Source organism: Hemiscyllium ocellatum, chromosome 19 (genome assembly GCF_020745735.1).
Source record: "Hemiscyllium ocellatum isolate sHemOce1 chromosome 19, sHemOce1.pat.X.cur, whole genome shotgun sequence".
NCBI lineage: Eukaryota > Metazoa > Chordata > Chondrichthyes > Orectolobiformes > Hemiscylliidae > Hemiscyllium > Hemiscyllium ocellatum.
Window position 1 is genome coordinate 50887972 of NC_083419.1, and position 72089 is coordinate 50960060.

The following is a 72089-nucleotide window of genomic DNA, read 5'->3' on the forward strand; positions in this document are numbered from 1 at the left end:
TCCATACATGCACCACCCTCTGCATGAAAAAGTTGCCCCTTAGGTCCTTTTAAATCTTTTCCCTCTCACCCTAAACCTATGTCCTCTAGTTCTAGACTCCCCCAACCTACGGAAAAGACTTTATCTATTTATCCTATCCATGCCCCTCATGATTTTATAAACCTCTATAAGGTAACCCCTCAGCCTCCGACACTCCAGGGAAAATAGCCCCAGCATATTCAGCCTCTCCCTATAGCTGAAATCCTCCAACCCTAGTAACATGCTTGTAAATCTTTTCTGAACCCTTTCAAGTTTCACAACATCTTTCCGGTAGGAAGGAGACCAGAATTGCATGCAATGTTCCAAAAGTGGCCTAAACAATGTTCTGTACAGCCGCAAAATGACCTCCCAATGCCTGTATTCAATGCTCTCACCAATAAAGGAAAGCATACCAAACACCCTTTTCACTACCCTATCTACCTGCAACTCTACTTTCAAGGAACGATGAACCTGCACTCCAAGATCTCTTTGTTCAGCAATACTCCCCAGGACCTTACCTTTAAGTGTGCATATCCTGCTCTGACTTGCTTTTCCAAAATGCAGTCCCTCACATTTATCTAAATTAAACTCCATCTGACACACATCAGCCCATTGGCCCATCTGATGAAGATCATGTTGTACTCTGTGATAACCTTCTTCACTGTCCACTACACCTCCAATGTTAGTGTCATCTGCAAAGTACTTCCTATGTTCACATCCAAATCATTTATATAAATGATGAAAAGTAGTGGACCCAGCACTGACCCTTGTAGCACTGCACTGGTCACAGGCCTCCAGTCTGAAAAACAACCCTCCACCACCACCCTCTGTCTTCTACCTTTGAGCCAATTCTGTATCCAAATGGCTAGTTCTCCCTGTATTCCATGAGATCTAGTCTTGCTAACCAGTATCCCATGAGGAACCTTGTTGAATGCTTTACTGAAGTCCATATAGATCACATCCACTTATATCTCATTTCTGTAGGCTTCCCATTTTCCAGCCATCCCTTTACCTGTAAACATCTGCCCCCAATCAGCTTTTGAAAGTTCTTGCCTAATACCGTCAAAATTAGCCTTCCTCCATTTTGGAACTTCACCTTTTGGATCCAGTCTATCCTTTTCCATCACTATTTTAAATCTAATAGAATTATGGTTGCTGGCACCAAAGCACTCCCCACTGCCACCCCAGTCACCTGCCTGCCTTATTTCCCAAGAGTAGGTCATGTTTTGCACCTTCTCCAGTAGGTACATCCACTTCACAATTGCTAGGGGCCATGCATGCTCTTGAAGAGATGCAGAGGCTGCAGTTTGAAGTAGGTTTCCAATTGGTGTCTGCTCAACACCTTACAGTCAGAAACCTCCTCAGAGGCAACATTGGGTATACTTCTTAATGGTGTAGAGCATTGTCTTGCCTTCAGACTAACTGCTTTACTGTGGTAACACTACACATTGTAATTTTAATATTTGAGGACTTAATAAAAACATATCATCTCACATTTACAGGGCTTTGTATTTATTTGCACCACTAACAATTCCAAAGGAAGGATTAGAGTGTGAAATCACTTAAAAGCAGTATTTTGCAGGCATTAGGACATCAGGCGCATTTATTATTCATGATTGGTTCGGCATGTGATGGATTAATCTGCCTCTATTGCATCATAACACTCTAGAATTCAAAAGCTCAAACCCTGATATGTTTCTTGCATCATTATTTTTCCATCTAGGTGTCCCTTTAAGATTCTCTTCACCAGCAGGTTCCATGACAGGTTCAGGTCAACATGGAGGCCATGCATGAGTGCTGGGTGCAAGATAGTCATTGGTCTTGCAGCGCTACATTACTTGTCTCAGTGCAGCAGAGCAGTTTTGGCTGACAATATGTCATCCAGCTCACATTCATTGTTACTATGCATAGCATGATTGCCTCATCATCTGTCCCAGGATATGTCAATGTGTTTTCTGTGTATAGCTGAGTTGTATTGTATTGTGAATGCTGCATATGTTGGCCTGAACCTAAATATGAGCACTGACCACAATCAATGTGTCAGTACATTGTTCGGGAAGGAGCAAAAAACTGCACTTGTGTAATGGGTCATCAATATCAACACTGGAATGTGTGCATGACCGATGCAAGTACTTGTGTACACATTATACCTGAATAGTGTCAGTCCAAGCAGCATGGTCATGGCTTCATGATTACAGTATTGGCAATGGTGCCGTATTCACACTCCATGACATTCCTGTGAGAAGCTTGGTGGTGGTGGTGAATTACCGTTGGAGGTTTCATTTCATTGTGAAGGGAGGATTGAACATAGAACATAGAACATAGAATAATACAGCACAGAACAGACCCTCCGGCCCACGATGTTGTGCTGAACATTTGTCCTAGCTTAAGCACCTATCCATGTACCTATCCAATTGCTGCTTAAAGGTCACCAATGATTCTGACTCTGCCACTCCCACAGGCAGCGCATTCCATGTCCCCACCACTCTCTGGCTCAAGAATCTACCCATGACATCCCCCCTATATCTTCCACCCTTCACCTTAAATTTATGTCCCCTTGTAACACTCTGTTGTACCCGGGGAAAAGGTCTCTGACTGTCTACTCTATCTATTCCCCTATCATCTTATAAACCTCTATCAAGTCACCCCTCATCCTTCGCCGTTACAATGAGAAAAGGCCTAGCACACTCAACCTATCCTCATACGACTTATTCTCCATTCCAGGCAACATCCTAGTAAATCTCCTCTGCACCCTCTTCAAAGCTTCCACATCTTTCCTAAAGTGAGGCGACCAGAACTGCACACAGTACTCCAAAAGTGGCCTTACCAAGGTCCTGTACAGCTGAATTCAATTCCTCTGCTAATGAATGCTAATACACCATAGGCCTTCTTACAAGCTCTATTCACCTGAGTGGCAACTTTCAAAGAGCTACGAACATAGACCCAAAGATCCTCTGCTCCTCCACCTTACCAAGAACTTGTGCTCATAATCAAACTCCTACTCCATCCGTCGTGACATTAGTGTAAATACATTGAGTAATCTAGGATGGCCTGCCCATGAGGGAATTCTGCAATTTGGTGAAATCTCTGTCTCTCTGGGTTAAAGATGCCAAATCCAAAGGGAAAGGAATGAGCTTCCCACAAGTGAACGTACTTTATGCAGTTGAATGAGAAATACCACTAACGTGTCCCAGAAAGAACCGGAGGCTCCTTCCACAGCCAATGGCAAGACCAGAAGGATTGTGGCTCCAGTTGCTGGAACATGCAACAGATCTCTTTCACACCTTCACTGTTCAACCACAGCTCCCTCCACATCTGATTTCCAGTTAAGGTGAGATTTTCTCAGTCTGTAAACCCTCCCACAGGTTAGAAGCTGGTTCTCCTTCCCCTTTCCGGGGGTTGTGATGCAGCCTGTCATTCACGACATTTGGGCCTTCTTCTTGGTTCAGGACACTCTTGGTAAATGGCTTCCATGAGCTCTACAGGAGAGGGAACCATCTCCATCATAGAAGGAGTTTTAATCAGCTGGTTCAGACGTGTTATGATAGGAGCAGGAAGGATGTGAACATGTGCCTTCTGGTTGAAAGGTAGAGACACTACCACTGAGCCACATCACCCTGTCCCCATCTTGTATGCTTCCTTGCACAAGGCACAATGTGCCCTTCAAAAGCACTAAGGTGTTCTGTGTGCTTCAGGCAACAATCCGGGGGGTGGGGGTTGGGGGGGGGGGGGGGGGGGGGGGTGGTTGGCAGGGGAGTGGACATAACAATTGCTCCAGTAGCATTTTACTTTTCAGTCAAAGAATGTGGGCTTTGCTGGCTGGACTGAACAGGCTCTCCTTCTCCACCTTTTGGCTGGAAAGGTGATAGTGGCTACTGAGGTCCTGATATTTCTGTGGCTGAAATAGAAATTTAATTCTAACTTTACAGGGAACCTCACCTGTCCGAATGTGAATGCTGGCCATGCAGCAGCAATCCACTGCAAACCACAGTATGTGAGACCTACTTTAAACTGGACACTGCCATTTCCACACACTGGGAAATTCAAAATCCAAATTCATTGGAGGCAGCCAGCTGCCTTTGAGGAACCTGTGTTTGCAAACTATGCACCACTCCTCCCCCTAGTCCTGCACCCTGGAAAATTAGCAATGTCAACTTCAGGGTCAGGACTTGCAATTTTCACCACCTTTGGACATTTCCATCAGGAGGAGATGCTCTCCATTTTGGGAAAAATCAGCAGCTCCATCTGACAGGCATGCTGGAAGTTAGGTATTGCCTCATTTTGTATGCAGCATGTTCCAGTGCAAATTTGATTATTTTTTCCTCCACAGTACTGTGCTTCAACTAAAAGATGCTGGATTCCCTTGTTGTTAATGCAGATATTTCTGGAGATTGTGGTGATGTCATTTCCTGACATCACCACAAACCCCAGGAACCCCATCCAGGACAAACATATAAATAGAAAGCAGGAGACAACAGCTTCGCTTCACTTGGAGGTCGCCACTGATGATGTTACCTAGCCAGGTAATGAAACGTCTGGATATCAAACCTACAGCTCAGCGAGCAAACCTACACTCTAAACTTCAACCTGAGCTACAAACCTTCACAAACCTTGCACTATGGACAATTTAGTATGGCCAATTCACCTGACCTGCACATTTTTGGACTGTGGGAGGAAACTGGAGCACCCAGAGGAAACCCACTCAGACACGGGGAGAATGTGAAAACTCACACAGACAGTGACCCAAGGCTGGAATCGGACCTGGGACCCTGGTGCTGTGAGGCTGCAATGATAACCACTGAGCCACTGTATGTTGGATGTTTTAAAGCATTGTGGAGTTTGGATTCTGAACTTCTTGCCCAACCACAATCCCAATGGCTTTAGTCACTTGGTGTTCAAAGAGCTATTGTATTTACTTTCTTTCCCATATCAGTTCAATGAGCATCATTAAGTTTTGCTGCTCGGTGAACAGAAAATGTTATACAAATGAAACATAATGCTTGGAATAAAGGAGGCTTATTTTCCACCTCCCTCTTTCCCAGTTATAGTTGCTACTTTTGCAATTTCCCTATTTTCTAACCAGCAAAAAGTCTTTGGTTTTGCAATGTTAACTGAACACATTCTGATGACAGACATGAAAGTGTCAATTTTTCGAGATGAACAAATAGAGAGGTGGCTTAAAACATATTAAAGGGCAATAGGAAGGGATACAAGAAGAGAGTGGAGCGTGTTTTGTGTGGAAAATGAACTTTGCTACGGACTGGTTATGATAAATGGCTAGATCATGCAGGTCAGGCAGCATCCAAGGAACAGGAGAATCGACGTTTCGGGTATGAGCCCTTCTTCAGGAATCATGCAGGGGCAAGTTAAAGCTGGACAAAATAGTTGGGTGGAACATCAGTGATATATCCTGCTAAATATCATTTGCTTTTTGACTTAATGTAGAGCACAACAGGAAATGTCAGGAAAACCATTTGAACCTATCAATTTCCTGATGGCAGATTAGGTTAAGATTGTCTTCTATGTAATTGAAGACAACTGGATTTGCATGGAGATGGCATTTGCTCCTGCATTCACCTCTCTCCATGTTTCACTCTGCAGATTCTGAGAGCTTCTGTATGAATAATGCAACAGGACTGGGATCATTGTTATTATTTATTAACAAGATGAAAGTGACAGACACGCTGCACAGACAGAGCCTGACATTCATCTTGGATCTGAAAGATTTGCTGAATTACTTAGCCTTAAAACATAGTCTGAAACCAGAAGAAAAGACCTTACTCAATTTTATAGGCTAAATTCAGGATCATGTCAATGTGATTGAGTGTCATGAATATCACCACTTATGCAGCAATGAATTTACTTGGGATTTACTTGGGATCTTTTAAATGATGTATTGAACAAATAACAATTTGCATGGCTGGATATGATATAAGCTCCATACTTGTGAATTTTCCCAAATCTTTCGAGTGTAGAAACAGCAAAGATGTTGAACTGCCTCAGATGAAGAAGGAATATTTTGTATTGATGTTTTACTTGCAAAATAAATTGTGGAACTGATGTGAAACATTGAGATTTCACTCACACACTGGAAGGTTTGACAGGATTTCAAACAGCCCAATTCACATTATACGGTACCACAGTTCACGCTGATGTAAACTTAACCTGGGTGTTTTATTCTGAATCTGTTACTTAATTTGCAGGTTGGGAACAGCAAGTGAGCAAGAAGTTCCAAGACTATTTGAAAATCAACTGGTTTATTAATATCTTTCAGGATAAAGAACACACCTCTATAACCTACACACTACTTGATGGACGCATGGTGCTCACAATAAATAGAGAATAGACAATAGACAATAGGTGCAGGAGTAGGCCATTCTGCCCTTTGAGCCAGCACCACTATTCATTATGATCATGGCTGATCATCCTCAATCAGTATCCTGTTCCTGCCTTATCCCCATAACCCTTGATTCCACTATCCCTAAGAGCTCTATCCAATTCTTTCTTGAAAGTATCCAGAGACTTGGCCTCCACAGCCTTCTGGGGCCGAGCGTTCTATACATCCACCACTCTCTGGGTGAAGAAGTTTCTCCTCAACTCTGTTCTAAGTGGCCTATCCCTTATTTTTAAACTGTGTCCTCTGGTTCGGGACTCATCCATCAGCGGAAACATGCTTTCTGCCTCCAGAGTGTCCAATCCTTTAATAATCTTATACATCTCATGTAGATCCCTCTCAGTCTTCTAAACTCAAGCATATACAAGCCCAGTCGTTCCAATCTTTCAGCGTAACATAGTCCCGCCATTCCGGGAATTGACCTCGTGAATCTACACTGCACTCCCTCAATAGCCAGAATGTCTTTCCTCAAATTTGGAGACCAAAACCGTGCACAATATTCCAGGTGCGGTCTCACCAAGGCCCTGTACAGCTGCAGAAGGACCGCTTTGCTTCTATACTCAATCCCTCTTGTTATGAAGGCCAGCATGCTATTAGCTTTCTTCAATGCCTGCTGTACCTGCATGCTTGCTTTCATTGACTAGTGTACAAGAACACCCAGATCTCTCTGTACTGCCCCTTTACCTAAATTGATTCCATTTAGGTAGTAATCTGCCTTCCTGTTCTTGCCACCAAAGTGGATAGCCAAACATTTATCCACCTTAAACTGCATCTGCCATGCATCCATCCACTCACCTAACCTGTCCAGATCACCCTGTATTCTCCTAACATCCTCCTCACATTTCACCCTGCCACCCATCTTTGTGTCATCAGCAAATTTGCTAATATTACTTTTAATACCTTCACCTATATCATTAATGTACATTGTAAAAAGCTGCGGTCCCAGCACTGATCCCTGCGGTACACCACTGGTCACTGCCTGCCATTCTGAAAGGGAGCCGTTTATCACTACCCTTTGTTTCCTGTCAGCCAACCAATTTTCAATTCATGTCAGTATTTTGTCCCTAATACCATGTGCCCTAATTTTGCTCACTGACCTCCTACGTGGGACTTTATCAAAGGCTTTCTAAAAGTCCAGGTATACTACATCCACTGGATCTCCCTTGTCCATCTTCAGAGTTAAATCCTCAAAAAAATTCCAGAAGATTAGTCAAGCATGATTTCCCCATCATAAATCCATGTTGACTCTGACCTATCTTGTTACTACTATCCAAATGTGTCGTAATTTCGTCCTTTATAATAGACTCCAGCATTTTTCCCATCACTGAGGTCAGACTAACTGGTCTATAATTCTCCGTTTTCTCTCTCCCTCCTTTCTTAAAAAATGGGACAACATTAGCCACCCTCCAATCCGCAGGAACTGATCCTGAATCTATAGAACATTGGAAAATGATCACCAATGCATCCACCAATACAACATACTGGATTTTTCTGCCCTTTAATTAATTACTTTATTGTTGGTATGGGGAGATATATTTAAATCTAATCCTCAATATCAATATTGGGGTTTCAAGGAGTTATTTGAGACTTAGTTTTTGCTGATGACATGGAGAACTGTGACCTTAACATTGAAATTGGCTCTGAGATACCATGGGATTTGGTTACCACAAAGTCTTTGTCATGGCAACACTGTTAAGTGCATTAAATAGGTTTTTAAAAGTGTTGCAATTGTTTCATCTTACTGTTTAGCTCTCATTTACCAGTAAGTTTGTTAAATCTATCACTGTGGGCAATTTGCTTTCCATTGTCATATTAATATGATTTGTCAGGAGGCTTTGTGAATGCATACATACCAGAAATAGAATCATCTTTCAATTAAAATAAGAGAGAAAGGAAGACTGTGGCTCAGTGGATAAGAATTTCTGTGCCATAATCCTTGCTATGTCTTGTAGTTCCCAGGATTGTGTAATAATCATACCATGTTACAGAACGAAGAACTTTTCATTGAGAATACCTTTTCCAGACTCCATGTGCTGTGGAAAGGTAATGTTGCTGAAAATGTGTTGCTGGTTAAAGCACAGCAGGTCAGGCAGCATCCAAGGAACAGGAAATTCGACCTTTCGGGCAAAAGCCCTTCATCAGGAATAAGGAAAGTGTGTCCAGCAGGCTAAGATAAAAGGTAGGGAGGAGGGACTTGGGGGAGGGGCGATGGAGATGTGATAGGTGGAAGGAGGTCAAGGTGAGGGTGATAGGCCGGAGTGGGGTGGGGCCAGAGAGGTCAGGAAGAAAATTGCAGGTTAAGGGGGCAGTGCTGAGTTCGAGGGAATCGACTGAGACAAGGTGAGGGGGGGGGAAATGAGGAAACTGGAGAAATCTGAGTTCATCTCTTGTGGTTGGAGGTTCCACTCCGGCTTATCACCCTCACCTTGACCTCCTTCCACCTATCACATCTCCATCGCCCCTCCCCACCTTTTATCTTAGCCTGCTGGACACACTTTCCTCATTCCTGATGAAGGGCTTTTGCCCGAAATGTTGAATTTCCTGTTCCTTGGATGCTGCCTGACCTGCTGTGCTTTAACCAGCAACATATTTTCAGCTCTGATCTCCAGCATCTGCAGACCTCACTTTTTACTCAAAGGTAATGATGCATTGTGCACAGACTGTAGTTAGACTGCAGAAAGACCGTATCAGCAAATTTATAATTCCACTTAAAACTCTTTCTAAAAAAAAATCATTCACTACTACTTAGGTAGTGTAATGCTATGTCATCATTTAGGATTTTGATATTCATCACTTAAAGTCCTTTTGTAGAAGCACTCATTCGCAAAGCTATTTGTTTCGTTGGTTATATGATAGACTTGTATTCTTCCACATTATTTCTGAATTTCACAAAACCCCTGATGTGATTCTGGCCACAGGTATGCAGCGTCTTCTGTGAACAGCTCTTGTGGTTTTGCAATGTATTCCGAAATGTGAAGTATGAAAGAACTTATATTCAAGTCAGAGAAACTTCTCAACTTTTTTCAGTCTTTTGCAGCTTCCATCTCAGAAATGGCTTTGACATTTTCAGGACTTGACTTGCCTCCAACAGATGTCAACATTTCTTTAAAGTATTGAAAATATGTCACCTTCAAAAAGCATTTTTGTGTTTAGCTTGATCCTAACTTTCTTGGCTCTCTCCATGACTTTATTAATAGGTAATAATCACCGTTTGTCATCTATTATGTAGATCTGGTTGGCATGGATAAGTTGGACCGAAGAGTCTATTTCCATGCTATACATCTCTATGATTTATTGGATATCATCAGCTATGCTATCAGATTCTTTGCCTTTAAGCATGTCTTGTCTACTGGCTCACTTTAATACTAATAGGTAGATGCAAAAATGTGGACCATCTAAATGATGTGTTGAATGTTGTCAAGGACTTATGGTTGTGGGTGCATTTCTCACCTATTTGTTGATCTGAATCTGAATTTCATTTCTCTGGGAACTGTCCCATCCAGACATTCTCCATTATGTGTATGGTTCTATGTCTATTGTCTCATACAATCATAAAACACAAAAGAGGCTCAAATGTTTCATAATCTTTTTGGAATTTGGATATTTTGGTCTCCTTTCCATTCCACTCATCCTGTTGTTATAATAACTCCTTTGTCAGCTTCTCTCCTTGTTGTGCACATCCTGTTCCAGTGATTTGGTTTTCTACAATCTCTGCAGTTTAATCCACAGAATCATAGAGATGTACCCCAGGGAAACAGACCCTTCGATCCAACTCATCCATGCCAACCAGCTATCCTAACCTAATCTAGTCCCATTTGCCAGCACTTGGCCCATATTCCTCTAAAGCCTCCCTATTCAGGACTTTTTCCTATGTCTGTGATCTCTGTTGTTATACACAGCTCCTGCATGTGTTATGGCACGGTGGTGAACCCCTCTGTAATTAAACCAAATGCCCAGAAAAGCTCATCTTGCCTCAATCTGTTAAAATATGAGTGACAGAGAGCTCCCAAATTGCACTATTTAAAGTAAATAATATCAATTTATTCTTTAACTGTAAAAGTGAACATTAAACAACAACTACAGTATTCACAACTCTAAGCCTCCCCCTTTCCCTTAACTGCTTATTATCTGTCTCAAACTCTATAACAATATGCTGTTCCAATAAGACACTTATTAAAATTACATCAACTTAATTTCAAAACCACTCAGCTGCTGTCATCTTCGATGTCTTTCTTTTTCTGGCTGAAGATTTCCCTAGGTTGTCATCTTTCTTTTACTGCGAATATGTTTCATATGGAAAGGTACCTTTGATAGCGAGTGTTTCACAATGTCTTGCATCTCTCTCTCTTGATGGCAGCTGCTCTGTCTCCAATTGTCAAAATGTCCACATTTTTATATCCTCAACATTGGATCATCTCTTTGAATTTATTGTTTTGTCAACATCGAACCAGACTCGAGTTGGTGTTAGTATCCTGGGGAATAATTTAAACTGTTTGGTTAAATTCAAATTGTTGTCAAAACAGCAACCAAAACACAGGTATCCATTTCACAGCCAAATATTACATATTTTCAATGTTCCAGTACACCTGGGACTGCCATCTAGTCATATTACACAGGTGCTTGTAAGCTCTCAGTTCATAACAGCATTCACACTCTCTTAAAGGTACAGTATACACCTTCAACTTCATAACATGTCTTTCCTTCTGACTGGTGTGAATTATTTTGCTGTTGTTTTATTGCATCAACTTTGCTGCCTATCCTTCAACTTAATTGAAATTCAGCCATTTTGGGGAATCAGCATCTTTACTTGCTGTGGCTTCCCGTGCTCTGGTAATATCAACTGTGCGTATTGTGAGCTTGTTTTCAGCTAGCAGAGCTTTTTGTACGCTGAGGCAGAGCCCCATATCTGCCAGCCTTACCTCGAATTTCCACTTGCTGGCTACATTTCTGGATTTTGGTTAAAAATAAATGCCAACAGGCTCAGCTGGCTCCTGCTCAGTCACTGCAAATTCATACAGGTGTGTCTGAAGATTTGATATGAGTTGAATATGTGGATTGAATTGAAAAAAAAGTAACTGTTACTACTAGCATTCACACTGAAGAGATACAAATCTTTCTCTCCTGTCCACAAAACAGTTTGGCTGACTCTTTTCTCTTCATTGTCCCACTCAGAAAGCTGCAAAACATCAACCTGTTTAAAATCCTCAAATGCTTCTATGCCATCATGACCCTGCCAATTTAGCCTGAGCTGTAGCTGCACATCACAGCTACAGCAGGAACCATTTTGTTCTGACATAATGCATTCAGTTTTATGGTCTATTTGGATCAATTTTCTCAATACAATTCAACGGTTCTTTAATTCATAATGTGCACGCTCTAAACATAGACACTTGTTGTCACCATGTTGTGATTTCATGGTTATCAGCAGTTTGTAGTAAATTATAGTTTTAAATACAATTCCTGAAATGTAACATCAAATGTAACTTTCCAGAACTGTCTGCTGCAGAACAATACAGAGGAGTCTCGATTATCCAAACTTCGGCTTATCTGAAGATCTCAAGGTCCTGATAGAAATATCACATTAAAGAGGTGTTTCCAACATTGATCGTGTCTTTTGTTTACACTGATTAAAAACAAACTCAGCTTACTGAAATGCTGCTAGAACAGTCCTGGACATCAATGGGAGTCCAGACTCTGTTTCTAAATGACTGACACCCTGCCCTCTCTCTCCCTCCCCCCACAAGGTGGCAGCATTCTTACTGTTGGTGTCCAGTCCAGCTGCCCGGGAAGAGGGAGGGTGGAGGTGAGTGGGGGGACCAAGCCCTGATGGGGGCCAAGGGCGCACAGGGGGCGTGGAGGTGGGGCAGCTAGGTCAGATGGGCGGAGCCAGTGTGCAGACGGGGGGAATGGGTTTGGATGGAGTTGAGGGTGGACGAGGTCGGGACAGATGGGGGCGGGGTTGAGGGGGTTGCGGTCGGGTGGGCGGGTGGTGGGGTTGCGGAGTGGGAGGGGGAGGTTGGGGCGGATGAGGGGCGGGGTTGGAAAGCAGTGGGGGGGGGAAGACGGGGTGGGTTGGATAGAGTAGGGGTGGCAGGCAGGGACTTGGGGGGCAGGCGGGGGTAGGGGCTTGTGCGCTGTACGCTGCTGCCCAGTCTCCTGAATGGGGAGTGGACTTAGCGAGTGCCTGCTGTGTCAATCCCATTGAACTGATTTTATGGGGGGGAGGGGGGGTTTGGAGGTGGTTGGGGTGGCTTCAGCTATGCTGCAGGTCCCTTACACACAAATGTGTCTGCTCACAAACAAACCATGAGACAGAGACAGAGACAGAGAGAGAGACAGAGAGAGAGACAGAGAGAGAGAGAGACCGAGCAAGGCAGGCACAGCAAGGAAAAAGGAAACTTCAGAAAACTCTGAGCTCCATAGGAGAAGCATTGAATCAATTAACCAAATAATCAATTATCTGAACAAAATCCTGCCCGCCCATCTCATTCAGATAATCGTGGTTCCTCTGTACAATGCTGCATTGGTGCAGATTGTAGTACAGTAGGGAGTGAGGTGGCATTCTGACTATGTATGTACAGGTCATTCTGCTACCGTTGTGTTCCTCTGAAACCTTGTGCAATAGAAAATCGCACCATGGAATATCGCTATAGAAAATCACACTGTTGAAGATCGCTAATATGAAATTGCCATACCCGTTCAGTAGAAAGTTTGCATTATCCAAACAATGCCCACAATTCGATCGTTTTTTTTTAGATTAGACTTACAGTGTGGAAACAGGCCCTTCGGCCCAACAAGTCCACTCTGACCCGCCGAAGCGCAACCCACCCATACCCTTACATTTACCCCTACCTAACACTATGGGCAATTTAGCATGGCCAATTCACCTGACCCACACATCTTTGGACTGTGGGAGGAAACCGGAGCACCCGGAGGAAACCCACGCAGACACGGGGAGAACGTGCAAACTCCACACAGTCAGTCGCCTGAGTCAGGAATTGAACCCGGGTCTCAGGCGCTGTGAGGCAGCAGTGCTAACCACTGTGCCACCGTGTTATAGCCAATTAGCATTGACGAAACGCACGTTATCACAGAACAACCTGTTATACATATGCATGAAAAAGTAGTTTCTCAATCATTTTGGAGCAATATAACAACCGTTACTATCGTTTAAAAAAAACATTTTAAACAGATTGTTAAAAAATAATGGAGAAGAGGCCTTTCCTCATTATTGGGCAGAGTCTAAACATACCTAAGTATGGGCAGTTTTTTTTAAACTAATGATGGGAAATTTCATCCAATTTATAGAGTGAGATTATCCTCTCTGATATTTGAAAGATAAAGCTGCAGCTATCAATTAAATCACCCATTGTCTATAACATGATTGAATTGTGGTGATTTAATCCCATTACATCCTCTCAATAATAAAACACTATCATAACTGTGGGAGTTAATGAAAAACAGTTCAATAGATGCTTCTGTCAAGTTGCACTTTTTCAAATGTCAGACAACATACCCGTTGGCAAGAGAAGTTTCCAGACCTTTGTAAAAGAAGGAATTGGTGCGGGAATGAAGCAGTTTGATCTGCTCTCAGATTAGGTGTGTTATCCATGTTATCATGTTCTCATCCTTGTAAGCTTAGTTACAGCTTAAGGTAATATACGTCTTTTCTTTCAACAGATACACCTATTGAGATCATCACCAGTACAAATCAAAAAGAAAAACAAATTTACATTTGCTCACCATCATGACTACCTTTTGGCTCAGGGAGCATTTTTAAAGTTTAAATCTGAGATAATTTGAAATTTTAAATCACATCTGAAAATGCTTACCATTCCCAAATAAGACAACACCTGTCTAGGATTTGAGGCTCTAGCTGCGCATTACAGGTCTAACTTTCTGGTTCACTGGCTTTTTCTGACATTCCCAGAGATATATGTCACCAATGCCAGTTCAAAACTCTTATTCCTGGCAAAAAGAACTGTGAATGCTGGAAATCTTCTTGCTGGTACATTGTCAACACCAATCTGATATTGCTGCTCAGTCAGAAATGCTACTCAACTACATGTGCAGGAAGTACTTTGTTCCAATGAAAGATCATTACCCTGAAATGCTAACCCTTGTTATTTTTCAACAGATGCTACCAGACCTGCTGAGTATTTCTAGCATTTTCTACTTTTATGCACTCTGGTTTTCACAGTCCACTACCAATTGTTGTAAAAATATTTTGTAAACATGGTGTTGAACCCAAATTTGTGGCACTCTACCAACACTGGAGCTCAACCCCCAGTGTTGAAACATCAACAGCAGTATTAGACTGCACCTGCTGCAACGCATTCTGTTGAATAATTGTTAATGTTTGAAACATCAGAGTCACCGATGCATATTATATTTTCATTAAATCTTAAATAACATAAGTTATTATAACTCTTCCTCTTTGGGCTTGGAATACTTAATAAATTAGAATTGTCACCTTTACCATGTTAATGTGACTCCATCTACAAAATGATTAACTTCTACTGAATTTTTATGGGGAATTTCAGACATATTTCCTTTTGTTTTATCCTATTTATCGATTTTGACTGATGCCTTAAACCAAAAGAGTGAACACAGCATCTGCATCATTGACTCATGTAGCTGATGACAACTGATTAGCATTGATATGCAAATACACACTTACAGCCTTAGAATAGATAAGTCCAGCTTTTTCTCAGCATGATGGTAGATGCAGCCTATTCCATGGGAGCCTAGCTAAGAATGCTTGTTATAAAACTTAATGACCTTCACAGCTTGAATCAACTGACTCAGGTTGACAAGGGAATATATAGGAGGTATCATTAGGCTCATGTGGTAACAAATTTCCCAAAGCTAATAAGAACATGCAGGGTCACCACAGATCGTACATAGTTCTGCTTATTGATAAAGATACATGATGTATGTACTAAGGTGGTCAATGACAAATGAATTGTAAAAACCTTATAATGAAAGGTGAGAATTAAAAGTTTATGTTGCCATGCTGACTTTTAATTAGTGTGAAAATTTGGTGGACTTCCACCACATATATTTCACAGCACATGTTTGTAAAATAAAGTCTGTAATTGCTGAACCCAAGACTTAAAGTGGCTGTTAAACCACCACAAGACTATCCAACATGCATCAGAGATTGACGAGTAGCGAGTCTTACTGTGGTTTCCCTTTCTCTCTGGGGCCAAGCAATGGCCTCTAATAGGTAAGCTTCACAGAATAGGAAGCTAATTCAGGAAACTACTGGAGCTGGACTTAAATTTGTGCCTATCCTTAATTGATGACAATAACAGTATCTTAAATGCAGAGCTATCAAACTTAAAATGGAAGTGCTCAGTTTTCTTGACATTCTGAAACAGATACCATTTCACAGTCTCCAAAGGCAATGGAATCGACTTAAGTACGAGTATGAGATGCTTTTGCTTTATTTGTTGAAAAGAGTCAAACTCTGATTTATTCCTTGATGTGCTACTATACAGAACTGAACTGCATTTGTGACCATATATATAGTTTTTATGAATAAAATATATTTTTGAAATGAAAAATAATGTGCACGACTAATGGAGAATTGCTAAGAATGAATTCTCTCCGTTTTCATGCTGGTGCTAAAACTAGTCAATGACACTGCAACAAAACAATTAAACAGCTATTTCATGCGTAATTTTGAATGCCAAAAGTTAGGTAGAAACTTCAATTATTTTGACTGTTGAGTGCGGCAGAATTTAATTGCCATTGCTCAAATGCAGGTTCCGTGCTAATATATAGCAAAGCAGGATTGGGCACGCATCAGCAAAGGCCATTACTTAGGTCACCCACTGAATTCAATTGTGAAACAGAATAGCAGTGACTGACACTGGGTCAGCCATTGAATTCTAATGGAGATTGGAAAGTAGCATGCTGTTACTGTCTGACCTTGAATGGTGTGAGCCAAGGAAATGCAAATAATATGCATTTAGCAATTGATACTGGATCAACATTTCAATACTCCTGAGAAAGTAGAAAATGAAATTAATTTCAGTGACTCATATTGTGCAATAAATCAAAGATGGGTCCAAAGTGAAATCATGAACTCCTTGCGGAGTGGCAAGTGTATACAATATTTTTTGCAGTTTAACTAAATTTGATACCCTGCTTTATAAAATATATTCTCACATATTGATTGAACAATTTACAAATACATGAGATGTTCTTACCACTGAATCAAAAATTTTGAATCTTTCTGCACTCTGTAGGTACAAGGCTTTGAACTTTCTCAGACTGACACGATAAAAGCCTAAATGTAGGGAACAGCTACACGTTTGAATATTTTTAACTCAATTATTACAATATGTGAGTACTCAACACAACACTATCTAATGGTCAATATAAATTGACACTATCCCTTATAATAAAATCAATGAAACCTTTTTTCGATAAAAGAGATTTGGCCATAATATTCACTTAGTCAGATAAAGGTAAATTTGGAATCTGTCACAAGACAATGCTCAGGGAGTTGTATAGTAGGAACATGTAAACATGTGATCTTCCACACAATAAATATGGCTCAGAACTAAGTGCTTGGGTTATCGTAGGATGACTCCTACTTTGCAGAGAAATTTAATGCTTATGATAAAATGTGTTGTGTTTCAAAACAATAACTTTCAAAGTTGGAAATCCATTAAAAAACACAGGGAATCACTATCCAAAGTCTTTATAGTTTAGTCTTCCTTCCCTGTCACTAATGAGCTTTATGATGAGCTGCACACCAGCCACCTAACAAAAGTACAATCCAGCTTGTGACAGTGCCTCGTTCAAAAGAGGAGGGAAGCTGAATAAAACAAAAATGACAACAAAGTGAATCACTTCTAGAGCCTTTCAACTCTAGCACTTAGAGTTAAACACGGGAAATGTATTATTTTAATTTCCTTATTTTGAATGCAGCTGCCTTATTAATTCTTCTCTTGCTAATGCGAATAACCTTTGAGAGAGCTGTGGGCTTGCCACTTGCCCTTTTATCAGTCTATTTTGCAATTCAGATTTGATTCACATGAGAGCAATGTAACCCACATACTGATTTGCCTAATGACAGATAAAGCTGTAATCAAGCAGAAACCAGCCCTCTCTGGCTGGAACTGATGCTCATCACCACCTCCACCTTCTTCCATAATTTGGCTGGCATTTACATTACGTTTTGGCTTCATAGAATCCCTGCAGAGGGGAATCAGGCCTTTCGGCCCAACAGGTCCACACTGACCTTCTGAACAGTAACCCACCCAGACCCATTCCCCTACCCTACTATCCTATATTTACCCTGGCTCAGGCATTTAACCTACACATCCCTGGACACCATGGGACAATTTAGCATGGTCAATTCACCCTAACCTGCACACCTTTGAATTGTGGGAGGAAACCAGAGCACCCAGAGGAAACCCACACAAACACTGGGAGAATGTGCAAACTCCACACGGTTGCCACACATTGGCATCAAACTTGGGTCCCTGGCACTGGGAGGCAGAAGTGCTCATCACTGAGGTGAGCAAAGGACACAAAGTTTTGTGGTAAGTTTAAAAATAATCGAATTCCTACCTACAACTTGACCATGAAGCATCTTTATAATCCTGGTTAAATAAGGAAGTGGGTACCATCTACATCCAGTTTTCCACATTGTAGTGGCAACAACAGCTTGGACTAGTTAACAGTTTAATTCGTGATATTTTGCAGAATAGGGATGGGGAGATTGAGAACGGTAGCCCAGGTGGAATCATCTGCAGCCAGATCAAGTAGCACAGTTCAAATAGTAAACTTCCAACTTGCTGCACCAAGGTGTGTGAGCACATTACAATCTGACAGCAACGGCAACCTATTTGACTTCAAGAAGCTGTGCCTAGATGGCTTTGTCAGGTATAAATTTGGGAAATCAGTACTTTGTGCCATTTTAATAGATACTAATATGGAAAAGCTCAGTGAGCGCTTTCATAGCACAAGCTCAAGTGAAATGGGAAGTGCTAGAATATTCAGGTCAGACTATATCTGAGGAGAGAAAGGGTTAAAATTTCACACCATGTCCTATCAGAATTGATGTGCTTAATTAATTAAGAGCTTGCAAGTTGATCACAAAAGCTGGGAAGTGTTTTTAAAACAAGTGACCCAAGAATGAGACTTAATATTTTAAAATTTAAAACAAATAAACTTCTGCAATGCAACAACTGAATTCCACAAGTCAAGGCAATAATTTGCCGACTCAATGAAAAGAACACTCACGGGTCCAAGACAACATCCCTTTCAACCAGTTATGAAAGGGGAATTATACAACTGGATGGGTGAAATGTACATGGCTTCACTTTCTCCAGATAAAGTCAACACTGAACTAGCAACAGTCCAAAACCATGCCACATGTCAATCTGAGCTCTGTAAAGAAAAGATCTAAAAGAATGGGGGCTGGGGTGGGGGCAGAGAGAAGAGAAGAGAAGAGAACACATTCAGTGTAAAAATAGACTTTACACATCAGCTACCCCAAGAGTGACTATTTGTATAAGTTATACAAATCATAATGCACTTTTACAAAAAAGTCTTAAATATAATTATAGTTATATGTAAAGTATAAGCAAATCCTCAGTCTAAACTAGGTACTGAAAGGAAATAAAATGAGAAGTAAGAGACAAGACTTCTCATCCAGCTTAATAAAGAGCAATATTACACAAGTTAAAACAAAAAACTTAATACAATTAGATTGTGTAGGTGCAAAGAGTAGAATGTGTTGCTCACCTGTGGGGGGTGGAATCCATGGTTTCCAAATGTATTTTCTTTTTGTCATATGTTTGGTTTGGTTTTCCTCTCATTTCCAGTTGAGAATCCCTACAGTGTGGAAGCAGGCCATTCGCCTCATTGAGTTCACACCAACCCTCCGAAGAATCCCCTGCCCAGACCCAGCAACCCCAAACCTACCCTGTAAACCTGCTTTCTTAATGGCTAATCCACCAAGCCTAGGCATCCCTGGACACTACAAGCAATTTAGCATGGCCAATCCACCTAACCCGTACATCTTTCGGCTGTGGGAGGAAACCAGAGTACCCGGAGGAAACCCAAGCAGACACAGGGAGAATGTACAAATTCCACACAGTTGCCCGAGGCTGTCTTTGGTCCCTGATGCTGTGAGGCAGCAGTGCTAACCACTGAGCCACCGTGCCACCCAGTCAGGACAGGATTGCCAAATACAGTTTGTGCAAAGGTCTGGGGCAAAGTGAAACCTCACTTATCCTATCCCAAAATTATACATTCCCATTTCAAACCCAATCTCAAAGGCATCAGCAAAGCAATATTTGGGGGTGGCTTAGGACTTTGCTTCTGGGACGACAATGGTTTGCTCAGTCAGGACAGAAATTTCTCCCCAACCTCCAGAGTATGCAAGAAAGTCAGCTTCCATTGACCATCTTCCCATTTGGCAAGATATCCACCCATGGTAGTAGAAAGAGACTGTTATGTGGCAATTAATCAACTGGTCAAATGCTGATAAATCTCAGAGAGGACAGGTCCAACAACCATGACCCCAAACCCAACCACTTCCAGGACAATTTAAAATCCCAGTCATTAACTCTGTTTTTCAGTTGTATGCTATAGCACAGTGTAACATTCGGTTGCTAAGTCAGATAGTAGTGATTTCAAGATTATGTCTAAGATTGAACAGAAAATCCAGGTTAATATTTCAGTGCAGTACTGAACGAGTGCTGCAGGGTTGGAGGTTGAAGATGTGATGTTAAACTGAGATCCCTTCTATGATGGAGTGGCCAGAAGTGTAAGAAGCCCTTCTTATTGTCCTGAATAACCATTATCTCAAACTGGTCATTTGCTTTACTGCTATTTAATTGTTGTATTTTCTACATTATGATACTGACTATGCTTTAACATTATTTAATTGTTTGGAATGCATTGAGACATTTTGAGGTTAAGAAAAGTAATAAATAAATATAATTCCTCCTTTCTCTCTGCAAAGCGGTCATTGAACATTTTAATGTGAAGGCCTTGGTTGTGAAGAATTTTAATCGGGATCTGAGCAACATGACCTTTGGTGACATTTGTGACAGAATCAGTTGAGGAATCCAGAGACGCCCATCTTGCTCCATCTCTGATGCTTTTCCCAAGTGACACAGCAAGATTTTCACCAGGCAGTGGTGAGATGCAGTTGACGGGGATTCACACTTGTTACTTGCCCCAGCTCACCTCATTAATAATCAGCTTCCTTCTTTGTTTAACTCACTCATGGGAGATGGGTGTCGCTGGCTGGCCGGCAGTTATTGCCTGTCTCTAGTTGCCCTTATGAAGGTGATGGTGAGTTGCACTCTTGAACTGCTGCAGTCCATGTGGCAACGAGACAGTGGCAGTGACATCCAGTGTGGTACTTACTTATTTTGATGGGACATTGATATTTTGGCATTTCAAAGGAACAGTTTTCATCTGCTGCTGTGAGTGCCAGGATTCTGTCCATGTCTGGGGGTGGGAGGGAGGGAGGGAGGGGAAGGGGACTTAGATATTGGGCACCCACACACACATACTGACTCTCTCTGCTATTATGGGATGTCTTTTCTTGTTATGAGAAAATGGGGCTGTCTTTTCCTGTTATGAGAAAATGGGGCGGAGGGTGAGTTAGATGACAGTGGCATGGCTGTTAATGCCGATGCACGTTGGGAGGGAAGTTGGTGAGGTGTTACTGAAGGATTGAGGAGGCAGCAGAGGGCAGGCAGGGCTAGTGTGCGGGAGGCTGAGGGGGAGAGCAGGTGAAGGAAGATGTTGCATGCCATATTGAGAGAGCTGTGGCATGAGCCTTGGTAGGAGGTTGGTGTAGTAAGAGAGACAGAGTGAGATTAACATAGTCGAGAGAAAAGAGGGTGGCACTTGCAGAGCAGAAGAGATTATTGACTAATCCTCTGCTCTCGGAGGATGGTACTGACCTGGGTGGCAGGCTCAGACCAGACAGATAGGGTCTAGTGCTGAGGGGTCCTCGACCAGCTCTCTGTTAAGGTGATGCTGCTTTGTTGCCCCTTGACCAGGTGCTTGATCTCCAGGTCCCCCATTGGTGAATTGCACTGCCATCAACCCCTTCTCCAATACCTTGTACAAGGGGAAAAGCTTCAGAAGCCTGTGCTTGTCTGGTTGCACAGTGGTCTTTTAAAGATGGCGTAGCAGGAGGACCTGCTGCTGAATGGTAACTTGTTCCAGGAACAGCACATTTTAAGATGGGGCGATGAGCAGGAATGAGAGATGTCATAGGAGTGTGTTAGGTAAATGATGTGGACAGTTTGGCAAGATCAGGCAAGAAACCTTGCTGAGCTTCGTGGCAAAAATTCCACTTTAAAAAACAATGTAGCTAGCACTTAGCTGGAACAAGACTTACGAATCAGGCTGTAAGGTTATCATAGATAGATGAGAGTGTGGACCGCAAAATATAAACAGATCGATCATGATCTTATTGAATGGTGGAACAGCTGGAGGGGCCAAATAGTCTACTTGTGCTCTTTATTCCCATGTTCATGTTGCTAATTTAGTGCCAACCTGGAGGATCTTTTGCTGTGCAGCTGCACCAATCCAGGTTAATGAAAAGCATTCCATTGCATATCCAATTTGTGCTTTGGATGTGATTAGCATGGGATAACTTTGGGGAATTGGAAGGTCAGAAACTTACCTTAGAATAGCCAACCGCAACAGGTTCTAGTAGCTGTAGCTGGTGCAATTAGACTTGGGAAAGGAATGACCCCCATGATGTTGATGGAGATGGTTGAGATGGTAATAATGGCATATTAATGAGAGTCTTAAGCTCTATTTTAATGGAAAAGATTGTTGTCTGCCATGTGAGGTGCAAATATTACTTTTCCCATTTAGCAATAGATCTATTTTTGTGCCATGGAGCCAGGATTCAGGGAGATTAGAAATCCTGTCAGGTATGAGAAAGCACAAAGGGTCTGTTGTGTAAAGTTTCAGCTCCCTGGACCAACCATGCAATGACCTCACTGAGCATTATAACACAGTGGAGGTGGTGTTAGAACACTAGAATGAACACTGGAAGAACTCCACTACAATGTGACTCTCTAGGAGAACCAAAGAGTACAAAGAAAATGGATAATGGAACAAACAGAATGGAGCCTGGTATATCTAAGATTACCGTGTATGACAAAATTTAGTGTGCAAATATAACAAATGTAGGTTACTTTGAAGTCAAAGCCCAAAGATAGATCTTGATCTTGCCATCTTGTCAACCAGTTTGGTTTGAACTCAAAATCTGTGCAGTATGAAATGATATAATAACAGACATTGGGGTCAATAAGTACTTTATATAGATTAGATTGGATTAGATTAGATTACTTCCAGTGTGGAAACAGGCCCTTCAGCCCAACAATCCACACCGACCCGCCAAAGCGCAACCCACCAAGACCCATTCCCCTACATTTACCCCTTCACCTAACACTCCGGGCAATTGAGCACGGCCAATTCACCTAACCTGCATATTTTTGGACTGTGGGAGGAAACCAGAGCACCCGGAGGAAACCCACGCAGACACGGGGAGAATGTGTAGAGTTTGCACAGTCAGTCGCCTGAGGCAGGAATTGATCACTTCTTGTGAGTGAGCAGAACTGTTTCCCTTGGGGCCAATGTCCCTACCTTCAGCAACATTGCATTTAAGCACACAGAATGCATGCAATGTCCAGCACTGTCATCTTTGACTCTGCTTGTATCAAACCTGTAAATATATTCATTTCTTTAAGATCAGCATTTTCCATGAATCATGTTTTACATTGGACCTTTGTTCAGCATAAACACACAAAAAGAGAGCCCCACTACTTGTCTTGATTCAGTAATGTAGTGAACTTGATTCTTAAACTTTAGGAAGTCACTGGGCCATGCATTTAGCAGGAATGTCAGGTCATGATGTTGACCCCTTTTTTCCTTGATCTCCCCTACATCCAACATTTACACAAACCAACTTAGAGCTAAGTGTTTGTAGCATGCCTTTAGGTAAAACATGAGAGCCAACAGATTACCTTACAGTCAGCCTCAAACAGTATCTCCAGCGTTTTGGGATTTCTCAGGCTCAGGGTTATTCTGTGCCATCTGGATGGTCTTACAAGTGCCCATCAGCTCACTGCACCCCTCCCCACCCAGTCTCCAAGTCCTAACACAGGCTTTTCGCTGATCATCTCTCATCCTCCTTCTCCTCAGAGCCTCTATCTCCATTCTTCCATGTTTGACAAGAAGACCATTTCTTATATAAGAGAGGCCCACAGCTCCCCTCTACCTGGAGATCTCCCCCACTATCACCACCTGCTGGAAGAAGCCTGACTGCCAGAGCTTTCCATGATTCAGCCTTTGGCCCTGCATGAGTTTAGCAGCTGGTGCCCACGTTATACATAGCGCAAATTTAACATTTGCCAATTCTCAAATCCCCTGTGATATGCAATTCTCCAACCCCACCTTCCTGATATCTGCGCCCCAGCTACCTTCCCTGTCAACAGACAGACCAGTGGGGAATGATTTTGAAAAAAAAGTTAAAATATGTTCTGTGACTCATTTCTGTAACAAACCCATTCTTTCAGTTTTGTTCTGCAAAAGTTGTCTCCCATTCCCATCACTTTCTTCCTGGCCTTGAATAAATGTTGGGGCTCAAATGATAATTTAAATAGTGTTATATTCAACAATATGCTGCATTGTAATTTAATTCTACTGTTCAACAGCTTTGAGACATTCTCTGAGAACCTTCTTGTCCTATTTGGATTCATTCTGAGTTTCCATCAAAGTGCATTGTGTCTCCGAAGGTGGTCAATTCATTACTTGCAGGCACTTTGCTATTACTCTTTAATATAACTCAAAATATGGGATGTTAAATTAAAATTATTCTCAGAAAAAGTCACCGTTTCACACAACTCTTATCCTATGAATACATTATAGACATTATTACAACTAGGTTGTGCTATAATATTTTACGTCTCTGTGCACTCACACAAACAGTGTCTGAGTCTGCCTGGTCCTGTCCATTGTTTTCATTAGTGTCTCTGGAGCATCCCAAGCTAGCTGAGTTTATACAGTTTGTGTTCATTGAACTCCAAACACAAAGACTTTTCAATTCACAAATTAATATATATCTGAGGTTGAAATCTCAATAAAATGAGTTCAATTTTGTAAGGTTGCATTGAGTTTTGCACAAATTCATATTCCAATGTAAATTATATTTTGCCTGAAAGTTAAAATCGGAACATTTTCATTTGCTAAATTTAATATCTAAATTTATCATTTCTAAAAGCTGTGTTTTTGTGTGGATTACTTCATTCTGTTCCTGCAATAAATGCAATGAAGTATTAATGCGATGTTCAATAAAATACAAATTTAAAATGAGGCAATACTGTGTGTGACTGGAAAACATATAACTGATTTACCAGCTTTTCTCAACTAAACTCCCTAATAGATAATCGACTTCCACCAACACCACCTCCCAATTCAATTCCCACACAGACTTACCCCAGGCCAGACCCCCACTCCGTTACTGGACCTATCACATCCCCAACCCAATACCCCACAGACCTTACCACACCCCTAACTCCCACCCACCTACAGTTACCTGAATTCTGACTCTGTGCCGACTCCTGACTGCATGCAACCAGATACTCCCCTTACACCCAGCCTCTTACACCCATCTGAAGGCTGAGTCTTCCTCTCTTAACTCACCATCAGACTCCTACTCCCAATGGACCTAACACTTAATCTTGACTCCCCTCTTGACCCCCACCCCGAACTGCTCCACTGACATGAATTGACTCAACTTTGCAACTCCTTCACCCACCCTGGCACTCTACTACCCCATCCACATGCCGTCCTGTTCCTTCTCCAACCTATCTTATACACTGGTTTTCTCTTAGTAGCTGTCAGAATGGCTTTGCACTTTTTAACTACAGAATACAACACCTACTGTCAATAAAAGTACTGATCCTCTCCATCCTGCCTTCTTGGGTTCCTGGATTCCAGTGAGCCACATTGACTATTTGGATCCACATTTTCAGCTTTCAAATGACTTCCACCCACTTCTTGTGCTTTCCTATAATAGTCGCAGGCTGCCTTTAAATAGCACTAGTTACTTGCAGTATCAGTTTCCCAGATAATGAGTGTAGTCAATGAACAGTGTGGGTAGTGATGGTTGCACATAGCAATCAAGTAAAACAGTAGGCTTCACAAATTTAGTGGGCCATCTACAACATAAAGAAGGCATGCATATAACTGCACACGACAATCTCTGCACCCTTTTCCAGAGCTTAGTCGATTTCTGTCCTGCTGCCCCATGTACCTTTACCTGACCCTTCTGTAGGGCAACTTAAAAACACTTCAGTGAGTTAAGGTAAAAATTATTCAGCCATTTCAATTTATAGGCATCAAGTGAAATTAGAAATAAAAGTTAAAAGCAATCCCATTTCCTTCATTCAATTATTCTGACTGCAAAATGAAATGAGAAAAATAATGACTTGTATTCCCTGTCCCACGTCTTTCTTTCCAGACAAGTTCTAATTGCAAAGCTTCAGCTCTTACTTCCCAGCATCAAGTCCAAGCCTGTTCCACACAATCTATTGTTTTTACTGAACTGACTCCCCTGCTGTTTGTCTCCACCTTTACAGTGCCATATAGCACGGAGACAGACCCTTCGGTCCAACCAGTCCAGGCTGAACATAATCTCAAACTAAACTAGTCCCAACTGCCTGCTCCTGGCCCATATTCCTCTATATTTTTTTCCCATTCTCATAATTATCCAAATGTCTTTTAAATGTTGTATTTTTGTCCACATCCACCACTTGCTGAGGAAGTTCATTCCACTTGTCTTTAAAGCGTTCTAATAAATTTGTCAACTTATCCTCAAACACTTGTGCCAACTCCAACTAGATCCCACCACCAAGAATATCTTCCCTCCCTCACCCTTTTCAGCCCTCCACAAGGAACATTCCTTCTGACAGTCATTGATTTACACCACCCCTGCCACCAAACCCCCAGATACCTTCCCCTGCAACCAGAAAAAATGCAAAACCTGCCAGTACAGCACCCTCCTCGCCTCCATCCAGGACCCCAAACAGTCCTTCCAGGTGAGACAGAGATTCACCTGCCTCTCTTCCAACCTAGTTTACTGCATCAGGTGTGCCCAGTGTGGTCTTCCCTATACTGGGGAGCCCGAATGTAAACTTATGGAACGGTTCCCTGACCATCTCAGCTGGGCCTATGGGGCTGACCAGACCTCCCAGTCACTGCCCATTTCAATTCCTCTCCCCATTCCCTTTCCAACATGACCATTGCTGGCCTCCTCCATTGCCAACACAAACCACAGCGCTTACTGAAGGATAACCACCTCATCTTTCATCTGGGCATCCTACAGACTGGAAGATTCAATATTGAGTTCTCCAATTTCAAATAACCTCCCTTCCCATCCCCCTACTTCCTTCCCATCCCCTCCCCCTCCCCTCGACTCCTCCCTGCCATCTACTGGATCCATTCTCCCCATAGACCAACCAGGTCGTATCCTCTACCTGCCTTCACCTCTCCCCACCTCACCACCTTGCCCCCGCCACCCACTTCATCTGCAGCTCCGCCCACACACACCCCCAGTTGTGAAGAAGGGTTACACCCGAAACGTCGACTTCTCCACCTCCTGATGCTGCCTGGCTTGCTGTGTTTTTTCAGCCTCCTGCCTCTCTACTTTAGATTCCAGCATCTGCGGTTCTTTTTCTCTAGTAAATGTGTCAAGCAGGATTTCCCATTCACAAGACCGTGTTGATAATACTTGCTTTGTATTATGGTTTTCAAAGTGGCCTGCTGCCACATTTTTAATAACGGAGTCTATCACTTATCCAATGATGGTCATGAGGTTACTTGGCCCATAGTTTCCTGCTTTCTCGCTTCATCTGTGAACAGACATATATATGTATTTGGTTGCCAATCTGTTGGAGGCTTTCCAAAATCAAGGGTATTTTAGAAGTTTGCAACCAGTGCCTCAGCTATCTCTGCAGACTCATTTTTTAAGCCCCTAGGATACAAGCTATCTGATTTAAGGGATCCATTAGGATTACGTTCTTCATTTTTTAATATAATTTTTCTAGTGATCATTCAATTCCTCCCTTTTTTGCCTCTTATTTTCTACTGTTCTTGGGATACTGTTTTCTTCTGCAAAATTCTTGTTCAAAGCCTCTACTATTTCCTCTTTTCACATTGTGAATTCTCCAGTTTCATCTTGGGGACTGATGCTGGCTCCAGCTATTCCTTTCCTTCTTATATAGTTGTGAAAGCTTTTTACTATTTATTTTTATATTTCTTGCTAAATTTCTCTCATTCTCCAATTTCTCCCTTTTATATTGTTTTTGGTCATCCTTAACTGGTTTCTGAAGCTTTCTCAAATCTTCTGGCCTTTTACTGACCTTACCAATATTAAACAGGTTTTGTTTTAACGTGATACCATCCTTAGGTTCTTCGCTTTGCCAGGGGTCATGTGTTATTTCAGTATGATCTTCTTCAATTAACTATACAGTGGAACCTCAATTACCCACATTCGATTATCCAAATATTGGATTATTCCCCAAGATCACAAGGTCCGGATGCTCGGCTAAACTATGTCATCCAGCATTCGATTATCCAGAATTCAATTAACCGATCAAAATACTTCCCACCTGTATCCTTCAGATAGTCGAGGTTCCAATGTATTCTGATTATTATGAACATATCTCTTCAATCTTTGCCATTGGTTCTCTGAGCCTTTAACCTTTCAAACTTATTTACCCAGTCCCGTTTAACCAACCTTTTAAGTTTAAAATATAGTGACGTGTCTAAATTTTCCCATGGGCAACATGCATGCGCAATCCTATCATGTTGTGATCACTCTTATCTAGAAAACCCTTTATCTTATAGATCTTTAATTTAACCTGTACCTCTACACATTACCGGGGATGTTGAACAAATAATGTAATTAACTACAATACATTTCTTTCATATTTAAAAGCCAGTCTTAAAACCAGGGAAGAAGCTAAACAGAAAAGAAGCTCCAGAATTTATTACAACAGGTCCAGACACTTTTGTTTGATGTCTATGTCTGACATAGATAAGCTGCAGAGTTGGGCTGAGAGGTGGCAAATTGAGTTAAATACGGAAAAGTGTGAAGTGATTCACTTTGCGAGGAGTAACAGGAATACAGACTACTGGGCTAATGGTAAGATCCTTGGCAGTATAGATGAGCAGAGAAATTTCGGTGTCATGTACATAGATCTTTAAAAGTTGCCACCCAGGTTTATAGGGTCATTAAGAAGGCATATTGTGTGTTAGCTTTTATTGGTAGAGGGATTGAGTTTTCGGAACCATGAGGTCATGTTGCAGCTGTATAAAACTCTGGTGCCGCTGCACTTGGAGTACTGCGTACAGTTCTGGTCACCGCATTATAGGAAGATTGTGAAAGCTTTGGAAAGAGTCAGAGCAGATTTACTAGAATGTTGCCTGGTATGGAGGGAAGGTCTTACAAGGAAAGGCTGAGGGACATGAGGCTGTTTTTGTTAGAGAGTAGAAGGTTGAGAGGTGACTTAATTGAGACATATAGGATTATCAGAAGGTTAGATAGGCTGGACAGTGAGAGCTTTTTTCCTCGGATGGTGATGGCTAGCACAAGAGGACATAGCTTTAAATTGAGGGGTGATGGATATAGGACAGATGTCAGAGGTAGTTTCTTTATTCAGAGAGCAGTAAGGGCATGGAATGCACTGCCTGCAACAGTAGTACACTCGCCAAATTTAAGAGCATTTAATTGGTCATGGAATAGGCATACAGGCGAGAATGGAATTGTGTGTGTTAGATAGGCTTCAGATTGGTTTCACAGGTCGACACAACATCATGGGCTGTAATGTTCTATGTTCTATATTTTACGTGTTCTACTTACGTTCAAATAGATGTTTAGGAGTCAGGGACAGGTTGGAGAACATGTAACAGAAATGTCCCTGCCTGCAGAGTGAGGCACCAATCTGCTCTTATACTCTGCCATGGTTGGGTGAATGTGATGAAATGGGCAAAGCAGCTGTGGAGTGCCAGTGCTTGATCGGAGCACACTGGCCTTTTAAATCTGGCACTACACCAGGGATGATGGTCTAACATGGGATATCTATCAGTGACAAGAGCTTCAGGATACAGTGAATGGGAGAACCCAGCTTGTATTGAACAAGAGGGGCAAGATGGTTAGTTAATGAGGCCAGCTTGGGAGAATTTGGCAGGCCTCACAGACAGACACTTCCTGCAAAATTCAATTCAAAAGTCACTTTGCCAAAAATGGTAAGATTCAGTCCATAATGTTTATCTTAAATGTTACACAATCTGAAATATGATTTAAGAGATTATGACTTTCTACCTGGTTTTATTTGCTGTTTTTCACTCACTGTATTTTATGCTTTAAAATTGTTGGTTGAGTCAACCTAAGGAAAGCTGCATGGTGCTTGATTGGAAGGTAAGAACGCAAATCTAGCAGAACATTTGTCAGATCAGACTTGGAGAAGTGTGCAAGTTCTGGTCTCAATACTATTACAAAGATGCAGAAGTACGAAGGGAGGTGCAAAATATGATTTACACGGATGTTATCAGAACTCAAGAGGTTCTGAGCCTCAGGAAGGATTGACCAGGCTGGTCTTGTTTGTTTCAAGAAAAGAGAAAGCTAAGGATGAGTTATCTAATAGAGATCTTTAAAGCTATGAAAAGCTTTGACAGAGTAGATGTGGGGATAGTCAACATGGCTTTGTGCATGGGAAATCATGTCTTACAAACTTGATTGAGTTTTTTGAAGAAGTAACAAAGAAGATTGATGAGGGCAGAGCCGTAGATGTGTGATCTATATGGACTTCAGTAAGGCATTCAACAAGATTCCCCATGGGAGACTGACTAGCAAGGTTAGATCTCATGGAATACAGGGAGAACTAGCCATTTGGATACAGGACTGGTTCAAAGGTAGAAGACAGAGGGTGGTGGTGGAGGGTTGTTTTTCAGACTGGAGGCCTGTGACCAGTGGAATGCCACAAGGATCGGTGCTGGGCCCTCTACTTTTTGTCATTTACATAAATGATTTGGATGCGAGCATAAGAGGTACAGTTAGTAAGTTTGCAGATGACGCCAAAATTGGAGGTGTAGTATACAGTGAAGAGGGTTACCTCAGATTACAACAGGATCTGCACCAGGTGGGCCAATGAGCTGAGAAGTGGCAGATGGAGTTTAATTCAGATAAATGTGAGGTACTGCATTTTGGGAAAGCAAATCTTAGCAGGACTTATACACTTAATGGTAAGGTCCTAGGGAGTATTGCTGAACAAAGAGACCTTGGAGTGCAGATTCATAGCTCTTCAAAAGTAGAGTCGCAGGTAGATAGGATAGTGAAGAAGGCGTTTGGTATGCTTTCCTTTAGTGGTCAGAGTATTGAGTACAGGAGTTGGGAGGTCATGTTGCAGCTGTTAGGACATTGGTGAGGCCATTGTTGGAATATTGCATGCAATTCTGGTCTCCTTCCTATCGGAAAGATGTTGTGAAACTTGAAAGGGTTCAGAAAAGATCTACAAGGATATTGCCAGGGTTGGAGGATCTGAGCTACAGGGAGAGGCTGAATAGGCTGAGGCTGTTTTCCCTGGAGTGAAGAAGGCTGAGGGGTGACATTATAGAGGTTTATAAAATTATGAGGGTCATGGATAGGATAAATAGACAAAGTCTTTTCCCTGGGGTGGGGAAGTCCAGAACTAGAGGGCATAGGTTTAGGGAGAGGGGAAAGATATAAAAGAGACCTAAGGGGCAACTTTTCCACACAGAGGGTGGTACATGTATGGAATGAACTGCCAGAGGGTGTAGTGGAGGCTGATACAATTGCAACATTTAAGAGGAATTTGGATGTGTATATGAATAGGAAGGGTTTGGAGGGATATGGGCCGGGTGCTGGCAGGTGGGACTAGATTGGGTTGGGATATCTGGTCGGCATGGACGGGTTGGACTGAGGGGTCTGTTTCCATGCTGTACATCTCTATGACTCTATGTAGAGAAAATCCTCCCACTTGTGGTTGAAGTCCAATCTGGAACTTATGAGGTAACATTTTTAATTCAGAGTTGCTGAAATGTGCAACTTGCTACTACATGGAGTATTTGAGGTAATTGGATAGATTTATTTAAACAGAAGCTAGCTGATAACATAAGGGAGAAACAAGTAAACAGACACTCTGACATGGTTGGAGAAAATAGATTAGGAGGGATTCATATCGACTATGCACACTGGCATAGACCAGTCAGACCAAATGACCTCTTTCTATTTTTGTAAAATTCCATGTGCTTTGTCTTGCCATTTTCAAACATTAAGAACTATTTGGAAGCCAGTTTAAGTACTCGTGTCTTAGAAGCCTGTCCCTATAAAAGGCAGGGATTCAGATCATTAAATGAGTATCTAAACCCAACAATGACATGAAAATCGAAAAGTGTGGTGCTGGAAAAGCACAGCCAGTCAGGTAGGATTCCTGACGAAGAGCTTATGCTCGAGACATCAACTCTCCTGTTCCTCAGATGCTGCCTGACCGGCTGTGCTTTTTCAGCATCTCACTTTTCGACTCTGATCTCCACCATCTGCAGTCCTCATTTTCCCCCAATGACATGAAAATGTCCAAGAGGTACTGCCCACTACCTTCTATGTTTCAGCAGGTATGTGTTACGTGTAGTGCTCCTGATGTGGCATCTCATGTCACCATCAAGCAAAGAAGATTAGCACTAATCATTGTGTCACTATGTGTGGGTGATAGAAAGGAAGCATTTTTGACAAAATCCCATCTTAAAATTGAAGACACTGGACAAAGGGACAACTGAAACATGAAGTGATGCCTCTGCCTGGCATTTCAAAAACTGTGTAGTAAGTGGCTTCCTGATAAGGAAAATGCAAATAAATGTCAGCTATGACTGATATGCAATACATTAATTTATATCCCTCGTAATTTTGAACTGAAGATGAATTATAATAGAGTTCAGTTGACAGAGCACTCAATTATTAGAGGAAGAGAAAAACTGAGAGATGGGAAATAATTCCTCATTAATCTGAATTCTGATACACAATATCATTTCCCATCTGCTGTTGTGTGAAGTGCTGCATGCTTATGCTTGCCCAGAGACTCGGTGGATCTAGACCAGAATGGCTTGTCATTTCTAACTGCCCAGGATAAAAGAATTAAAGAAAGCTGTGCACTTCTAAGACCCAGGAAATATTGGCTCAATTTTCTTGGGTGCTTTGTCAGGTTTCAAGAATCAATTCACAGTCTGGCAGTTTTCTGAGATGCACTTCTGTGACTAATCAGTCAGACAGACGAGAAATCTTTACTCAGGAATCAAATTAACAAACGCCACCTGAGTCCCAGATTATTTCGAAGGAATTAAACTATTTTAAGTGAAATAGAACACAGTCTACAACCTTAATTTAACTTGCTTGAACTGTTTCAACTGCTGGTTATATTCAGTTTTCCCCTCTTCATATAGGACATTGCACACATGTAATTTATCGTTGCAACATTCCTTTATTTCACTGTCTCATTTCCCCCCAGGCCATGTAACTCCCACGAGCTGCCCCTCTAGCTCTGTCAAGGTTGCTGGCTTCCCTTTCTTCTTTGTCACACCCAAGCTTAATTAACAGCTCACAGCGCAAACAGCAGCTACACACATCATCGCTGTACAATTGAATTCAGCATTTCTCCCTTACTTGTGATTGAAGTTATACTTAGAGTCACAGAGTCATACAGCACGGACACAGGCCCTTCACTTTGACCAGTCCATGCTGAACGTAATCCCAAACTAAACTAACTCCACCTGCCTGCTCCTGGCCCATATTCCTCCAAACCTTCATTATTCATGTACTTCTCTAAATGTCCTTTAAATTTTGTATTTGTACCTGCATCCATTACTTCCTCAGGAACTTCATTCCACATGCTAACCATCCTCTGTGTAAAACATTTACCCCCGTGTCATTTTTAAATTTTTCTCCCTCACTTTAAAAATGTGTCGCTGAGTCTTGAAATCCCCTATCCCAGGGTAAAGGCAACTACCATTAACTCTGTCTTTACCTCTCCTTGTTTTATAAGCTTCTAGGACACCTCTCAACCTCCTACATTCCTGTGAAAAAGTCTCAGCCTATCCTGCCTTTCTTTATAACTCAAACCTTCCATACCCGACAACATTCTGGGTTCTCATCTGAACCCTCTCCAGCTTGTTAATATCCTTCCTGTAGTTCAGCAATCAGAATTGGACACAGTATTCCAGAAGAGGCCTCACCAACATCCTGTACAACCTCAACATGACTTCCCAACTCCTATACTCAAATGACTACATATGGTTTCTACTACCATTCTGTATCCTCCTTTTAAAATTCTCAGTCTTTATTGTGGTCAATGGCACATTCTCTAACTTATTTAACACGGGGGCTTTCTTTATACTACCATTTTGTTCTCCTCTCACTCTTCATCCAACCTGACCACACGTTTGGTAATGATTCCAATTTCACTTCATATTGAAGGGAATGAACAATCAGCCATTTTCACACCACTTCCTTTGTCAGAACCTGAACATAAATAGTCAGCTGTGTAGTGGGAAACATTAGTCTGCATCTTCCCTGATGAACTTTGATCAAATGTTCACTCATCATATGATCCTTAAATGCTGACTATATTGTTAGCCGCATCAGGATCTGGCTATCCACCTCTTAGCTTCTCTCAGATGGTTAGATTGCATTCATAGATATATTCATAGATATGTGAATGCCTTGCAGATTCACATGACTGAGTAACTAACATTCTCTGCTAATCCTACTTTTGAAAACAGCATTAGTGATAGCAAAGCAACTTGTAACATTGAAAATTGTGTGATCATGTTGATTTCATGGGACTGCAAATCTTATTATGTGAGAGATTAAGTTAAAAATCACGCAGCACCAGTTTATAGTCCAACAGGTTTATTTGGACGCACTAGCTTTCAGAGCGCTGTTTCTTCATCAGGGGGTTGTGAAGCAGGACCATAAGACACAGAGTTTATAGAAAAAGATTACAGTGAAACAATGATACATTGCACAAACCTAGATTGTTAAGTCTTTCATCTTTAGAATGGATTTGCTGGTTTTGGTTCTTTAATATGTAAATCCCAAAGCTACTTTTAAGTCACAGTCTCAAGATTGTTTCAGGCTTTATAACAAAAGGTGACATCTCAGCTCAGACAATGCATTAAAAATGAGAGTCAGACCAATCTTCAGTCAGACTGGTTCTATTTCCAAAGTGGAATTTACAAATATTATACGGATTCACTGCCTGCATTGACTGCTTGTATTTTTTGAGTAAACTAGTATGTATCTGCAAATATAATTCTGCAAATACATATTCACCCCATAAACTTATATGTGTGTGCACATGCAAGAATGGGGGAGCAGGAATGGCGTGAAGGAAATAAATTCAGTTGTAGAGCATAGCCTTATTGAAGTTCATCATTACTGTAGTATTTGATATAAACCTAGTACATAAACTCACCTGTTCCTAGGTTTGACCTACAGTGTGTATCAAGCAATGTGGTTTCGTCGAGGCAGGTCATATGAGTAAAACTGTGCTGAGGAGAAAGAAAAATCAAACAAGTGGGCCGTCCCTGACTGGTATACAATTCAGTACAGCCCAGGAACAGGCCTGTACTGATTCTAATCCTTATTTAGACCCATTACTTATTGCCCATACATAGTTTCTGTCCTGCTGATCACCTCCCATTCATGTGTCTATCAAGATACGCCTTAAACTTTGCTAACATGCCTGCTTCCACCACTTCCACTGGCAATACATTCCAGGCACCCACCACACTCCATGTAAAAGATTTTCACCGCACTTCTCCCCTAAACGTTCCCCCTCTCACCTTGAACCTATGCCCTCTTGTCATTGACTGTTCCACCCTGGGAAAATGCCTCTGACTATCCCCCCTACCATGCCTCTCATAATTTTGTAGACCTCTATCAGGTTGTCCCTCAGTCTCTGTCTTTCCAGTGAAAACAATTCGAGTCTATCCAACCTCTCCTCATAACTAAACCCTCCAGACCAGGCAGCATCCTGGTAAACTTTCTCTGCAACTTCTCCTAAGATTCCATATCCTTCTGGTAGTCTGGCAACCAAAATTTCAAGCAATATTCCAAGCGTGGCCTAATTCAAGTTTTATACTGTTATAATATAAATTGCCAACTTTTATATTCGATGCCCCAGCCAATGAAGGCAAATATATTGTATACCTTTCTGACAACCTTGTCAATCTGTGTTGCCACTTTCAGTGATCAGTGGACGTATACACACAGATTCCCTTGTATGTCAATACTTCTAAGGGTTCTGCCATTTATTGTATAATTCACACCTGAATTTGATCTTCCAAAATGCAAAATATGGAAATATTAAAAAAAGGAACAAGATTAGTCTATATGACCCATCAAGCCTGCTCCACCATTCAATATGATCCTTTATCTCAAGATGTATTCCTGCAGTCTCTGCATATCCCTGGGCATTTTTTAGCCTCTAGAACTCTGTCTGTTATTTTTTAAACATATTCAGTGACTTGACCTCCACAACCTTACATGTTAGAGAATTTCACATGTTCATGATCCTCAGAGCAAAATTTGTCCTCATATGAATCTGAAATAGTATATCCCATATTCTGAGACTGTGACCCTCAGGGCACCATCCAGGGGGAATCATTATTAGATTAGATTAGATTACTTTTAGATTACTTACAGTGTGGAAACAGGCCCTTCGGACCAACAAGTCCACACCGACCCGCCGAAGCGCAATCCACCCATATCCCTACATTTACCCCTTACCTAACACTACGGGCAATTTAGCATGGCCAATTCACCTGACCCGCACATCTTTGGACTGTGGGAGGAAACCGGAGCACCCGGAGGAAACCCACGCAGACACGGGGAGAACGTGCAAACTCCACACAGTCAATCGCCTGAGGCGGGAATTGAACCCGGGTCTCTGGCGCTGTGAGGCAGCAGTGCTAACCACTATGCCACCGTGCCGCCCACTATGTCTGCATCCAGTCTGTCCAATCCTGTCAAAATCTGATACATTTCAATGAGATCCCTTCTCATCTTTCCAAACTCAAGTGAATGTAGGTTTTCTTGTCAACCTGATGTTTTGTCATATGACACACTACCATTCTAGGAATCAGTCAGGTGAATTTTTGCAGGACTCTCACTATGGCCCTTACATTTTGACTTAGGTAAGGATACCAAAGTTCTACATAACAGTCTGTTCTGCTATAACGTGGCAATTGTGTTCTTGTGCGACTTTGTGTTATAGAAAATCGTGTAATAGAAATAATGGGGCCTATGGGAAAAACACTGTTAGAAGCAAACCACCAGAAGTATCTGTAAGAATTGAGACAAAAGTAGTAGTTAGCCTAACACAAATGATAGCATAGTCTAAGTAAATGTTAAAATCATATATTTAAATCTAACACTTTACGGGGTTTCTGAGTTTGCTGAGTTACAGTATTGTATTATGACAGAGGCTGAGGGTCATCGTCAGCATCATCACTACTTTTAGGTGCAGTTGTGGGTGCAGAGTTACAACAAAAGAAAATATTCATTCCGGAAGTGAATGGTTGTGGTTCATTGTCCTTGGGACAGTTTCTTGGAGGGTGGCTTAAAAAAGGCACCTAGTTTTTGCTGTTTTGCCATCTTTCTTCTTTCATGAAGGAGCTGTTGATAATACGCCACATAAAACTTTATGTCATGAACTGCTGTCCTGCTGCAGTCTGCACTGTGGTCATTATCTTCTAAGAACTGCAACTTGTTTCTCAATCTCCCTCAGGATAGAAGACAAAAGAGAAGTGGAAAGTTCTTGTGGTGCTGCACTCTATCGTCTTCATCTCAAGCTTCAATTTCCCTTGCAGCAACAAGTTGTTTAACATCGGTCTCCACTTCTTCAAAGCCAACTTGCTTTGAAAGTGTGACACAATGTTCTTTGATTGCTGGAAGCTCCTCTGACCTGTTCAACGTCTTTAAAATCATGAAGAAAACCTTTGAGTAGCTACCACCAAGCAGTCCTTACTGACATCACCCCAGGCCTCCACAATGATGTCAATAGCATTCTTAATGTTAAAGCTCTTCCAAAATTGAAGAACACTGTCCTCATTATCCCTTTCAGTAGCTGCAATCAGCTTCCTGGATGTGTGACTGAAATAACAAGCTTTAAAAGCTGCTATTGCATCCTGAATCTTGGGTTGAATGAGCGAGGCTGTGTTCGGAGGTATAAATAGCACTTTGATGTTTTCAGGAAGCTCACCAATGGTGAAAGGATGGCTTGGTGCATTGTCCAGAATGAGGAGAATCTTGAAATCCAAATCTTTTCTCCTGCAATAATTTCCAAAAACATCCTCGAAAACATCAACTATAAGGTCAGAAAAAATTTGCACCATCATCCAACTTCTTATGCTTGACCTGAAGTAAACACCTGAGGTAACCAGGGATAGAATCTCGTGATAGCCAATGGGAGTTCACATTTTAAAAAATCATTCTCCAATTCACCAATTGCTATGCAGAGAAATTATGTTGACAAAACACACGTTATAGGAGAACAACTTTTACTTCAGTCTGGCCACGTACAGCTGCAGTAAGTCTTCCTTTCCCCTGTACTCAAATCCTCTTGCAACATAACATTTCCTTCCTAATTGCTTGTAACACCTGCATGCTCACCTCCAGGTCTCTTGTGGCACAGTGATAGTATCCTTGTTCAAGTTCCTCCTAGCCCAGAGGTGTGTTACAGCATGTCTGACAGATTGATTTGAAATACATGCATGGATATCCAGGTTCCTTTGTACTTCAGCATTTCCCATTTAAATAATAGCATACCTCGTGAATACAACTGAAAAATGTATTTAATGAAAAACTCAATTCTGAGATGCCCTGGAGTTGGAAAGCCTCACTATACTCACCGGGATAGAAATTTGTCTTGGGTGAAGATGTGAATTCAGCATTATTGGATCAGCTGTCCTTCATAAGCAGTGTTTGATAATCAGTTCCAAAGCAGCTAAATTGAGGAACCTCACATGAAGAAAAACATTGTGGGTGTGGCAATTGTACATGAAGTACATTCCAACAATACCTGCGAAAGAGAAGACCTGAGAGAAAATGAAACCGAATAAAGTGCTACTTAAGTAGAATTCTTCAATTGAAGTTAAAGTTGAGTTTATTGGATGGTGCTATAACTGCCAATCATCTGCTGCTCCACTGATTATCTATGCAAGTAAGATGTTCCATAAGTAACTCATTGAATTGTGTGGCTGCAAGTCAGATGTTTTTACCAATGAATTGAATTAACCTGAGTGCAGAGGAAGGTTTGCAAGTTGCCTCTAGTGGCCATCCTGAGACAAAGTACCGAGGTACAGATTCTTCAGGACAAGTTCTTAGGGGGAAAATAAAGACAAATGAAGAAATAAAAAGTCCATATTACAGTTCATAGGAGTAGATTAGAAAAATAGAGATATAAGAAGTAGGGCCTTGCTAGGTCAAAGGTTCTAGCATCATATGTTAAAGGCAATGGTACACCACTTCGCTGGACAGAAGCCAGGTACTTCCCCTCTGCCTGTGGTGGCCAGCCCTAGAATTCCAGAGATACTGCCTAAGAAGTCCAAGTTCAGTGATACTGCTCGATGGAGTCATTGAGAGGGGGTCCATCTGCTTCCTGGGTGACTGCAACAGGAGCCCATTGTATCAGGTCTGTCCTGGTGGGGTTGGGATCATGCTGCAGGTCAATGACACTGACCTACATAAAAGGACAGCAGGCAGTGCTGGAAGAAAGTCAATGATCTCTTGCACTCTACAACAGTAAGTGCAGTCATCTTCTCTCTTCTACCCTCATCCTCACTGAGGTGTGACTCAGTCTAACACTGCCACTGCACAGGCATCCCTCAAAGACTGTAAGCCCCAGCATCAAATACACATTGTGCACTCGAGGGTTCACACCCACCTCATCCTCACAAACCTTGTTGCCCACTTCGTTTCCTTCTCACTCACCATAGAGTCATACAGCAGCGAAATGGATCCTTCGGTCCAACCAATCCATGCCAACCATAATAGAACATAGAACGTAGAACAGTACAGCACAGAACAGGCCCTTCAGCCCACGATGTTGTGCCGACCACTGATCCTCATGTATGCACCCTCAAATTTCTGTGACCATATGCATGTCCAGCAGTCTCTTCAATTTCCCCAATGACCTCGCTTCCACAACTGCTACAGACGACGCATTCCATGCTCTCACAACTCTCTGCATAAAGAACCTGCCTCTGACATCCCCTCTATACATTCCGCCAAACGGCTTAAAACGATGACCCCTGGTGTAAGCCATTTCTGCCCTGGGATAAAGTCTCTGGCTATCAACTCTATCTATGCCTCTCATTATCTTGTATACCTCAATTAGGTCCCCTCTCTTCCTTCTTTTTTCCGATGAAAAAAGTCCGAGCTCAGTCAACCTCTCTTCATAAGATAAGCCCTCCAGTCCAGGCAGCATCCTGGTAAACCTCCTCTGAACCCTCTCCAAAGCATCCACATCTTTCCTATAATAGGGCGACCAGAACTGGACGCAGTATTCCAAGTGCGGTTTAACCAAAGTTTTATAGAGCTGCAACAAGATCTCACGACTCTTAAACTCAATCCCCCTGTTAATGAAAGCCAAAACACCATATGCTTTCTTAACAATGCTGTCGACTTGGGTGGCAATTTTAAGGGATCTATGTACCTGCACACCTAGATCCCGCTGTTCCTCCACGCTGCCAAGAATCCTATCCTTAATCCTGTACTCAGCTTTCAAATTCGACCTTCCAAAATGCATGACCTCGCATTTATCCAGGTTGAACTCCATCTGCCACCTCTCAGCCCATCTCTGCATCCTGTCAATGTCCCGCTGCAGCCTACAACAGCCCTCTATACTGTCAACGACACCTCCAACCATTGTGTCGTCAGCAAACGTGCTGACCCATCCTTCAATCCCCTCATCCAAGTCATTAATAAAAATTACAAAGAGCAGAGGCCCAAGGACAGAGCCCTATGGAACACCACTCACCACAGACTTCCAGGGAGAATATTTTCCTTCTACTACCACTTGCTGTCTTCTGTTGGCCAGCCAATTCTGTATCCAGACAACTAAGTTCCCCTCTATCCCATTCCTCCTGACCTTCTGAATGAGCCTACCATCGGGAACCTTATCAAATGCCTTACTGAAGTCCATATACACCACATCCTCAGCTCGACCCTCATCAACTTTTCTAGTCTTATCTTCAAAGAACTCGATAAGGTTTGTGAGGCATGACTTGCCCCTCACAAAGCCATGTTGACTGCATTTAGTCAAGCCATGCTCTTCCAGATGGTCATAAATCCTATCCCTCAGAATCCTTTCTAACACCTTGCAGATGATAGATGTGAGACTTACTGGTCTGTAATTGTTGGGGATTTCCCTATTTCCTTTCTTGAAGAGAGGAATTACATTTGCCTCTCTCCAGTCCCCAGGTACGACTCCAGTAGAGAGCAAGGATGCAAAGATCTTCGCAAGTAGCGAAGCAATTGCATTTCTCGTTTCCCAAAGCAGCTGAGGACAAATCTGGTCCGGGCCTGGCAACTTGTCAATCTAAATGTTTGACAAAATTTTCAGCACATCAGCTTCCTCTATCTCTATACATTCCGGCATGCATACCTGCTCTTCAAAGATTTCATTCACTACAAAGTTTGTTTCTTTCGTAAAGACAGAAACTAAACTAATCCCAAACTAAATTGTGCTTTGTCCATATACATCCAAACATTGCTTATTCACGTACTTATTTAAATGTTTTTTTAAACATTGTAATTAAAGAGACCTCACAAAGTGATACATGTCCCTAAACCACTCCTGCACCCATTCCCAACACATTCAATCCTTCCCTTTATCTTATTGCAAGAAAATGACATTTGTGTGCAGCTGACATTGCTAGGATCTCTGATGCTTGGAGTACTGTCAGAGGAGGCACATTACACCTTGGCCAACATAGAGACACCTACAGCAGAGGTAGCACTGTCAATGAAAGCAAAGGGTAGCAGCAGGGCCATGAAAGCTGTGTATGCATCCAGACTTGAAGCAAAGGAACCAAGACGACAGGTACCCACCTAGTTTCTGCAGATGAGTCTCTGAAAAGTCCATTATATTGATTGAGGAGAGGTTAATAGGAAAGGGATGTTAACTGCGCAGAACAGGGACATTAATGAGATGTTAATGAACATATATATGCTGTTGCCATTCAGTGGTGAGAAAGTGAACTCACCACCTAAGGAAGGAGAACTGCATGTGGCTGTTCAATGCAATAGGAAGCATCTGATTTTTGGATTGTCGACCACTTACCTCATCATACTCACCATTATTCCCACCACCCTCAGGTGAGATAACAACACAGAGTATTCTTGATAAAGAATCAAAACTGACTCGTATCTCATGCTGTTTCCTGTTTTTCAGTACTTATTGTAATAAAACACAATTCTAATGCAGTTGAAGGTAGGTCACGCTTTAATGTCACAAAGTTGTAATGAAAATTCAACATTTATAATATGCATCAAGGGCCATATATTCTCATTGTCTCATCTGTCAATCTCATCTCCTCATGGAACAAGATTATTGCTGCATGGTCTGTGAGCAATTCATAGTTTCTTTTTATTGGAGATGCTTCTTAGCTTTCAAGAGAATGCGGCAGTCACCAAACAGAATTCTGTAGCTGTCAATCTCAGTTGAAAGACTGATGAGGTGGTGATGGATTATCGCACAGTTTTTGAAGCAAACTCCTTCATGTCCTTAGTTATCAGAGACTCCAGCTCTGCTATAAATTCCACATCAATTCACCTAACCATTACTAAAACAAAAATCACATGATACCTGCCTGTGGAAGGAGTGGGGGCTCCGAAAACTTGTGGTTTCAAATAAACCTGCTGGACCATAATCCATGGTTATTTGATTTTTGACTTTGTCCACCCCAGTTCAAAACCGACACCCCCACATCATTGCTAAAACAGGCAGAAATACAAAGTTCGGCTTTTCATGCCTGTGTGCAACATTGAAACAAATATTTCTGCTCCCAGTGAAACTCAAAGAGGAAACAAAACAGGATGAATACCTTTGACATGATTATTTAAAATCTCTGTACTACAGACTTAGTCCTTTTTTCTGTCTCGGCTGGACCCTCCCAACCAAGGGAACAAATTCTGGGTGCTATTCAGGAACTCCTCTTTGATGTTGTATGTACGTGGGTGTAACGTGAGAATATAATTGGGCTCATCTGTGATACTCATGATAAACTAGCCTGCCAACACCTACTGCTAGTTTCACACAAAAAAATGCCACTTGGGCAAGATTCCTGAGGTCTTTTGGCACCCATAAGAATTTACCCTCAAAAGAAGCACTCTAAGGAAAGAAGTTACAACAGCAAAGCCTGAGTGAAATGTTAACTGACCTTCTTACACATTATCCTTCACTTAAATGCTTAAAATTTTATGAGTGTTCAGTAAATACATCATTTTAATGCAAAGCTTGTGTGTTCATTTGTAGTTTCACAAGTATACGTTATTCATAAAAATATCTTTCTATCTAGTCACCAAAACAGTTTTGTTCTGTACAGCAGCATGTGAAGAAACAAACAGATATTGGAGTTGGATTTTATCCAGCAAACAAACCCAAGTCATTTGTTACTTGTTCAAGACTATAATTACATACATTTGAGGTACCAGGAGGGTCCAATAACTGAACGGACCCCCATTTAACTTCAGCAGAAAGAACTGAGACAGTGGCCAATCCTCAATGCGTCTTGGGGGGCAGTGGCCCCAAGCTTTAGTATGTACCTCAGCAGATAGTCCTGGACCTTGCTCCAGTCTGCAACACTCAGTCAGGACCAACTCCTTGTTCTGGAAGATCAACAAGTTTCAGGCAGACCAAAGAGCATCTTTCACTGAGTTGATGGTCCTGCAGGCATAGTTGGTGTTTGTCTCAGTATGTGTTCGGGGAACAGATGCACGGAGCACGGAATCCTGCGTCACAGAGCTGCTCGGGACGAATCTCGACAAGAACCACTACACTCTCTCCAGAAGTTCTTTGCAAAGTCACATTCCAGAAGGAGATGTGTGACAGTCTCTACTGCCCCAGCAGTTGCTTTGAGGGCAGCGTGCAGTGGCGCAGAGAGTTCAAGGGGACATGCAGGATCTCACAGGTAGTGTCCTTCTCACCACCAGCCAATCTGCATGCAAGTACAACATACTGAATTCCCAGTGACCAGTTGAAAATTAGCACTTACAACTCCTAACTCTGTAGCTGAGGTTGCCCTCCCCAATTTCCTTCAGATGATAACCTCACAAACTTACCACTTGCATTCCCCTTTCAACATCCCATTGGTTTTTGGATGTAGAAGAGGAGGTTAGAGTATAGACTATTAATGTCAGTTCGTATCAAGTGGAAAGACAAGTCACAACCTCAATTTTTACTCCTTTTCATTCCCCGGGTGATGAGATTATTCACTGACTGCGATACACCACATCAAATTCTTTTCAAGGTTAATTGAGTTGCAACACTAGTCGACTCTAGGCTTCATACCAGGGGCCCAGGACGGAGCAGCAACACTCTACTGACAGCTGTTAGACTGCACTCCTGATTTTAATGATATCATGCATCATTACCCAGGAGGTGGAGATGGCCTGCCCCTTTGGCCTGTATGAGATCCATCAAAGCCAGCTTCAGATCAGCAGGCAGGAGACGAATGTTGGCTGATCTTAAATTAAAAGCTTATTAGAAAAGCTTGACTAGAGGCATGTACAAACATGGTTCTTATATTCAGCTGCTGGCAGCTACCACATTACAGCATTAGACTGCCAATTAAGCCAGCTTTGACATTCATTTACCCTTGAATTTTTCCATGGGGAGGAGATGTATTTCTCCAGCTTTAACTGGAATATCAAAGAACAGAAGGAAAACTGTCGAAGGAAGGATTCTTTCTCAGGTGTCTCCAATAGGTCAGTTAGGAAGGAATACTGATGAGATTCATGCTGTTGTTTACAGAGGAAGTCACACATCCTGGATTGCTCAACAGAAAAGAATTATGTAGGTCAGCGAATAAGAAACGAGGACAACATTTTGTAAAAGGATGTTCTTATTTTGATTGTGGCTTGTTGAATGTGTAACTGTAAAGTCAGGGCCAATCAGTGGAAGAGAGTTACCTCGATATTAACCTGCTGTCAGGTTTAATATCAGTGGCAGGCCCAATAACAGGGGAGGAAGGCTTGTTACACTCTTCATACAAACAGGATGTGACTGTTCTAGTGAAAGCGTAATCATTACCCGGCCTCTCCTGTCTCCTTAATCAAGGAAAGGTTGTCCTTCTCATGATTTTATAATCCCTCTGTGTTAGTCATGGAGTCTTCAATGGTTCGAACAAGTCTGCCAGGAAAAGTCTGATTAACACGCAAAGTGACAATATGTGTCTAAATTATCAACATTACTAGATTAGCAGCGTACAGTGTTCAATCACATCACATTTTACTGCTGATTCCCCAAATTCAGATTGTCACATTAGCCCATGAAGATCCAAATTTGTGCATTAGGAACGATAGAAATTATTTGTAATAAGCCTTTTAAAACCCATCTTGTTCAGTGATGTCCTTTTCTTCCTCTGATTTCTGACAGCTTCCAGATCACAACTTCCGGGAGGTTCCTTTCCTTTAAGGAAGCGAATCTGCCATTCTTACATGGTCAGACCCACATAAGACTACAGTGGTTGACACTGAACTGTCCACTAAAATGGCCCAGCAAGCCAACCAACTCAAGGGCAATTTGATTAGATTACCTACAGTGTGGAAACAGCCCTTCGGCGCAACAAATCCACACCGACTCTCCAAAGAGAAACCCACCCCCACTATATTTACCCCTGACTAATCCACCTAACACTACGGGCAATTTAGCATGGCCAATTCACCTAACCTGCACATCTTTGGACTGTGGGAGGAAACTGGAGCACCTGGAGGAAACTCACGCAGACATGGGGAGAATGTGCAAACTCCAAACAGACAGTTGCCCAAGGTGGGAATCGAACCCGGGTTCCTGGCACTGTGAGGCAGCAGTGCTAACCACTGAGCCACCATGTCGCCCATTCAGACCTTAAACATTGTTAAAAGGAGGCATAAAGTTGAAACTTTTTGTCTTGCACACATCAGAATTAGGGTGCACGAAGCAGGTAGGAACACTTAGGGAAAAGGGGATAGTTAATAAAGGGGTGAGCCATTTTTCAAGTTTGTTTCTTGTATCTGATGAATGGAAGACCAAACGCTTTGATGTTTTGTCTCTTCTTAGCAGGTTTAAGGATGTGCGATAAATACTGGTGCTGCCAATGACATCGATAAGCCAAGAAAGAACACATTAATATAAACCAACTGTCCATACCATTTAAACCTACAGATGTCGTGTTCCATAAATAAAGGTTTTGTCATGTTAGGCAATGTCTTGTTATTTCTCCTATTTGTTTTATTATTTCTGAACATATGCAATGGGACCAGAGGAAATAGAATTATCCCTAACCAGTAAAGGGAGAAATCCAAGTGGCAGGTAAGTGCTGTAAATACTTCTCCTGTGGGAGACCTTTACATGGAAAGCAAAAATGTTGGTTTTAGTATCCCCAGGCTGCAAAACTGGTATCCATAATTTTAAGAGTGTCCACTCAGGCACAAGATAGATGTCTGGAATTTGTGTCAAAAGAAATACTCATCACTGACTGTTTTAAACAACCAGAGAGGTTGTCCAAGATGCAGAATTCCAAGACCCTGCAAGTAGAAAAAAATTTAATTAAAAAAACATGGTTGATAAAAGAGCTCATATGAGACAATATAGAGGTGCCATTAGTTACTGAAATTGTTATCGGTCTAGTATCTATGCAGATACTCCGAAGCCTGCAATGCAAGGAATAGATACATTATTGGGGAATGATTTGTCTCATCTTTATCAAAATAGATGCCTTAAATTTAAAAAAAAGGACAATTCCGATAGGCTGGAAAAGCTAGAGAAGCCCAGCAGCGAACATCAGAAAGGATCTGAAACTGAAAGGGTTTAGCAGATCAAGAAAGCCCACTGCTATTGAATCAGCAGGAAGTGGGAAAGAGGCAAGAAACTGAGAGAGGTTCAACAGTCTCCTTGGGAGCAGTAAAACCTTTGGGATGGCTTGAATTAAACAGGTAGGTCAACAGGCGTAAAAAGGGACAGGACTGAATCCTAAAGGGTTAGGGCAGTAGCAGTGAAGAAAAGGCTGGAGAGGCCCAGGGAAGGTGACAAAAGAGTCAATCCAGAGCAGAAATCTGGTGAATAGATTCATTTCTGGTAAAGATTCTGGAGCACCAGTTCTCCCATAGGCCAGTGGAAAATGAAAGTGAAGCCTCACCGTGGAAAAGCCATGGGGGTGGGGTATGGCCGAAGCTGAACATCCAGCTGCTAGCAATAACGTTGCAGGGAAAGTGAAACAGTTTAAGGGAAATCCTTTCCTGAAACAGAGGCAAAAGGGAACTTAAGGAGAGTAAACATCCCTGTTGGAGGCCACCGGGAGCATGCATAATCCACTGGGAGATCAATGGAATAAGACCAAGTAGAAACCTCAACCAATCCAAATAAGATGATGTAAAATTAAATTAGAGCAAGCTGCAGGATGCTAGTCCAGACAACCTACAGGAAGCAACATCAGATTACCATCCATCCAACCCCTTAGAAATCAATTTTTTGAAATGTATGAATCTGGATCACAGAATTGGGCAGAAAGGAGTCAAACTTGGGAAGGCAACACACTCTTGAAATAAATAAGGCTGCTAGCTCCAAGCTTAGTCTTGAACTAACTTAGGATGAAGAACATAAACACAGAATGAATCTGTGTTGTCATCTCAAGCTCTGCACTGTTATTTCACATTGACCCTGTGATGGAACTCTATCTGTTAAAAATAAGAAGAGCTATCATTCACGTTCATTCTTTGTGGTGCAGAATGCTACGTCAGTGGTAGCTATGGACTACTGAATTTTAACTTACATCATCTGATTGTTGTACCTGATGCCCTTCATGACTAATTTTTTTCAGGAGGAAGAAATATAAACCTAAAATGGCTGCAGTCATCACTTGACTGTGGTGAAGTGAAATCGAAAAGGGTGGTGCTGAAAAAGCACAACAGGTCAGGCAGCATCCGAGGAGAAGGAGAGTTAAAATTTTGGGCATAAGCCCTTCATAAGTCGGAAACATCAACTCTCCTGCTCTTCCGATGCTGCCTGATTTGCTATGCTTTTCCAGCACCACACTTTTCGACTCTGACTCTCCAGTATCTCACTTTCTCCTGTAGTGAGGCAAGCTCTGTGAGAGTCATGCAAACTTTTTTAAAAATGTATCTGCCTTGAGATGATCATTTTATCAAAACCAGGCAATTGAGTCAGCATCAAGAAATTTGATTAATCTCCAGTTTAATCCTTACATGTATGAAAATTTCACATAATGAGAGAAGAAAGGCTCACCCCGTCAGTTAGCCATTTGGAAAGACAATGGAGCTAGACTTTAGAATGCATATTGAACTACATTTCAACCATAGCTTTAAAACAGCAGAGGGAAGGAAACATTATTTTATGACACCAAGACTTCATAATCTTTTTCTCTCTCCCCCTGGAGGTTACCCTTATCATCTCAGAGTATAAAGTTGGATGATAAAGCAAATTGGGAAACAAACATTCACGTAGAACCCAAAGATATTTACAGATTTCACCACTACTGAGAACATAAATTAGTCATGAAACAGTTATAATATCACGTTATGAATCTCAAGGATTCTAAGTAGTATTTAACTGTATAAGCTTTATTCCTCCAGTTTATAATGGATACTCTCCCTTTTAAATTTATTATGTGCGTGCTTGTGTGTTTGATGATGCATTTTTATTGTATGTTTCTTCTGGTTAGTAACTAATGAAGTTCTTCTTTCTTTCACTTGTGAAAACCTTGGTAATAGGCTTCTTCAATTTCTAGCAAACTGCTTTTTCATTGAAATGTGATGGTTCTGTGCTAAAAAGAAATAAGTAAAAATATCTTTGTTCCTAGTGACTGAGAGGGGGTATTAAAAAGACTGGAGCTGATTCGTCCTCCTCCTCTTTGTTTGGAGGGTCAGTGTGGACTTGTTGGGCCGAAGGGCAGATTTCCACACTGTAGGGATTCTATGATATATATGATGATGATATATCAGGACATAGAGGATTTCTGTTCTCTAGATGTTCACTTGATGTCAGTGGAGTAGTAGTGTGCGAATACCAGCTTGTTATTCAGATCTTCTACTTCATCTACTAGAAAGAGTTTAGTCCATTGATGGACTTCACCTTTCATCTTCCTGAATTTGAAAAAATGACATACCTCCTAATCTCATTGATGGTATTTGGTGGTATTGCTGGTATTTCTGAGTTCTAGTGAGCTAATATCCCTGGTGAAACCCCGTCCCTCCAGTCGCCACCAGGACAGAACCCCAGTGGTCCTCACCTACCACCCCATCAACCTCCATACACATCGTATCATCTGTCGTCATTTCCGCCACCTCCAAACGGACCCCACCACCAGAGATATATTTCCCTCCCCTCCCCTATCAGCATTCCGAAAAGACCACTCCCTCCGTGACTCCTTCGTCAGGTCCACACCCCCCACCAACCCAATCTCCACTCCCGGCACCTTCCCCTGCAACCGCAAGAAATGCAAAACTTGCGCCCACACCTCCCCCCTTACTTCCTTCCAAGGCCCCAAGGGATCCTTCCATATCCACCACAAATTCACCAGCACCTCCACACACATCATTTACTGCATCCGCTGCACCCGATGTGGCCTCCTCTATATTGGGGAGACAGGCCCCCTACATGCGGAACATTTCATAGAACACCTCTGGGGCACCCGAACCAACCAACCCAACCACCCCGTGGCTCAACACTTCAACTCCTTCTCCCATTCCACAAAGGACATGCAGGTCCTTGGACTCCTCCAGCGCCAGACCATAGCAACACGATGGCTAGAGGAAGAGCGCCTCATCTTCCGCCTAGGAACCCTCCAACCACAAGGGATGAACTCAGATTTCTCCAGTTTCCTCATTTCCCCTACCCCCACCTTATCTCAGTCAAATCCCTCGAACTCAGCACTGCCTTCCTAACCTGCAATCTTCTTCCTGACCTCTCCACCCCCAACCCCCACTCCAGCCTATCACCCTCACCTCGACCTCCTTCTACTTATCGCATTTCCAATGCCCCTCCCCCAAGTCCCTCCTCCCTACCTTTTATCTTAGCCTGCTGGACACACTTTCCTCATTCCTGAAGAAGGGCTCATGCCCGAAACGTTGATTCTCCTGCTCCGTGGATGCTGCCTGACCTGCTGCGCTTTTCCAGCAACACATTTTCAGCTCTGACTTCCAGCATCTGCAGTCCTCACTTTCTCCTCCAAAAAAAACTTTGCTCAGCTTCTTGCCATTCAGAGTAAATTGTGCTTTTTCAACAATGCAATTCTGATGTCACTCTGATGTAATTGGACCATGAATTAGAATGAATTAGATTGATAATCTCTTCTAAATCTTCTTTGATATTGGCAATCAGTCTTTCAAAGAATCCTGAAGTTGATGTAATGTCAGAAAGTTGTAGATTAAACTGTATCTTGCAAACAATGTGAGGAAGGTTGTTAGTAATTTGCATTGTTTGGCCAGAGCTAGATTCCAGGAGCCAATGATTACATTAAATTTGGTAAAGTGAGCTTTTGGCTAGATTTTCCAATTTTTCTTCAACTGATGTCTTGAGTCCCCTTTCTACAGCTTTGTTTAATTGTCTGAGGTCAACAAAATTTTGCAGAGAGCCATTTCATTTTGTTGCCAAACCACAACAGAAAACAAACTTATTGGTTTTGTTAATAGTGTGATTATTCTCTCAATTATGTGCAACACATTCTTGAAAAAAAATGTGTATGGAACTTTCCTTGGGCTGAGTAGTCACTGGTTTATCATTCCATCTCACTGCGACATGATAAGCTCTTTCTGGCTTTCCAAGACCTTTTGGATCTGAGCAAGCTTTGCAGCTTAGTAATGTATATTCTTCATAATAATTTCTCTTCTTTTGGACTGGAGAATTGAAGCTAACTGACCTTTCACTTTGACTTAAATGCCTCCGGGCCGTAGAGTGAATAGTGGGTGTCACCGCCGCTCCCTCACCACCAGATGCCTGGAGGAAGAACGCCTCATCTTCCACCTCGGAACACTTCAACCCCAGGTCATCAATGTGGACTTCAACAGTTTCCTCATTTCCCCTTCCCCCACCTCACCCTAGTTCCAAACGTCCAGCTCAGCACTGTCCCCATGACGTGTCCTATCTGCCTGTCTCCTTTTCCACCTATCTACTCCACCCTCTCCTCCCTGACCTATCACCTTCATCCCATCCCCCACTCACCCATTGTACTCTATGCTACTTTCTCCCCACCCCCACCCTCCTCTAACTTATCTCTCCACGCTTCAGGCTCTCTGCCTTTATTCCTGATGAAGGGCTTTTGCCCGAAACATCGATTTTACTGCTCCTTGGATGCTGCCTGAACTGCTGTGCTCTTCCAGCACCACTGATCCAGAATCTGGTTTCCAGCATCTGCAGTCATTGTTTTTACCTCGGTGACTGGAGGAACTCTTGTTTTATCTACTTTTCTGATTCTGAAAGAACTACTATTTCTACACCAGTGTCAGACTTGAACTTTGCTTCAGCACTCCAATAACTTTGAAGAGATCCTGTAGCTTCTCTAAGGAATGTCACTTATTTGTTGTGAACATCTTCCATTTTTAGAATGCTGCTTGTTTTAGTTGACTTTTTTTCTTGAGCTTTAGTCTCTCTCCTGAGGCAAACAGTTTCAAAACATCCTCACCTCTTGCAGCAATGGCACTCTGAATTTTATTGTGACAGTCTTTTCAGTGATGCAACGCTTTCTGACTGTGAGAGCACAGTGCATAATGACAACTATCATGCTCCTTCACACTGTTCTGGAGTAGCTGTTCCTTCATTTTTATACTCTAAAAACTGCATCACCTTCATTGTCTTATTCCATAATGCTTCCCTGTTACCTCAAATGAAACACCAATTTTCTTTTCTCATTTCCACCCCCGTCTTGCCATCTGCACTACAAAGAAGAAAGAGAACAAAGAAAATTTACAGCTCAGGAATAGGCCCTTCAGCCCTCCAAGCCTGAGCCGATCCAAATGTACTGTCTAAATCTGTCGGTCAATTCCTAAGCATCTGTATCCCTCTGCTCCCCACCGACTCGTGCATCTGTCCAGATGCATCTTAAATGAATCTACCGTGCCTGCCTCTACCATGCCTGCTGGCAACGCCTTTCAAACCCCACCACCCTCTGTGTGAAGTACTTGCCGTGTGTATCCCCCTTAAACTTTTCACCTCTCACCTTGAAAGCGTGACCTCTTGTTATTGAATCCTTCACCCTGGGCTTGTCTCTATCCACCCTGTCTATACCCTTCATGATTTTTGTAAACTTCAATTAGGTCTCCCCTCAATCTCCCTTTTTCTAGTGAAAATAAACCTAATCTACTCAACCTCTCTTCATAGCTAGCACCTTCCATACCAAGCAACATCCTCGTAAACCTTCTCTGCACCCTCTCCAAAGCGTCCACATCCTTTTGGTAATGTGGCACACAGAACTGTACACAGTGTTCTAAATGCAGCCGAACCAATGTCTTGTACATTGTGACATTGTTTGAACCCTCCTGCTTTTTAATATATATTTTTATTGAAACAATAGATTTTAAAATATTACAGCAATTACAAACAATACAGTTCAAAACAGTACAAAAAAAGTCCCCAACCCACCCTCATAAACATATGTAGAAAAATATAGAATTTAAAAAAAACCCAAACTGGCTACTTAAATAAATAAATAACCAAAAACAAACAAATAAATAAAACGCCAAACAAAACGCTCATACATTCACAGTTCCTCCTCCCTGGATATTGGACTCATGAAACACAATTGTTACGGCTATATAAATGCCCGTATTAGTGTGGCAGACAAATCTGTGTCCAGGTATTTCAAAAGGGCTGCCATGTCCTATAAAAAGTCTCAGTTTTGTGGTGTACCATATTTGTGAGAAAATCCAGGGGAATATGCTCCATAACAATCTTCCACCAACCCAACAGGCTCGGGAGGTTTTCGGATATCCAACCTAGTAAGATATTCTTTCTTGCACAGAATGTGAGGATATTGAGAAGTTTTTTCTGAGGCACGTCTGCAGGAAATACAGTAGGCAGGCCCAAAAGGAGCGAGATAGGGTCCTTCTCCAGCCTGAACCCTCCTCTTTAAGACTGTTAAGAATCTGACAAAATCTCTTCTAACTTTCTGACAATAATGCAATCACAATTAATTTGCCTTTCTGGGATCTGTACAGATCCTTACTAATAGATTGGAATGTTTTATGAACACATTTTACACCAATCTCCTGGTCTGTGAGCACATTTATTGAAAAGTATGATTTATTATGAGTAATAATAATAGCACTTTCTCTGAAGCTGAAATAAAGCTGGTCTTTGTTCAGTTTCCCTGCTCATCCCAAAGCAGTTCTGTACTTGGTTAACCTTTGACAGCATTTGGTTGGTTCAGGTCTTTGAGTTTGAAATTTTTGAAAAGGACAAGTTTTTTCTTTTTGTTGGTTCCTCTTTAAACACATTGTTTCCTACACTATCCTTTGCTCAAAATTATTGCTAATTTTCCAGACATTGGAATTCTTTCCCATTTTGAGTTTTCCCTACAGTCTTTTGTCATCCTGGGATTTTCCTTCACTGCTTTTTCCAATGTTTTCAATGCTGGATTGGTCATTTGGTGGCTCTATCTGTTATCCTCAGGTTGGTCCTTAGAGACAGATTGTGTTCCTGCTCATAATCTGTAGGGACTGTTAGGAACCGGGTTGTTGATGAGATTAACTCTTCTTAAACCTTCTTCTATCATAGAATCCCTACAGTGTGGAATTAGGCCATTCAGCCCAACGAGTCCACACCAACTTTCTGAAGAATATCCCATCCAAACCCATTGACTAATGCACCTAACCTACAAATCCCTGAACATTATGGGCATTTTTAGCATGGCCAATTCACCTAACCTGCACATCTTTGGACTGTGAGAGGAAACCAGAGCACCCAAAGGAAACCCACGCAGGCATAGGGAGAATGTGCAAACTCCATACAGACAGTCCCTTAAGAGTAGAATTAAACTTGACTCCTTGGTGCTGTGAGGCAGCACTACTAACCACTGAGGCACCATGCCAACCCTCCAAGAAGTTGAGCTTCCATGAGGCACAGTAAGCCTGATGGGATTTGAACACGCAACCTTCTGATCTGGAGTCAGACATGCTACAAACCCAGTTATAGGAAAAGGCCAGGCACCCAAGGCTTAACGCATATATGTCTTATTTCATTGATTACGATGTACTGTCTAGGTATGATTGAGGTTCACAAGAAAGAGGTATTAGAAATCCTGCAGAGTGTGAAAATAGATAAGTCCCCTCGGCCGGATGGGATTTATCCTAGGATCCTCTGGGAAGCCAGGGAGGAGATTGCCGAGCCTTTGGCATTGATCTTTAAATCGTCATTGTCTACAGGAATAGTGCCAGAAGACTGGAGGATAGTAAATATGGTTCCCCTGTTCAAGAAGGGGAGTAGAGACAAACCTGGTAATTATAGACCAGTGAGCCTTACTTCAGTTGTTGGTAAACTGTTGGAAAAGGTTTTTCCAGCAGCACATTTTTCAACTCTGGTACTCCAGCATCTGCAGTCCTCACTTTCTCCTAGTTGGAAAAGGTTATAAGAAATAGGATTTATAATCATCTAGAAATGAATAATTTGATTAGGGATCGTCAGCACGATTTTGTGAAGGGTAGGTCATGCCTCACAAACCTTATTGAGTTCTTTGAGAAGGTGACCAGACAGGTAGATGAGAGTAAATTGGTTGATGTGGTGTATATGGATTTCAGCAAGGCGTGCAATAAGGTTCCCCACAGTAGGCTATTTACAAAATGCGGAAGAATGGGATTGAAGGAGATATAGCATTTTAGATCAGTAATTGGCTTGCTGAAAGAAGACAGAGGGTGGTGGTTGATGGGAAATGTTCATCCTGGAGTCCAGTTACCAGTGGTGTACCGCAGTGTTGGGTCCACTGCTGTTCGTCATTTTTATAAACGACCTGGATGAGGGCATAGAAGGGTGGGTTAGTAAATTTGCAGATGACACTAAGGTCGGTGGAGTTGTGGATAGTGACGAAGGATGTTGTAGGCTACAGCGATACATAGATAAGCTGCAGAGCTGGGCTGAGAGGTGGCAAATGGAGTTTAATGCGGACAAGTGTGAGGTGATTTATTTTGGTCAGAGTAACCAGAATGCAAAGTACTGGGCTAATGGTAAGATTCTTGGTAGTGTAGATGAGCAGGGAGATCTCGGTGTCCAGGTACACAGATCCTTGAAAGTTGCCACCCAGGTTGACAGGGTTGTTAAGAAGGCATACAGTGTTTTAGCTTTTATTAATAGTGGGATCGAGTTCCGGAACCATGAGGTCATGCTACAGCTGTACAAAACTCTGGTTTTTGCCGCACTTGGAATATTGTGTACAGTTCTGGTCACCACATTATAAGAAGGATGTGGAAGCTTTGGAAAAGGTGCAGAGGAGATTTACTAGGATGTTGTCTGGTATGGAGGGAAGGTCTTACGAGGAAAGGCTGAGGGACTTGAGGCTGTTTTCGTTAGAGAGAAGAAGATTGACAGGTGACTTAATAGAGACATATAAGATAATCAGAGGGTTAGATAGGGTGGACAGGGAGAGCCTTTTTCCAAGTATGGTGACGGTGAGCACGAGGGGGCATAGCTTTAAATTGAGGGATGATAGGTATAGGACAGATGTCAGAGGTAGTTTCTTTACTCAGAGAGTAGTAAGGGTATGGAATGCTTTGCCTGCAACGGTAATAGATTCGCCAACTTTAAGTACATTTAAGTCATCATTGGACAAGCATATGGACGTATATGGAATAGTGTAGGTTAGATGTGCTTCAGATTGGTATGACAGGTCGGCGCAACATTGAGGGCCGAAGAGCCTGTAGTACGCTGTAATGTTCTATGTTCAGACGTGCTACCGTGGTGCTACAAACCCAGTTATAGGAAAAGGCCAGGCACCCAAGGCTTAACACATATATGTCTTATTTCATTGATTACTTACTTAAATCATTGATGTACTTACTTAGCATTTAACCGTTACAATACAGTGTTCTGGGCCCAACCATTTTCAGCTGCTTTATTGATGATGTTCCCTCCATAATAAGGCTGGAAGTGTTTGCCGATGATTACATAACTGAGCAGTTAACATCCAAATTCAACTTTGTTACTTTCACACCAAACAAATGTTGGACAATGGTCATTTCCAACTGGAGGGAATATAATGATCTCTGCTTGATGTTGAATAGTATTACCATTGCTAATGTCTCCACTATTAATGTCCCGAAGTTGCATTGGACTAGCCATCCAAATCGTACAGCGTTTAAAGCAGGTGTCTAGATTGTGAATGGAAAATTGTCTCTGCTATGGTAGTTTATGACTGGTGGAGACATTAGAATTAATTAGCTTGTTTCTGGTTCGGAATAATCAGGGATTGATTTTAGCTCAGAAATCCCAGCATTTGAGAGATGTTAGGACTTTTTGCAGAGATCTGACTGCCATTAGAAGCAATCATAACCTCTATCCGAGAAAGAAGATTTTCCAGAGCAATTAAGGAACTGAATAGAAGAGTTTGGTTTATGCAATTTCTAGACCAGGAGTATTTGCTTAGAAATATGCAGCTTATTAGAAGCTGAGAAAATCTAAGCTCAGTTTTGGGAGTATTCATGTAAGAAGATTCCACAGTTCACAAGATAGATACTGGAAAGTTAAATGCAATGTTTTGATATCGAGGTAATTTCTCTGGATTTGAGTTGTTGTAAAGTGATAGTGTTGGAGAATAGGTTGAAACTTTATTTTGCTGGGTATTTCTAGATTTTTCTAACTTTGCTTTATATTTAGATTTTTTTTCTTCATCTTTCATGTAATAAACTTCTGTTGTTGAAGAAACTCTCAGCCGTATGTGACTGTATCTCAGTGAATAACTACCAGGTTAATTAAAATAAAAAAACAATGATGGATAAGGCCAGATTTAATTTAGGAATTAAACTTGTTTAGTAGTCCCACCAGCTGGCAACATAACAAGTTGAGCTGATTGGGATTTAAAGTACTACAATTTAAACAAATGCATACAGGTATGTGCTGAACATAATGCAAGAGTGGTTAAGTTTATTGGACATATTAGGTTTTGAAGATGGCTTTGAATATTGCTAGATTTTCTGGTACCTAAATCTTTGATGAACATTGAACTGAGAGAGTTAGCACATATATTACAGATAGAAATAAAAGCAGAATCTCAGAGGGAGGAGATGCTGAAAGTGATTATCCAACATTTAGAATTAGATGAATGGAAATCTGAAATTGAGATGTCACAACAAGAGTTAGCTAAGAAACAGTAATGAATAAACTTAGAGACAAACAGATGCTTGGTAGAAAATGAGAAGAATAGAGAAATAGAAAAGGAAGACAAAGAAAACAAAGGGAAATAAAAAGAGAGGAGAATGAAATGAAAAGTCAGAGCATTGAGTACAGGAGTTGGGAGGTCATATTGCGGCTATACAGGACATTGGTTCGGCCACTGTTGGAATATTGCGTACAATTCTGGTCTCCTTCCTATTGGAAAGATGTTGTGAAACTTGAAAGGGTTCAGAAAAGATTTACAAGGATGTTGCCAGGATTGGTGGATTTGAGCTACACGGACAGGCTGAACAGGCTGGGGCTGTTTTCCCTGGAGTGTCGGAGGCTGAGGGTTGACCTTATAGAGGTTTACAAATTATGAGGGGGCATGGATAAGATAAATAGACAAAGTCTTTTCCCTGCGGTCAGGGAGTCCAGAACTAGAGGGCATAGGTTTATGGTGAGAGGAGAAAGATATAAAAGATACCTAAGGGGCAACTTTTTCACGCAGAGGGTGGTACGTGTATGGAATGAGCTGCCAGAGGGTGTAGTGGAGGCTGGTACAATTGCAACATTTAAGAAGCATTTGGATGGGTATATGAATAGGAAGGGTTTGGAGGGATATGGGCCAGGTGCTGGCAGGTGGGACTAGATTGGGTTGGGATATCTGGTTGGCATGGACAGGTTGGACCGAAGGGTCTGTTTCCATGCTGTACATCTCTATGACTCTATGACTCTATGACTAGGGATGGAATTAAGAAAGCTTGGACTCTAGAGAGCGAGAGGAAGAGATCAGATAACATAATAGACAAAAGAAAAGCTTTGAATAAAGAAGAGGTAGATGGTTGGAGGATGATTCTAAATCCAATGAAAGAATTTATTTAACAAAAGCTCTACACTTGGTGCCTAAATTTACTGAGAATGGAGTTGCAAGATATTTAATCGAACTTGAAAATGTAGCTGGGAAGATCAAGGTTCCAAAAGAGATTTGGAGCTCAGCGTTACAAGGTGTTTTGACAGGTACAATTATGACTGTGAACACAAGTTTGTTTGAAGTAAAATCCTCAGAAAATTGAAAAAGCAATCCTCAATGCTTTGGAGATTATGTCTTGAAGATCATCAATGAAAGTTTAGAGATACAAGAAAGAACCTTAATCAAACATTTGTAGAAGTTTCAAGATCAAAAACGAAATCTCTGGAATCAATGGTTTCAATGACTGAAGTGAGGGAAAAGTACTGACAATCCAAGGGGAATTAGGGTTACGTAGGAATTCAGAAATAGTATTCCTGCAAAATATGAGCATCAAGTAGCATAGATCACCAGTTAGGCTACTTCTGTCCATTGAGTTCATTTCCAGCCTATGATGGTGACAGTCTATCTTGGCCTGTGCTCTCATGTTTGGAGATGAAGTTGTCATGCTCTTCTTCTAAGATTATACCCTCTGGTCTTAGACTTTCTCACAAGGGGCTCAGCATCTCTATTAAAACCCCTAAGAGTCTTGTATGGTTCAGTAAAGTCTCCTCTCAAACATCTGAACTCCACTGAATACAAGCTCAAACTATTTAAACTCTTCTCATATGAAAATCCCTCCATACTTGGGATCAACCTAGAGAACTGACTTCCGACTGCCTCCAGTACCATTATCTCTTTCCTTAAATAAGGTGACCGAAGCTGTTCACATTATTCCAGCTGTGGTCTGATCAGTGATCAACACACTACTTTTTTGAAAGAAAGGTCAACATTCCATTTGACTTGACCTTGGAGGGTCTTTAAGGTGCAAGAGATGAAATGGCAAAAGACTTTTAAGATAAAACGTGAAGCGTAAAATTTCTATTTTGATTTTCCCTGACCTTGGTGCTATGAGTTGTTAATTTTGATATACCAATTTGGGTGCAATCACTGGATGTGATATCCCTTTAGGGTGATCCAGAGCAAAGTAATAGGGTGGCACGGTGACTCAGTGGTTAGCACTGCTGCCTCACAGCCTCGGGCAATTGTATAGAGTTTGCACATTTTCCATGTGTCTCTGTGGGTTTCCTCCCACAATCCAAAGATGAGCAGGTTAGGTGAATTGACCATGCTAAATTGTGTTAGGTGCATTAGTCAGAGGGAAATGGGCCTGGGTGGATTACCCTTCAGAGGGTCGGTGTGGACTTGTTGGGCCAAAAGGTTTGTTTCCACACTGTAGGGAATCTAATCTACCACTAAGAAGAATCCTATGCTTGCCTGCAGTTAAAAGTTCATGTGAGATAGATCCCTTTCATATTGCCCAAAAATAGGGCTCTTTCATTTTAGATACTATAAATGCTAGTAAAACGAAATGCATAGTTAACTCTTCTGGCCTTGTTTTGTTTGATATTGGTTTGTTTAAATTAGCGTACTCACCTCATTGAATCACAAAAGACCAAACGGATTAATCTTTGTTATGTAACTCCAACAATAAAACAATGTATTTAACAATAGTCATGTATCTATCATTGTTGAGGGAATAGAACAGATTACTGCAAGGAAGTGTACCAACAACTGAACAACCGGGAACACTACAGGCAACTACCAGCTGATCCAACCAAACCACACAACCGTGAATAAAACAGACTGATCAGAACTTTGGATCCAGTCCTTCAGAGTTCCCTATGCGCCCTCATCTCACGTACTTCTCATGTAGGTGACTTCTATTGCCTTCCAAAGGTACACAAAGCCAACACACCAGGACGTCCCATCGTGTCGGGCAATGGGACCATATGTGAGAATCTGTCTAGCAATGTGGGAGGCATCTTGAAACCTATTGTACAGGGGATCTCCAGCTTCTGTCGTGACACTACGGATTTCTTATAGAACCTCAGCACCCACGGACCAGTCGAACTGGGAATATTCTTCGTCACAATGGACGTTTCAGCACTCTACACCAGCATCCCCCACAAGGATGGCATCGTGGTAACAGCCTCAGTACTCAATGTCAACAACTGCCAGTCTCCAATCACCATCCTACAGCTCATCTGCTTTATCCTTGATCACAACGTCTTCACCTTTGACAACCAGTTCTTCATCCAGACACACGGAACAGCCATGGGGACCAAATTTTCACCCCAATATGCCAACATTTTTATGAACAGGTTCGAACAAGACTTCTTCTCTATGCAGGATCTCCAACTAACATTATACACCAGGTACATTGATAACATTTTCTTCCTCTGGACCCATGGCGAGGAGTCACTGATAAAACTACACAGTGACATCAACAAGTTTCATCTCACCGTCAAACTCACCATGGACTACTCTTGACTATCTGTCTTATTCTTGGACACATGCATCTCCATCAAGGATGGATACCTCAGCACCACACTCTACCGCAAACCCACAGACAACCTCACAATGCTACATTTCTCCAGCTTCCACCCAAAACATATTAAAACAGCCATTCCCTATGGACAAGCCCTACTCGTACACCAGATCTGCTCAGATGAGGAGGAACGTGACAGACACCTGGAAGTACTCAGGGATATTCTCACAAGAACGAGGTACAATGCTCAACTCATCGACCGCCAGTTCCGACGTGCCACAGCAAGGAACCGTAATGATCTCCTCAGGAGACAGACACGTGCTGCAGCCGACAGGGTACCCTTCGTTGTTCAGTATTTCCCAGGAGCTGAAAAACTACTCCACGTTCATTGTGACGTGCAACACATTATCAATGAGGATGAGCACACTCTCACACACACACAGGCACTCCTATACTCACATACACACTGACGCGCACACAGACACCCACACACACACCCACACTCACACATGCACCCCCTCACAGACTTAAGACACTCTGCAGTCACTACACACACACATACACTTTCTCACACTCACAATCCCCAACCCAGACAGACACACAGACAGACAGACAGGCAAAGACTCCCATGCGCACAAATATTTTGTGGGGTGAATTTGTACTTGCAGGATTACATTGTACTTTGCACAAAAACTGCATGCATTCACGTAGAACTCTGAGCTCAAAAACTGCATGAATTTATGTAAAACTCCATTATCTCGCTTTTTAGGTTAGAATCAATCTAAACATCAGGTCATAGACAGAGAACACAGGGGGCCAACACCTTCAACATATTATCTAGCTATCACCCTTGTTAACAGCTAACCTGAGAATGCAACTTTTTTAAAAAAGGTTTTGTGATTTACACATGAAAGAAGTGAAACTATCATGGTATTCTAACAGATGAAAGGCTTAACAGACAATCAATTTTTCAATGTATAATTTCAGTTACATCACATTGTAAATTTTTGCTATACATTCTGTTAGGATTGAGCCCTCCACTACCACCTGATGAAAGAGCGACACTTTGAAAGCTAGTGTGCTTCCAATTAAACCTGTTGGACTATAGTCTGGTGTTGTATGATTTTTAACTTTGTACACCCCAGTCCAACACCGGCATCTCCAAATCATGAGGGCAATTCAGTTGAGTAGAAAGTATAAGACTGCCTATTAGAATGGCAGTTCAATGACTGAAAACAGAAACCTCTGCATAAAGTTTTGAGGAAAGTAAATTTAACAATTGACACGTGTTTTTTTATTCGTCCCCTGACTCTGTCTTGCAAGTAGATCAGAGAGTAATCAATTTCTTCCACTCTGCATTAATCGCTAGATTTGGTCTTTGTTTTGCACTCCCACAGTTTTAACTACTTTGTGAGGACCATTTGAAGGGCATGACAAAAGTGTTGCAGAAATCAATGAAAACCTTTACATCTTGAGGAAATTGACATGCTTGTTTAATAATAAAAAGGTAGTTATTTTGAATAACTAATATTCTAGGAAAAAAACAATCCATGTTGCATCTTAAAACTTTTAGTATAAAGCAAAATCTCTGCAATACTAAAGTTTGATTTCCTAGATATTTAAATCACCGAGAATATTGAATGCAACTACTAAGTGACAGTTCCTTCTGATAATGATCTAGGCATATAGGTATCTGTTTATAAGTAGAACAGAAGTTGGCAGGGGGTGAATACATCAGCAATTCTTGGAAGAGGGTCTATTTGAAGTCAAGTGGTTCGATTGGTGCAGGACTTAGCTTCTTTAAATTTGGGTAACTTCATTAAATAACGTAACGTTTTCATTTTTTAATGAAAATGAGGTCTTGTTAGATTTTAATTAACTGATAAGATGCCACTTATCACAAAAAGGTCGCTTACAGCAATATCACTGGAAATTAATTCAGATTGGATGTATGAAAAGCTTTTTTCAGAATAGAACTTTTAAGAGATAGATTGGAGCTTGAAAAGAAGCCTGAAATATTATTAAAGAATATTATTAAAATATTAGACATAGACTAGATTCATTTATTAGATAAATACTGAAATATAGCAATGGCTGATTGTTAAAATCTTTTACATTAAAATAATTTTATGTTATGGAACATCATGGTATGAAAGTTTGTATTACATCCTCATTTGTTCTTGTCTTTTTGACCAAACATTATTTGGGAACAGTAAGTTAACAAAGTAACAGTTCCGAATGCTCAATGATGCTAGAGTCAGCCAAGCTTGGAAACATGATAAAGTGGCCCCGGCGTGACCCTGTCTTCCATTTATACTTTATAAAAAGGTGTTCAAATACTCAGGTTTGGATCCTCCTGTCCCAAACAAAGTCAAACCTGCAATAGCTAGAAAACAATGTGGACAGGGACTATAAATGCAACTCTCACCCAACTTCCTGTCCCCAGATATTTTGATTGGCACAGGAAAGGAGCAGGTTGTGTAGCTGGGTGCAGCACTTATGGCTTCTGGCTCCATTGGGGGAGTGGGCATTTTGCATGTCTCACCATTGTTCTGGAAATGGACCATGCTCTGAAGGCCAGTTCATACCAGACCACTGATGTTAGGAATTCTGGTCTGGAATCAGAAAATATTTTGCTATGCAGGCTCAAAGGCTTTTTACAATTTCACAGGTTGTAATATCATGCTTTATGATAAGTTAAATATGAATTTAAGATTTTTAACTACGTCATTCATGATACGATTCTGTTCTTAAGAGCTAAAAAGTGACCATTAAATTGACCAATATTGTAACATTAGAAAAGTGTTCATTATCCAAATGATAATGCTTTTCTACATTGATATATTGTGACATTCATATCTGCAATATGAATTGCTCCTTCTGATTTAATCTTTATGTTAACTGACAATGCAGACATCTGAAACAGAAACAGAAATTGCTCAAGAAACTCAGTAGGTCTGGTAGCATCTGTGAGAAGAAAGCAGAGGTAACATATTGAGTCTAGTGACTCTTCATCAGAACTCAGGCATCTGTTCCCCAACTTATAAGCATAAGTACATGGATGAGTTTTTTTGAATGATAGTTCAGACATCTATTTCCATTGCTTTTACCTTGTACAGATGACTGAGCTCTTCCAATGACTCCACGGAGTTTAATGCCTTCAGCTCTTGAGGCTTTGTTTATCCCATGATGTAATTAATTCCCAATATGAAAGCTTGGCTGAGCATCAAATCCTCCTAATAGATTCAGTTGTGCAGGGTTATTGATTGAGTCATTCAACAGAATCACATGCTTCATGCTTAGCAGTGCTGCAAGTCCCAGTATTGGTACAACTCAGTAATTGTCAGAAGACTATGAATTTGTCTTGACATATTTATGACCACATAATATGAATATGTTTCAAAGTAGTTTTTGAACAAGTTTTTGTTTATCTTGACAATCTTCTGAACATCGCAAAGGGCTCACGATTTCTGTACATAGCAGGTACTACTATGTGCATAGCACATAAGTGGTCATGAAGGCAGTGATTGGCTATAGTGACTGCACTTTGGGAGGTGGGGTGCAGATTGAGGGAATGAGGAGTTATCTGGAGTGATATGGGAGGTCTGAGGTATTGGGAGCAGGAGAACCATGCAGGATGAGAAGGACATAGTGATGTGTGGAGCAAGGACATTATTTGGTTGGTGAAGGCAGTGGGAGTGATGGCAAGAGGGCTCACAATCATCTACAGAATGGGTCCAATGTCCCAACAGAAAGAAGCAGGCCTTTCAACCTGGCTACCTCAGCATCCAGGTATGTACAAGTGTCATTGGAATAACAACATGAACCCAACTCAATTACTTGATCACCTTTTGATTCACATACCTATTTTCCTGTTTTATTTATATTAATTAAACCAACTAATTGGACAATTCAAGTTCTGGAACAACTTCAATTTATCAGGCATGGACTATAATAAAGAACTTACTGATGATTCCTGATGCACAGAGCTTCCAACCTCACCAATATTGATATGAGCATATATAAACGGTGGAGATTATGTAGTTCCCTATGGAAACAAGGGGAATCCTGAGGAGACGTATCGACCAATCTGCTGGTGGGCATTGAGCGCAATATATGAGTGTAAATTATTGTTTGCCTGCAAAATATTTCCTTTTGGATGCAATCCTTGGGCAAACATTAGGCGAAAAGTAAAAAGTAAATTGTATAACTGAAGGAAATAATTAGGATTTATTTAACTAAACTGGCATTATTATTCCAGCAATTGACGTCAATACTCAGTAAGAGTTTAATATATCATTTGATGCAACTTTAGATTTTCTATCCAAATTGTTAAATGGTCACATTTCAAAAAATGTCTCAGAGAGAATTAATCTTAATGATGCCAGTGTCAGTTTCTTTATTAGATTATAATATAATCTAATTACATTTACCAATAGATCCATCACTGCATTCATTAGGGGAGTGTTACATGGTAAATCAGTAAATATTTTTAGAGACAGCAGGGCCCTGAAATGAAAGGCAGCACAGTACTACGTTGCAACAATGACTCCATTTCAAGGAAGTACATTACTGACTGGGAAGCACTTTGGCACACTCTATAATTCATGACAACTGCTATCTGAATGCAAGCTTTCCTTTGTTTTAACATGTCAAGCTAAAATGAGTGGATAAATAACCAAGCATGCCCAGTTTCTCCTTATGTGTACTGACAGAGGCTACATGCTGAACACTTAGTTAGCAGTTGTTTCAGTCTTCACATATATTCACAAGCCTTTGGAAGAGGGCTCTTGTAATGTCCCTACATCTGGAGCAGGAGGCCTGGGTTCAAATGCTACCTGTTCCAGTAGTGTGCAATAACACCACTGAACAGGCCGATTAGACAAGATTTTAACAAAATTACTCAGGGGTATGGGATTAGTTCCCATAAAAATCTTCAACCATTGGTAGGGCTCCTGTGGTGCAGTGGTAATGTCCCTACCTGTGGACCAAGAGGCCCAGGTTCTAGTCCCATACAACCCCTTTGTGTAAAATAGAAGGTTGATTTGTAACTGAATGACTTTTTATTCCTGCATGAAGCAAAATCTCAAACTATTACAAGCTCATTACCATCACTCACTCACTACAACTTTTCCACTGGTATTTTGGAAATGTGACTCCACAAAATATTTTACTGCACAACTAACCTGTCTGAAACAGCACATGATTTGTTTTTCAGTCTTCTGTGTGATTTTGAAATGTCTTTCCCTTCAACATTTCTGTTTGCAACACAATGCTTTTGGGATAGGACAGACTTGAAATATTAGACTTCCTCAACTTTGACTGAGCATGAGAGAGCATAGTAAAAACTGAACCAGTCCCATGGAAATAAAGTCACAATTAGATAATGTTTAATCAGTCTGTTCAGGCATGTCATGATACAACTCCAAGTCAGGTTGAACTTTAACTCATAGCTTCTGGCCTAGAGATAAAGACACTACCACTACACTTCACGACCTTCAATATAACAATAAATATTTAGTATTCTTAGCTGCCAACACTGAGAAAATTGTCAAAATACCACTGACAGAAGCTGAAGTTGTTCTTGAATGTCCCATGAGGTATTGATTATCTAACTCCTAACACACGCTTATTACAGGGTCTAGTAATGGTGTTTCTAAAGGTGTGTCAGATTTGAGATTGATTATGGGGTCAATTCATCCAACTTATTCGAAGAGCTGTGACAGCAAACTGCCCGTTAAAAATGTTATATTGGAGCTAGATTGCTTTTAAAGCTAGTATGTCAGAAACATGTCATCAGAGGCTGTTTGACACTTTTAAATTGTAATGGTTGGAATAATTTACAAATAAATCAATATCAGTGACTTTTAGTCAAAAGAGAGATTAGAGTTAGAATTAAATTTGTTAACTGAGTATTATTTGAGGACAGATCCTGTGCTCATATGCATACAAAAAATATGTGTGTATATTATAAGTTATTCATGAAATGTGCTTTATCATTGCCCAATTCTGACATAAGGACTGTTATTTGGAATAGGCTGAAAGAGGTTTTTTTCTTGTGTGGAGTCACTCTTTGCAAATTCAAGCCTGTAATTGACCAAAATCTCATGGTGCATTCTTCTGTTTTCATTCTGTTTTCACTGGGTGTTTCAGGAGGCTGACCCTTCATTCCTGGCCCTCTGCATCATCCTGTAATGAGGCACGTAGTAGTAAGTCTTCCCTTGAGATTGTCCCTGAGGTCTGATGTCCTCTGCTCGATAATGCCAGTGAGAAGGCTATGGCTACTGCCAGAAGAATAGCCGATCTCGTAAGGATCAAGGTGTCAGGTCAATGCTCTTTAGGATGTGGGTCAGTTTCTGGGGTTAGGCATCATGCGGAGAGGAGACCAAGAGCCAAGGGAAGGCTCTCAGTAACCAACTCAACTCTCCCTGTCCTGTTCCTTTATTATAAACAAATTAGTGTTGATCGAGAGTTCCCTACCAGTCTATATAGATTAGATTACTTACCGTGTGAAAACAGGCCCTTCAGCCCAACAAGTCCACACCAACCCTCTGACGAGCAACCCACCCTACATTTACCCCTTCACCTAACACTACAGGCAATTTAGCATGGCCAATTCACCTAACCTGTACATTTTTGGACTGTGGAAGGAAACCAGAGCACCCAGAGGAAACCCACACAGACACGGGGAGAATGTGCATACTCCACACAGACAGTCGCCCAAGACTGGAATTGAACCCAGATCTCTCGTGTTGTGAGGCAGCAATGCTAACCACTGTGCCATCATGCCGCCCTATTGTACACATATGTATTGTACACATATAACAAATTCCTCTCCATCTAAACCCTTCACATTGTGGCAGTCCCAGTCTATGTTTGAAAAATTAAAATCCCCTCCCATAACCATCTTATTATTCTTACAAACAACAGAGATCTCCTTACAAATTTGTTTCTCAATTTCCCTCTGACTATAAGGGGTCTATAATACAGTCCCAATAAGGTGATCATCCCTTTCTTATTTCTCAAATAACTTCCCTGGATGTATTTCCAGGAATATGCTTCCTCAGCACAGCTGTAATGCTATCCCTTATCAAAAATGCCACTCCCCCATCTCTCTGGCCTCCCTTTTTGTCCTTCCTGCCGCATTTGTATCCTGGAATATTAAGCTGCCAGGCCTGCCATCCCTGAGCCATGATTCTGTAATTGCTATGATATACCAGTCCCATATTCCTAACCATGCCCTGAGTTCATCTGCCTTCCCTGTTAGGCCTTTTGCATTGAAATAACTGCAGTTTAATTTATCAGTCCTACCTTGTTCTCTGCTTTGTCCCTACTTGCCCTGACTGTCTGACTCGCCTTTGTTCTCAACTTTATCAGTCTCAGATTGAAATCTTTCCTCACTATCTCCCTGGGTCCCACACAACCTTACTAGTTTAAATCCTCCCAAGCAGCTCCAGCAAACCTCCCTGTTAGTAGATTTGTCCCCTTCAAATTTGAGTGCAATCCATCCTTCTTGTACAGGTCACTTCTACCCCAAAACAGCTTCCAATGATCCAAAAATGTGAATCCTTCTCCCGTACACTAGTTCCTCAGCCATGCATTCATCTACTCTATCCTCCTATCCCTGCTCTCACTTGCTCGTAGCACCTGGGATATCCAGACATTAGGACTCTCTAGGACCTCCTTTTTAAATTCCTGCCTAACTCTCTGTAATCTCCTTTCAGAATCTCAAACTTTTCCTTTCCTATGTCATTGTACAATGACCTCCTGCTGGCCCCTCTCCACTGTGAGAACATTCTGCACCCTCTGAGACGTCCTTGATCCTAGCACCAGGGAAGCAACACAGCATTCTGATTTTTTGCTGCTGGCCTCAGAAACGTCTGTCTGTACCTCGGACTAGAAAGTCCCCTAAAACAATCAATCGCTTGGAACCCAACGAACCTCTCATTACATTACAGCCAGTCTCAATACCAGAAACTTGGCTGTTCGTGCTGCATACCCCTAAATGTCCATCATCCCTTACATTGTCCAAAACAGCATACTTGTTTGAAATGGGGATAGCCACAGAAGACTCCTGCACCAGCTGCCTACCTCTCTTACCTTTCCTGGAGTTAACTCATCTATATGATTGTATCTGAGACATCCTCCCTCTCTTCCTATAACTGCCATCCATCACATTCCCCTGCTCTTGTAAATTCCTCATTGCCTCTAACTGCCTCTCCAACCGATCCATTCGATCTGATAGAATTTGCAACCAACAGCATTTATTGTAGATATAGTCCTCAGAAACCCCGTAAACTCTCCCTAAACTCCTAACATCCGACAAGAAGAGCACATCAGTCTACTAAGGGCCATTTGTGCTTCTTTCAATCTACAGACCCAGAAAATAGCAAAGTCTTATTCCTCTACAAAACACTGCTTGGGGTTAAATTAATACTTATGGCTTATATTTTAAGTTTAATCAAGAAACATAGCTCAATAAAACATATAATCAAGAAAGAACCCACTCTACTCACTACTGCAGACTTATTTCAAGGCCGCGCTTAAAATTGGGCCAATCAATGACTTTGTAGTGAAAAAGGTCAACCTGGTTCCAATCACTATAGAATCACTAAATAAAAATGTAGTGAAAGCCATGCATAAGCTGGGATGTCCCCATTTATGAGATATTGAAGAAGGGTTGGTGGCTGTCAATAGAAAGGGCCCAAGAAATTTCATACCTCAAAGAATACTGGGAACACTGAGAAGTGAATTGATAAAATGTGAAATCCTGGACCATAATTCTATCACTTAATACCTACGAATTTAAATTTCTTTTTAAAAATTACTGATGTCCACAGAAAACAGCCTTAGGACATGTCAACAATGGAAGTCTATGGAAACTGCAGGAACGGAATGCAGTGTGTATTTCTAAGGTATATGACATTACCTGCCAGTCAACACACTCCAGTATGGGTGGCACAGTGGTTAGCACTGCTGTCTCACAGCATCTGAGACCCGGGTTCAATTCCCGACTCAGGCGACTGACTGTGTGGAGTTTGCATGTTCTCCCCGTGTCTGTGTGGGTTTGCTCCGGTTTCCTCCCACAGTCCAAAGATGTGAGGGTCAGGTGAATTGGCTATGCTAAATTGCCCGTAGTGTTAGGTAAGGGGTAAATGTAGGGGTATGGGTGGGTGGCGGGTCGGTGTGGACTTGTTGGGCCGAAGGGCCTGTTTCCACACTGTAAGTAATCTAAATCTAATTAGTAGCGCACATCTGTTAGCTTTCCTGTTTAAAAGATCCGTATTTTGAATAAGTTAAGATCATCAAAGCTAAACTGATCTTATCGAAACTTCAAGAGTCTTTATATCTGCACCATGAACTCATTATTCCCACCTCAAGATCAGCCAAAATGGAGTCTGTTCCATCTTGGAACAGCCAAAATGGAGTCTGTTTGAACTTAGCACCAATTTCAAATGGCCCTACTGAGTTCAGATTTCCCACCTGAGAGATTCACATCTCCTTCACTCATAGGAAAAAGGACTCTGCTAAATCTGGTTCCTGTTGAACAATTGCAAAAACATCCAAATGTGCTTGATTCTAGCTCTGAGAGTAGAGAAATCTTGCTGCAACTACATTGGAAAAAGATAGACCAAATCCAAAAGCCGAAGCTCCAAATTGGAGAAAGGCCAACCCCGATGGCATTAGGCAAGAACCCCCGAAAGCTGATTGGAGGCAGCTGTTCGCAGGTAAAGGGACGGCTGGAAAATGGGAAGCCCCCAGAAACGAGACAACAAGAATCCAAAGAAAGCACACTCCCGTCAGGGTGAAAGGCTGGCAGGCACGGGGAACGCTGGACGACCAAAGAAACCGAGGGCCCGGTCAAGAAAAAGAAGGAAGCATAATGGGCTTACTGTTTTTTTTGTCCTGCCTGGAGCTGAGATAATTGTAGCCCATGTGAAAGTAGACCCCAGATTGCTCACTCTGTGGTCATTGATTGATGCTTTTAAGACCTCAATTGGCAGTGCGGCTGCAAGATGGAGTTGATGGCATTATTTATCACCCAGAGAGGTTGAGGGTATTTGGGACACCATCACCTTGCTTAATTGTGTTACCTTCCTATATCCAGACATGCTGCTTCTTGGAGCTGATAGATTCCACCCAGTGGGCGCCAGTATTCTCTTCATCAATGCCAGGCTATTCGAGTTTCCACCAAAGTTCACGACATTGTCTTATTCCAGAAAAAAATGAATTGAGTCTTGATAGTTTCCTCCTCTATCAATTCGCAGAGTTGGGGAATAAAATATTCAACATGTAACAAAAATGCATTTATGATGCTAAGTGGCATAATCATCTTCACAGTGGGATCCACAAATCTAATACGTCTCTGCCACTGTACAAATCATAACAGTATCACTGCATCATCTGTTGATATGCTCTTAAACACAATGTAATGCTCAGTCTGGTTTTGACAGGCATTTTAAGAAACAATGTGGGAAATAATCACATGCTTGGAACTTCACAAAATAAATGGAATTTACACATTAAGGAAAATGTGCCATTCTATCACAGTGAAATGTTTATAGGTTCAAAAGAAAATTTGCACATCTTGGCTTAGAGACACTGTCAACTGCATGGTCCTGTAAAATAGTACACAACATGACCAGGAAGATCACATTCAAAGATCAAACAAAAGAATCCCCTTCTTGGTTTTCTGCACAATCCATATCCAAGGCTTCAATGACCAATTCAAGATGCCTGTCCAATAGAATGGCCTTAATGTGACTGGTGCTGAAGTGGAGCAATGATAAAGCAGTAAACCTGTTTGTTTCAACAAACGTGCACAGACCAGCTAAATAAATAAATAAACATCTACCGTTCTTTAGTTTCTTTTGCTGCCAATTTCAGTGCCTGCCCAACCATTAGACTATAGAATGCACCTCAGAACGGAGTGAGGAGGAGGTGGGCTGGAGACCCCTCATATCTCACATACACCACCTTGCAGGGAAGGCAGCAATGAAATGTATTCCTATATAACTGTTTGCGGAATTTCAACTCATTCGTGAAACAATTGATTTTTATTTGTGTTTGCAGTTCTCTTCCGGTGTATCCATACTTAAAAGGAGGGAATATATTTTTTAAATTGGATCAGATGCCTACCAAAATAACCATATTTGGGAGACTTGGAGATGGAGACTTATAAATCCATTTTTACCTGGTTTCAAATTTTAATAGAATATGCAAGTATCATCCTTCTGATATAACAGAAGCTTTAAATTTAATTCACCAGTTATTAAATTTACTTTATATAGTATTTTCATGTATGTTATTCATGGAGATAAAAGGGAGTTCTCATTTATTTCTCTCTATCCATTCAACCTTTGTGAAGTGTATGCATTAATGCAAAATAGTCTGCTACTGCTGTACTTTCAGTCATTTATTTTGAAGCCCTTTGTAGTGGGATCTATAGCTAAAGGGACTCACTAGCTCCCCCATGCCTTTTAACCATTCACTGCAACAATGAAATAATATAATAGCTTGAAGAGAGCAAATGAGATTTGTCATTAAAATTCACCATATCACTGGTCAGTGCTGAGTGAACTGCAACAACTCAGCAACAGTAGTAATGGCACTACAATGGGCCCAGCAGCCACATGATATCGTGCGTTATAACTTGGTTACCCAATTAACATCTACAGGCATTTTACTGGAAGCATGTATTCATGAAAAGGAATTATTTTGTCATTTAATCAGTGCTAC